At 45.3% G+C, this 71,358-nt stretch overlaps 2 protein-coding genes across 5 annotated transcripts; one reads left to right on the plus strand and one right to left on the minus strand.

The window, feature by feature from the left end:
- Nucleotides 1-324: 324 nt before the first annotated feature.
- On the plus strand, nucleotides 325-33,336 carry Zfp697 (zinc finger protein 697). Of its 2 annotated transcripts, none has more exon segments than NM_001412549.1 (3): nucleotides 325-458; nucleotides 25,877-26,153; nucleotides 28,650-33,336. In NM_001412549.1, coding segments are annotated over 2 exon segments (1,695 nt in total). In that variant the 5' UTR covers nucleotides 325-458; nucleotides 25,877-25,912; the 3' UTR covers nucleotides 30,104-33,336.
- A 5,057-nt stretch (nucleotides 33,337-38,393) lies between these two features.
- Hsd3b5 (hydroxy-delta-5-steroid dehydrogenase, 3 beta- and steroid delta-isomerase 5) lies at nucleotides 38,394-58,682 on the minus strand. Of its 3 annotated transcripts, none has more exons than XM_087616057.1 (5): nucleotides 58,605-58,682; nucleotides 57,685-57,836; nucleotides 49,642-49,836; nucleotides 42,278-42,442; nucleotides 38,394-39,960 (listed from the first exon to the last, which is right to left on the minus strand). In XM_087616057.1, the coding sequence occupies exons 3-5, from the start codon at nucleotides 49,784-49,786 to the stop codon at nucleotides 39,149-39,151; spliced, it is 1,122 nt and encodes a 373-aa protein (XP_087472183.1). In that variant the 5' UTR covers nucleotides 49,787-49,836; nucleotides 57,685-57,836; nucleotides 58,605-58,682; the 3' UTR covers nucleotides 38,394-39,148.
- Between the last annotated feature and the right edge of the window lie 12,676 nt (nucleotides 58,683-71,358).

Raw genomic sequence — 71,358 nt, forward strand, 5'->3', positions numbered from 1 at the left:
CCAACTTAAAGAGAGCCTATCACAAACTTCACTAATAAAGAAAAGGCCGCTCGCACTGTGTGCACCGGGCAGTAAGCGTCTGCGGGCAGCACGCGTCTGCAGGACCGCACTCTATCAAGTGGCGGCGGCGGGTGGGCCATTGGCCACGCGCTGCTACAACCGGACAGTGTCCAGGGATACAGCGAGTGCCCCTCCTCCAGTTCTGGGGTCCTAGTAGGTGCCCCCCGTTGTTGCTGCAGTAGCAGGAAGTCCCGGTGAACTACAAATCGAGGCATGCTGGGAACATTCCCTGCTCCTCCCAGGAAATGTCCTTTGTCCAGCCCCACAGGAAGCCCCAGCGAGAAGGCAGTGGGCAGCCAGCCCGAGTGCCAGCCCGCGGCCCCATCGCCGCCGCATCGGGCAGACGCGCGGGCGCCAGGCTTGGGCAGTGCGCTCAAGAGTCGCCCGGCGCATCACAGGTAGGAGCGCCGCGGCGGCTGGGCGCGCCAGCTTCGGGGATGGGGAGCTGGGGACCTGAGCTGATCACCTCGGGGCTGGGATGTGCGCTGTGGCTGAGCTACCGCGCGAAGCTGTCCTTCGCACACCGGACCGTGGTCCGCCACCCTGTGGGCTCAGGAACCAAGGACGCCCGGGGAGCCCTCGTGTCCTATAGCCCGGTTGAGCTCTTTTGGTCTCTGTGGCGAGGGGCGGGGAGGAGGAGGCTGAGACTGCGCTGCCAGAGCGAGTCGGACCGTCCCACAGACCACCGAAAGGGGCATCAGAGACCTTGGGAGACCAAACCCAGGGAGGAGCTTGCAAGACAAGCAGAAGGTGAAGGGCTTTGTGTGCAGCGGTGCACCGGCTTAGATCGTTCTCCCTTTGCCTGCTAAGTCAGTGCCCCCAGACCCACTGTGAGGCAGGCAGTGAAGGTGGGGACTTTGCGAGGGGCAGCAGGTTCGTTTTGGCCCTTGTGAGATGTGTATCTGTTCCCTGCTTCTCCCTTCTGTCTGCCGGACTCCGATTGCCGCTTGAGGGTTGCGATCGGACTGGGCGAAAGGTACAATGAGGACCGGTGTGAGGAAGGCTGTGCTAGCGGCTCGTGGCCCAGGAGGGGTCGTTATCTGGTTTTGCTAGAATTCCTCAGCCACAAATGTCCACATTGGCTGGTCTTGGGCAGGTGGTGGTGGACAGAGCTGGTGCTTGCAGCCGGAGGGCTTATTGAGGCTCAGGTGGCCTGGGGTGAGGCATATGTTAGCATGAGGGATGGTGAAGGGGAACAGTGAGACAGGGGCCCTGGGTGTACCTTACAGCCAGAGCACACAATAGCAGGCCTCAGAATGGGACTTTAAGACTTCCTCTGGGACTTCCCATGATTTAACCTTTTTTTTAACGACGCCCCTCATCCCCCGGCAGTGAATCAGCTACCCTCCACATGCGAATGAGGCATAATTTAATTTAGTGCTGTAATCCTGCCTGTTGAGTCAGGCTCTGTTGGCTGTCAGCATTCCCATACTGTGGGTCTCTTCCCAAGAGACCGTTGTGGTAAATGCGGCAACGGCTGGCGAGTTCATGGTCTTTGTGAGCTGCTGTGGACAAGTGGCAAGTTTGAACGCAGGCGCAGCGGGAGTGTGACTCCTGTAAGGGAATTCACCTGCCTCTGATGCCTTTCTGCTCTTCCATGGGTAAAGTGTGCATCCCTTCTCTTAAGGAAACATAATATACTTTAAAACCAAAGGAATGCCTCTTGACTAGGGAGGGGGATTAAGGCTCATGGGGGAGAGGGATGCTCTGGACTCTGGATAAATGGCTTGTAGGGGGAGGAGGGGTTCTCACTGGCATTGTTAGTTAGAGAAGACATGTGAACTGAGTTGGAATGAACTAACTGCAATTGTCCAGGCAGCCAGTGTTAGGATGAAATGAAGAAAGAGTGTCTGCATTGGAAAAAGTCCCCAGTTGCACACACTGGCCCTGCATGCAGGAGGTTGGATCTTTAGGGGAGAAATTGTCAGCCCAAGAGACAATGACGTGACCTGAGATTGAACCAAGATACGGTGAAAGTCAGGCTGCCTTCCAGGTCACTCGGGAGAAACACATGATGGCATTCAAAACCTAGTGGAACTAAGCAGTGAGTGACACGAAGTCAGCACTCTCAAAGGCACAGCTAAGCTAAGGGACTGGGGTGATCTCACTGGAGGCTGTGTGTCTGAGGCTGATGGATTTGCAGAACATTTCCCTTTCCTCTTGCCAAGAGCTCTTTGGATTTCTCTAGAATCTACTTACGTGTCTGCCTAATTTTGAGTGTCCTCGGAAAGGAAGGAGAAGGAGTAGAAGTTGGTTCTAGTAAGACAAGCAAAGCGCTTGTCTGTTTCCCAAGGGGTAACACAGAAAGCCACAGTGCATGAAGGAGTCCAGGTCGCGCCCCTTGGAGGTGCCTTGCATGCCATTTGAAACAGTCACTCTAGCTCATTGCTTTCCCTTTCTTCTCTTCATCTGGGTGGGTTTCTGGGTGTACAACATGCTATTTACTGTTAATGTAATTGGCAAAGGTTAATAACTTCATCTGGCATTTAGAGTTCTGCACATAGCCAGTGCCTGGCCTTGTCTCCATCATAGCAACATTTTCTACTGGTCCTTGCACCAAACAGCTTTCATCCCAAGATGCAACACACGCTCTTGAGCATTAGTTACTCAGGTCAAGCCACATGCCTGTAGCACATTCCTGTGCTGCCTCTCAGTTTTGTCCCAATCCCTAACTCCCTCATAGGAACCTTTCAAGAACTCCTAGTGGGGTTGGAGAGATGGCTCAGAGGTTAACAGCACTGACTCCTCTTCCATAGGTCCTGAGTTCAATTCCCAGCAATGCATGGTGGCTCACAACCATCTGTAATGGGATTCAATACCCTCTTTTGGTGTGTCTGAAGACAGGGACTGTGTATTCATATTTGTAAAATAAATAATTCTTAAAAAAATAAAAAGAATTCCTAGTTAGTATCAAGCTTTTCCTCGTGGTATTTTGAATTTTGGTGACACCTCTCCCTGTGTCTCCATTATGAGAGTGTGTTCATCTTCTTCTCCTTTGAATTATAAACTCCTTGAAGACCATGACTTTTTCTGCCCGATGCTCTATTACTAGCAGATGCACAAAGGATGTTTAATTTGAAGTTTGTAAATAAATGAAATCAACAAAATCACACACACACACACACACACACACACACACACACACACATCTTTATTTATTTATAGATCAGGTCTCATGTAGCCCAGGCTAGCTTCCAACTCATTGTGTAACCAAGGATGACTGAAAGGCTCTATGGCCCCCATCCTTCTTGTTTCCATCTCATGAATGCTAGGATTAGAGGTGTGTTTCAGGACACCTCACTTTATGCCTGACTGGAGACCCAACCTCGGTGTATACAAGCTTGGTCAGCCCTTCACCAACAGAGCTCTGTGCCCAGCTCACGTCCAGCTCATCCTATCTCTTACTTGGTTTCCACAGTGAAGCTTTGGAGCCCTTTTCATGGACGTGTGAGGACTCACTGAGACCGGGAAAATAAAACCTCTGTTTCATACCAAAACCTTTCCTTTCTCCTGGTTTAAGAGGGTCTAAAAATGTTTGTCATGGTGTCTACTAAAAGATATTCATGAGCATCATGTTTTTGAGCTTCCTTGCTAACCCGAATGTTTTTAAACCCTAGCAACATATGGAATGGATTCGTGCAAGTGCATAGTCAGGCATTTTTATAAGTCCACATGGGAGGAGGTGATTTTTGTTCTCAGTTGTTGAAGTGTTGGAGTCCTGCTCTTTGCAACCGAGTCAGACCCTGAACATGCCTCCTCCTTCTTACAGCCTAAGCTGTCTGCTAGGGTCAAAACATAGCACACAAAAGCACTCAAACTCTATTTCCTTCCAATTTAACATTTTTTTCATTGACAAGCAATTGAGTATTTTCCCTGCTTGCTTGGTTTATAGCTGTCACTGCTTACTGGATACATCATGGGATATATATCAATGATTACACTAAGAGATTCGGGGCTGGGGAAATGCATGCCTTAGTTGGTACAGTGCTTGCTTTGTGGGTACGAGGACATCAATCTGATCCCCAGAATGCATGTAAGAAAAAAAAAAACCAGGCATGGTGACATGCACATGTAATCCCAGCCCCGGGGAGATAGAGACAGGAGAATCCATGAAGCCAGCCAGACTAGTGTACTTGATAAGTCCAGGTTACTGGGAGATCTGGCTGATAAAAAGGTGGACTGCACCTGAGTAATAACAACCAAGACTGTCCTGTGGCCTGCATAGTCACATGTATTCATGTGCACCTGTGTGTGTGCACCTGTGTGTTCACCTGTATGTGTACACCTGTGTGTGCACCTGTGTGTGTGCATCTGTGTGTATGCACCTGTGTGTGCATCTGTGTGTTCACCTGTGTGTACACCTGTGTGTGCACCTGTGTGTGCATCTGTGTGTGGACCTGTGTATGTGCACCTGTGTGTGTACACCTGTGTGTGAACCTGTGTGTGTGTACCTGTATGTGCACTTGTCAGTGTGCATCTGTGTGTGTGTACCTGTATGTGCACCTGTCAGTGTGCATCTGTGTGTGTGTGCACTTGTGTATGTGTACCCATGCACGTACACAGAATAAACTAGATATTGCATTGCCTTACTTCATCTGATAACTGACATTATCTCCATTCTAAAAATGAGGACACCAGAGGCCATAGAAACATCAAGAAACTTGCCTGCAGCCCCAGATTCCGATCTGGAGATGTGTTGGAATGTAGTTCTGTTGACCACAGCTTTCAGAACTGCTTTCCATGGGAGGGAATTGCCAGGCGGCTGCCTTTTCTGCCTCCACAGCCCTCCACATTTTCAGGTTGCCTGCCAGGAATATTGATGGGCTTCTAAAATCATCCTACTGGTTCTCATTCTGAGAAGCACAGTTTTTTATTAAAAACAAAACAATAACAAAACCATTTTTTCATGCTTTTAATTTCCTATGGCTATCAGTTGGAAAGATCAAATTTAGAATCTGTAGAGCCTTTGGGCACAGAAACGTGCCGAGAATTCTTCTTCTTTTTTTTCTTCCAGCCGTCTGAATTTGTTTTCTGTCCTCTACAGGCTAAATCTCTTATCTTCTGTGTTGGTTGGCTTGATCGTGCCATGCCGTCCTCAGGCTGTCTGTCAGCTCTTGCTCTGCCTGAGATGCCTAGGTTCTGTTGCCTCCTTCATGAGAACTTAGCAGAGCACATGATGGGGACTGTGTGTCCAGAACACAGCATGGCATGTGATGGACTTTCAGAACTCTGGTCATGGCAAGTCATGGGTAAAATGGAGGCACAAAACATTTTCGTGTCAACAGTTGGCCTCTGTTGTAGAAGGAGGACCAGAGAGAAGTTGATTTTCTTATTGTTCAGGTTTCTTTCAATGGAACTGACTGGCAGGGTGCTGGGCAGAGCTGTGGCACGCTGTTTTCTGTGCTCGCACTAACAAGAATGATTTGGGAGTTAATGATGTCAGGTGGGGCTCCTGCTTCAGCTGGCCTGCCCACTCTCACTAGATCTAGGAAAGGCCTTTTTACTGTACAGCTAAGAAAACTAGAGGGGTTCCCTGGTGCCAGCAGGGCAGGAAATAGAAAAGAGAAAGGCTGGGGTGAAGCACCTGCCATTGTTAGAAATCTTTATTACTATCTGCCGAGGGATTACCAAAAAGGCTCAGGAAGAAAATGCGATTTATTTATTTATTTATTTATTTATTTATTTATTTATTTATTATCTTACCAACGTTCCCAAGAGTGATAGAAAAACAAAACAATAACTAATGTTCCCTCATCAAGCATCAAGCAACGTGTGCTAGCCACGTGACAGCAAATGGCCTGAATCCAAAGTGGGACATTTATTTCTTAGAAATAACTCCAGAAAGAATGATTGCTGCCTTGTACTTTATGGCAGGGTCCTAACCACGGTATCAGAAGGCCACAAGTACGTAATATGCATTCTTGAAGAAAGGCCACCCCGGCCTGTGAATGCACAGAACCTGACTTGTGTGTCATTAGGCACAGCTACCCCAGAAGCTGCTTGCCAGAGGAAAGGTTCCATCATGGCGGCTGGCAGCCTGGTCCACCTAGGAGGAGAGACTGCTCCACCATACCTACTCTAGCAACCCAGAACCTAAACAATGGTAGTGTATGGTGTGTCTCACATATAGTTATCGATCGAATATTTATTAAACACATATTATGTTTCAAATATTTGAAGTATTTATTATTTTAAAATCTATTAAAAATGTTTAAAAAATATTACTTTTTGAATTCTTTTTTTTTTCTTTTCTTTTTTTTCGGAGCTGGGGACCGAATCCAGGGCCTTGCACTTCCTAGGCAAGCGCTCTACCACTGAGCTAAATCACCAACCACTACTTTTTGATTCTTGCCTAGTATGATGGTATTACCACCAACTTCGTACAAGGAAATGTGGGGAGGAACAAATGCTCATACACTGTCTGAGCTAGGAAATAATCATGTATGCAGCCATACATAATGTTTTAAAAATAGACATTTTTAGAGTTTTTTTTAATAAAAATAAAGGCCCAAAAGGAAAATGTGATTTTTTTTTTAAAATCAAGGTTCCCAAGTATGATGGAAAAACAAAATAGTCAGCAACTAGAAGGGAGAGAATTTCAGGTTTTTAGGTCCACAGGAGAGTTGAACAGACGGTTCAGAGTCTCCATGTGCCTCCTTCCCTCACCCTTTCTCAGCCCCCCCCCCCTCAGCATCCTGTACCAGCTTGATACATTTGTTACACTTGAGAAGCCACAGGGGAAGCTGGGAAGTGTAGTCCTTTGTTGGAGCCTGTAGTTCTGGGTCCACTGAAGAAGGGGTCCTCTGGTCACATAGCAATGGGGGACGGGTGGTCTTAAGTAAATCAGCTGCAATAGATCACACTGTTGCCGACCTGCATTCCTGTAGAGACTTGCAAAATAATCAGAGAGCCATAAGCATTTGATTTGGTTACCAAGTTAAAACTGAGGTATTCTGGGACTGTTGAGTGATACGGAGGACTGGAGGTGGACCATTGAAAGTGGGCATAGGGTTGATTCCAGGTGACTGTGACTGGTCCCATTGCCAGGACTGTTGCACTGAAATGAGGAGCTGAAGTAGCAGGGAGGGACAGAGGAAATAGAAGAGGAATATAAAGAATTGTATCTGATCAGGGGTGAAAGAGATGATAGTTCTTTTTGGCCAGGGTTTCTCCATAATGTCTAAAAGATCTTTTTGCAGATGTATCAGGGGCAAATGGAGCTGTCGTAAGGTGAGGAGAGTTTTGGAAGAGCTCACCTGGGACATTTTGTTTGGATGTAGGTTGAGGTTCCATAAGTAAATCATTTAAAAGGCAGGGTAAAAACCCATCCATGGGTGAGGGTAATAAAAGGGAAAGAAGTGACCCAGGGGAGGAGCTGGGGTAGTAGGGAACCAGAAGCCCAGACATAGGAGGCGGCTTGGGGTTGACCTTTTCATGGTCCCTGTGTCCATCTCAAACAGGATTTGCCGGTGTGGAAGCCACATTGTTAGTGGAGAGGACACAAATCGCATCTCGCAGTCAGGCCAGTTCTTTTTCATCTTGGATCACTGTGGCAGGCAAGCAATCCTTCTGGTCCTGAAGGACATTAAGCCAGTCTGAGCCGGTGAGACTGATAGGTTAATTGATGGAAAGGAGGCTTCAGTCCAGCTGCTTCAGCTGTGAGTCCCCCAAACAATGGGCAGAGCAGCAGGAAGAGGGATAAAGTGCAATGATCCATGGCCCAAGTCACCCCAACTGCTATTTAGGATGTCTGCATCTCGAACTGCTTGGAGGCTGACAGAACAGTGAAGAGGAGCAGCACTTAGAGTATCTCAGAAGAGGGGCCATCCAATGGGCCATGATAAAACTGAACAGTTGGTAAAAATCAGAATGTAAGTCAGAAGTTGTAAGTGTGCAGCTTTGTGGGGGGACATTAAGAAACAAAGGAACCTGAGGAAAGCTTTTACACCAAGACTAACAGGAGTTACATGCACTGGTACAACTGGCTGGACCATGGACCCGAGTTCTGTAGGAGGAAAAGGTCACTGTAATCAGCTGTCGTTACACCAGACTCCTGCATAGAGAACGCACCTGGAAGCCCTGTAAAAGGAGTCAGTTAAAGTCAGCATCCAAGGAGTGGATCTGAACAGAATGTCTTGAGTGGCTCCTGGCTTTCACATATGATGAACTTTGTATGCGTGCTTTACATAGTAACAATACAAACTACTGTTGATTGAACAAAACCAGTGTCTTAAGAAAGAACGAAATGGGCTGGAGAGATGGCTCAGTGGTTAAGAGCACCCGACTGCTCTTCCAGAGGTCATGAGTTCAATTCCCAGCAACCACATGGTGGCTCACAACCATCTGTAAAGAGATCCGATTCCCTCTTCTGGTGTGTCTGAAGACAGCTACAGTGTACTTATATATAATAAATGAATAAATCTTTAAAAAAAACTAAAAAAAAAAAAAGAAAGAACGAAATATTTGGTTAGAAACCATTTGATAAGGTAAACATTTTAAAACCTGGGACTGTTCCCTTAATGACCATCTCTAGTGTTTGAAAACGTGACAATACTTATTTTTCTTAACATCGAATTGCTATATATATATCCCAAGAGACAATTTCCCCCAAAAGAAATGGTTTTTACTTTCCAATCCTCGCAGAGACAGCGACTGCCTTGTTTTCTCTACAGCGGGCAGGCACCTCTTTAGAACACCCCTGAGCATCCTCAGCTACTACCCTAGTCAGCGATGGCCATGTCAGTAACCGAACACGTCACCAAGTTTTTTAAAATTAACCCTGTTACCAGAACCATTAAAAATCTCTACGTTCTCACTCCACACACTCAGCCGACAGATGAAACATGAAAGCAGCCGGTCGTGTCAGATCTGTAATAAATAATTTATACCACAGACTGAATTAACAAAGTCAGTTCTTTACCTCATCCGCAGATGGATGGATCTCTGGGTGACTGCATACTGACAGCATTAAACATATTTCTTAACATGATTCTATTTAAAACAATAGGTTGGTTTGTTGTAAAGCAAGATAACAAAATTAAGTGAGCCTTAACAGATACTGGCTTTTGGAATTTCTTAGAAAACATCCCCAAGTTTCACTGTCAAGGCCTGAATACTCCTTGTAGACTTTAAGTGGTGGGCTCTGGGCTTGGAGCTCTCTCTGGGCACAGACTAGGCTATATTCTCAGCGCGCTACAGGGGAACTCCGGCTGGAGAGAACCTCCTTCATCTAACATCTGTAGTTCTCAACCTGTGGGTCCCAATGCCATACGGATTGCATAGAAGTTATTTACGCTTCAGTTCATAACAGTAACAAAATAACAGTTATGAAGTTGCAATAAGGTAATTTTATGGTTGGGGGATCACTGCCACATGAGGGCCTGTATTAAAGGGTGACAGCATTAGGAAGGCTGAGAACCACTGCTCTAAGTCATCTCCTTCTGAAGGCTCTAAGAGCTCGGACCGTCATTTAGTAGAGTCATTTGTTGACTCTTCTGATAGAAAGACACCTCTAGAATATTCTGTATAACTTTCCCAAGCTGTGAGTTTGCTGACAGAGAGTCTGGCATCTTCCTTTAGTGAGGGGGCATGGATGGTTAGAGTATAGAGTATAGACATCTATACATCTATAGCGTATAGATGTATAGAGTTAGAGTTAGGAATTAGCTTCTGCTAAGAGGAAGAATTGAACGTTAGGGTAAAGGGCCAAGGCAGGTTGAATACCAGTCAGATGGTAGGCTTGGGTAGCAAATTCTTCTGTCCACAGCATCCTTGTAAATCAGTTCAGGAGACATTGAGGGTAGAGTGATTGTTACATGCCTCTCTCTGGTTTGAGACACTTCACTTGTGGTGCAGACTCTGAGACCCTGATCCTTTTACAATGTTACGCCGTTGTATATTGGACATAATAATGTAACCATATGCTGCATTCTTAAAAGGCCGCTATAGAGAGATGGTAAGTATAAAGAAAGGGAGGCTTGGTCTGACCTTAGACTGGACCAAGTTTATTACCTGCCAGGGGCATCACTCGCATGTACCGATGGCCTAAATGCGCACAGAGGAAGATGGGATGGGGCTCCTTATGGGGTAGCTTCTGTAGTTCACACGAGAAGCTGGGAAATGTCATCTTTCAGCAGAAAACTATCCTGGTGTCTGCCTCAGCAATGTTTTAATTATGGGAGCATTCCAGCCCCTGGGCTTTTTATATGGATCTGGGTACTGAACCCAGGTACTTGTGTTTGTGGAGCAAGGATGTTATGGGTGGAGCCATCTCCTCAGACCTATTGTTGAGTAGTAAGATCGATTACTCTGTGTATTTTGGGTGGCAGGCCTTTATCAGATACATTTTTGCAAATATTTTCTCCAAGTCTATGCTTATCTCATTGTTTTGATATATCTGTACCTGTGTCAATATTTATATCTGAACATCCACGATCTGTTTTCTCCTCTGGGGTTGTGCGTGTGCCAGATACAAAACTTGCTTTATCCTAGAAACAGGAGGCAAACCCATGAGCTGATCTTGAAGAAATGTCTGTCTCCTGCTCATTTTTGATTTTGAAAATGAGGGTCTGGAAGGATGACTTAGCAATTAAGAGTATTTAGTGTTCTTACAGAGGACCCAAATTCAGTTCATGTTAGCTCACACTGTGACTCCAGTTCCAGGGTATCAGGTACCCTCTTCTGACCTGAGAGGGCAATGCAGGCAAAATGATCAGAGGAGGAGGAAGATGAGGAGGAGCAGGGGGAGGAGGAGGGGGAAGAAGAAGAAAAGGAAGAAGCAGCAGCAGCCGTGGCAGCAATAACAATGTCAGTGGATTGTAAGCAGCTGGTGCATGACTCTAGGAACCTTGTTTCCATCTTCCTACTTCCCAATAGGCACTTGGGTTTATCGATTGAGTTGGTGGTCTGTTGGTTATTCCTAGTCACTACTTCCTATGCCCTGCAAACTTTTCACACTTCTTTAAGAGTGTGTGGTTGCTGCCCCTTCACCACTAACCTCTATATCACCCCAGGCACCTCTGTCATTAGAACTTAACTGTAGACCCTTAGGAAAGGGATTTTCGTGGTTGATGGGTGGACACAGGACCATGAGAAATTAGGAAATCTATACTTTTCTAATTGTAGTAAGGAAAACAAGACACCTGTCAGAATGACTTCCCTTCACGTAGACACTCTTGGCAGCACATGCAGGTGCCTCTTGGTGTTTGCATGGTGCCCTTCCCTCTTCCTCCTCCAGCATCTTCTTTACTCTCATCATTGCTCTGGGAAGGTTCAGTTTTGGTCTTTTCTCATCCCTTTTCAGATTTCTGCTATTGTTTTTCCTATCTGTCATGGTCATCGGTGAGAGAGAAGCAGCTGGCTTGAGAGGGCTGGGGATTGTTGGGGTGCTTTCCATGAAGAGCACAAACACACTGGACTGCTTTCATTTTCCTTTCTTCTGTTTTTCTATATTTTTCCTTCCTTCCTTCCTTCCTTCCTTCCTTCCTTCCTTCCTTCCTTCCTTCCTTCTCTCTCATTTTTTTTCCTTTTGCACAGCTAGAATAGAAGACAGATCTATGCTGGCCCATCTGATATAAACAAGAGTCAACCAAGTGGCGCGCAGACTTCCTTTCTGGGACAATTCTGTCAGTGTATGAAGTTAACTACTATTCTGCCATGACTACCTCTGTAGTGGGATGGTTGGGCAGCTCCTGGTGCTGATGGGTTATTGGATCTGGTTGAGAGTGGCAAGTTAGCTGGGTATAGTGGCACATGTCTTGATTTTCAGCACTTGGGAGGCAGAGGCAGGTGGATCTCTGTGAGTGTGAGGCCAGCATGGTCTACAGAGTGATTCCAGGGTAGCCAGGACTACATAGTGAGAGTCTGTCTCTGAAAGCAAAAACAAAAACAAAACAAAACAAAACAAAACCCTAAATGTGTTTGTTTTGAAAAAAAAAAAAAAACAAGTCGTTTTCATGCCTCCATTTTACTTGATGTGATCTTGGCCAGGTCTCTGGATTCCCTAGTTTTTTTCTTAGTTCTTCCTTTTGAGGCAGAGGTAGTGAAATGATTACACAGAATTTTATATGTTTCAAGGAACATTTGAGAACTCACATGGGAGAATCATCAAAGTGAATAAAACCCAACTTTTTACCCAAAGAACTTACAGCTACTTGAGAGGCAGCAGGGAAAGGGAGGGCCACCAGGTAGGTATGAATCATTATATATTTATTATGTGTACAATTCACATATTTGTAGTGACCCTGAGGATCAACCCCCACCCCCCAGTGTTCTTTACTTGGTAGGCAACTATTCTACCACGGAACTAGATCCCTAGTCAGTTCCTCATATGCCCATAATTACAAACAAATGTTAGGCAGAATAAGATGAGGGAAGTTACCTCCAAAAGCCGGGTCTACTCTGTGAAGTTTGCATAATATAGAAATTAGCAGCCACGTTGGCCTAGAAACGTATTTTTCCCCATTTGCACACTGGTAACACACTACTAAATATATGAGGTCTTATCTATGTGGCTTTGGTTAGGGAAATAATAAAGCTTTTCCAAAATAAAGCAAGATGCAGTCAGAGTGAAATAAAAATCAATGAGATAATTCTGTGTGAGCCATTAACAATAATTCCATAGATTACGTTAAATTTCGTCCCCCTATTTTATAAATGAAACAAATGGAGGCTCAGAGGGCTCCAGGAGGGCTGCCTGGGGACGTGGCTCGGTGGAGGAGCACTTGCCTACCAACCTGCTCCTGGTTATCGTTAGAGGTTAGGTTTCTGCAGTCAGTCTGCTCAGAGGTCTGAGTTCTGACCACTGCATGTGGGCAGGAAGCGAGAGAGATTCTTGTGCGTTTTGGAAAGGACGGCACGAGCAGGCACAGTATACCTTTCCTGGGATTCTAGGCACGAGGTAGAGTCTTGATCTCTGTCACTGAGCCCTTTGAGTCTGCCTCTCTGCTAGTGTCCGTTAGGGGTTCCTGAACAGAACAGTGGGAAGCATGTTTTAGGGTTGATTCTACTGTGGCTTGTCGGTGTGCGTATCTAGTGTGTGTCTAGTGCAGTGACGGTGGCACCAGAAAAGAGGAGAATTGCTGCTGCCATGTGCCAAGCCAGCTCACACCTGAACACCCAGGCTCCTGAGGAACAAGGGTGTGTGGTGATGGTAACTGTGACCCTGTGCCTCGATTCATTTCCCAGTGAGGCGTCTGCAAGGTTTGTTTTTGGAAAGAAAACAAATGATGCTTTAGGAAGAAGTGCAGTAAAGTTTAACGACTGGCTTTAGGCAAATGACACTGCAGGATTAGGAAGTAGCTAGCTCCTTTCAATGAGAAGCGTTCATAGTTTCAATGGAAATAATGACTTTTTTTTTTTTGATGGGGCTGAGTTTGTAGTTTGAGGCACTTGACTAGCACAGATGGAACCCTAAGTTCAATCACCAGCATGGAGGGGGAAAGATAGCTGAAGATGGTATAGCCAGAACTGTCTACATATCTATGATCTATCTATCATCTGTAGTCATTTCTAACCCCCACTTTTCTTTCACATAGTTACACAAAAGGCTTAGTGCTATTCAGTGTTGACCATAATATTTCTTTAAGTCAATGTTAATTCAAACAACTAAGTCAACAGGATGCTTTGTTTCCTGAGTGAAAACCATAGGCAATCCAAAACCTGGTTTGTTGGAGACCGTCGGATGAAACCTTTAAGGTTATTTTTTAGTTTTGAAGAGGCGAGTTAGTCCTAATTATAATAGGACCATAACAGTAGAAGTCGGCTGAGGTCTGGAAGAGAACATGAAATAGGAAGAAGGAAGGTGCTGCCCCCAAAACGTGGTTCCTGTAGCTACAGCACCAAACCATGAGGGTGACGGGGTCAGGAGAGAATCAGATGCAGAACAGATTGTAAAAGAACCATGTGACTCTGGATGGCTGTCTCCGTGCTCTGTCTACCTTTGTGTGTACAAACAAAGAACTTAAATATTCATTGGGCCTCATTTTCTTCTCTGGGAAATAATGTTTCTCTCTCTGTGCCTGCCTACCTGCCTGCCTGTCTGTCTGTCCGTCTTGCCTCTCTCAAGCATATAAAATGCAGCAGATTTTCTCATTATCAATGAATATAGTCTCTTCAGCAAAATGTTACTCTAGTTACCTGCTTTGCCACTCAGCTTACTTCTCCAGAGCCTCCAGATAGGGAGGGGAATGCTATTAAAACAGAAGCAAAGAGATACCAAGATTCTGAATCCGAGGAATTGTTCATTGAAGATTAGATGGCCTGGATTCTTGGTCTAGACACATCTTCTAGTTTATGGTCTTGTGTCTTGGAGGGTTTTGTGTAGTTCTTATAAGCCCCCTCTAGGGGCTGGAGAGATGGTTCAGTTAAGAGCTCTTAAAGTTCTTGCAGAAGACCTGAATTGGGCTCCCATGCCAGCCTTGGGCGACTTACAGCTGCCTGTAATTTCAGCTGTAGGAAGGCCACCTCGTTTTTTCTGGGTTCTGTGGGCCCCTGTACATGCCTCACACAGACACACATATGTACATAATTAAAGAATAATAAAAATAAATATTAAAACAAGAATCTCCCCCTTGACCAGGTACTCCCCCTTGACCAGGTACTCCCCCTTGACCAGGTACTCCCCCTTGACCAGGTACTCCCCCTTGACCAGGTACTCCCCCTTGACCAGGTACTCCAGGGTCTCATTTGCAGGTAGATGACTTGGCTAACACTTTGAAGATATTTTAGGAATGGGTCGGTGACTTTGGTAAGGCTTTAAATCTTTTCCCTACGCCAGGGATGGAGATTGCCTAAGAAAGGATCCATGTGTTGGGCAGATTACGAGTTGATTAGTGTGAATTGACTCATTGTCCTATCAAGCAGCTAACAAGCTACAAATTCCAGCGCCAAATATGTAAATTAGGTATATCCCAGAGAGGTAGTATGTTATCGAGTCAGGGGTGGCTTTCTTCTCCGAGGGCGCCCATTACACCACACACAGAGTAGGGAGTGAAAAGCAGACACGTTCGTGGTGCTCAGAGACACAGATTGCTAGTGCGATTAGCAAAGTACACTGGTCGCCTTGGGTGTTGGAGCAAGAGAGATTGGAGCAAAAGTTGCTATGGCAGGGATTTAGGCTCCTGTCTGCCACTTGGTTGTGTGTTCGTGGACAATGTTTGCTGTTTACGCATCCTTGATCCTTCCTTCTCTATCCCATTTGAAGCTGCTGGTACCTTTGCCTGGATTTGGATGAGCTACTATTATTTTCAACCAGATATCTTGGCAAACATAATGCTAAAATCGTTCCCCATCTTCTCCAAACCACTGTGGTCCATTTCTGAATTATCTTAATGATAAGATGCTTTATGATGGTTCTTACATCCTCTCCACCCCTCTTCTTCAGTGTTCCCTGAGCTTTGGGGGCTGGGTCTTGAGGCACTCAGCACTATAATCTATTGTGAGTCTGCGTTAACTGCTGCCCACTGCAGAGAGAAGCGTCACTGGCGAAGGTTGACCGCAGCACTGACCTATGGGTAAAAGCAGGTTTTCTGTTTAACAAATGCAAACGCAGGTAGAGTGGAATGTGGTAGATCTACAACATTTTAGCAATGGTTGATATATGACTTTTCCTATGTCATCTGCACCTCTCTAATCCTCTCTTCCTTGGAATTGTGTTGAAGCAAATTCCAGATGCTATCACCTCATCTGTAAATATACTGATAGTGAAGGACTCTGTAAACTGATCCAAATACCAGCATCATGAAGATGAACAGTTCTCGACATCAGACAGCCAATCAGAGTTTCACAATTACCTCATAATTTGCCTCACTGTGTAGCTAAGGCTGGCCTTGGATTTTTAATTCCCCTGTCGCTCTGTGTACCTTGCCCAACAGCTTAGAATTTACTTTTGTAGTGTGCTGTTTTGAGTTGGGGTTCTTTAAGTACGTATGTTGAGGTTGGTTGATTTATTACTTGGGTTTTGACCTTTGGACTTCCCGCCCTCCTTTCTGCTTTTTATATTTTTTTTCCTTGCTGTTTCTGTCACTGTTCTCTTGGTAAAGAAACTGGATCACGTGTCTTAGGCAGTTTCTTATGATCTGGGTTTTATGGATCCTCTTATTTTTAAGGAAATAAGAGTGAGTTACGTTTTTAAAGTGTTTTAAAGTGTATGCAAGGGCTTTGTTTTGTTTTGTTCTCCTTTAAATCAGTCTAGCTCTGGAGTTTTAAGACACGATGAGGCAGGAACATTTAGATCTCCGGTAGCTTTGCATTTCCCCGTTTCCCACTCATTGGATCCTACCCTAGCTGGTTACACACAGAGGTGTCACTTACCCAGCTGAAATGCTCTGAGCGGAACATGCCAGCCACTCCTTGTCAGTAACGCCAGGCAGTTATTTTGGGCAGAGACGGGAATGGCAGTTTTTCCTGTTGAATCTACATGGAAAGCTGGGTGACAGAGTGTCTGCCTCAAAGTCTTTGGCCCGCACCCCCTCTCCTTTCCTATGAAGAGCATTTCTCTAAAGACTACTCATTCCAGGGGAAACAGGGTCACAGAATCATTTAGAGTTGGAAAGACTTGCTGAGATCACTTGACCCCTCCCAGAAACCGTCACACAGAGCCCCCCACCCCCCATCAGTACTTCCAGAACAAGGCTGTTTATGAGCACATCAGACACACACCCTCCCTCCTACATTCCAGGTCTCTTCTTCCTTAAGCAAGATTAGTGATTAACTGTGTCTCTTTCCGCTGTGTATAGCTTACGCGTGTCTAGGAAGCTTTCCCCCACTTGGAGGATTTTTGTTAGTTTCGTAACAGAGTCTTGCTCCGTGGTCTAGCCTGGCACTCACTACGTAGCCTACTCTAGCCATATTTTCTCACTCAGCCTCTGTCATGTTGGGCTTACAGGCCTGTGCTACCAGGCCTGACTGGGGATCTTTAGGAATCTTCCTCCTCGTCCTCTTTATCACACGACACAGAAACTGGATCCAAGTCTATATTGTGGCTTTCATGACAAAACCGATGCTTTTAGGGGTAAATCTGAAGCGTGAAGGGATTATTTGAGATTGCTTTTGAGCCAGCGTGGGTGTGGTGGCTAAACTTATGTGTCAGTTTGTCTGGGCCACGAGGTGCAATGTACATAATCAAACATTTATGGATATTTCTGTGAGATTGCTTTTTTTTAGGGGCTGTTGATATGCCTCAGCAGGTAAAGGTGCTTGCTGCCGAATTTGTGTGTGTGTGTGTAACAAATACATACAATTTATGTTTTATTTCTTTAGGTTTCCTATATTTGCCGTAATACTTTGCAGTCACTCCATGAAGGTGGGTTTAGATGTGGTTGACATCTAAGACAGTGGACTTTGAAGAAAGCAGAGTAGCATTTGCCGTGTGGGTGTGTCTCCTCCTGCCAGTTAAAAGCCTAAGTGGATCAAAAGTCTGATCTTCTGAGCAAGGAGGATATTTCCATCCCATCTCTTTTGGTGTCTGCTCTCCAGGGTAGAGTTTGAAACTGTCAGCCTCCAGAACTGCAGAAGCTAACTCTTTATTATAAATCTCTTTCTAAATATACATACTTCCTACTGGCTCAGTTGTCTTTGGAAAAACCCTGACTAATATAGTGTGGGGCTTAGGAGGGCCAGACTATGTCATAGATTAACCTCAACTCTCCTTTTTAGGGAGATCGGGTGGGAGTGTGTCTTGCTATGTCGGCTGGCCTTAAAAATCTCAATCCCCGGGGCTGGGGATTTAGCTCAGCGGTAGAGTGCTTGCCTAGGAAGCGCAAGGCCCTGGGTTCGGTCCCCAGCTCCGAAAAAAAGAACAAAAAAAAAAAAAATCTCAATCCCCCTGACTCAGCCTACCCATGGCAAGGTCATAGGAGTGTGCTGCCACGCCTGGCCCTGGCTGTCTGTTTTTAAGTGGTATTTTGTATTAAAGGGATGTAAAGGTTGTTGGCGGGATCAGTCAGGAGACAGAGATTTGGGACCTACCTCTTCTAACTTTCTGCCTGTTTGTCTCTAGCCACCGCCATTGCTCTTTCACAGCCTCTATTTGTTCTCATAAAAGTTGAAGAGATTTTCAAGGTCCTCGAGTCCGTGAAACACATTGCACAGAGAAGCCAGTTGCTAAGCAGGTGTGGGCAGAGCCTCCTGAGGACAGAGTAGAGTTTCTGTACATCAGGTAGACGGTTCTACTCAGTAAAACAGAGCCTATGGATGGACAGATGTCTGCATGAGCATGGTGAACGGTTTCATCTTGAGTCAGGGTCTCACTGGGTAGTCCAGGCTGGCCTCCTGCCTCAGCCCTCCAAATGCTGGAATTAAGGTGTGCTTGTCCAGCTTCTCATCTGAACTTTCATTCCATCTGTCTCTGCATCCCACTAATTCTTACTTTGTCTACAGGGGTTTGTGCAGTGGTCACATGGTGGAGGCTTGGCAGGTGTGACAGGCTGCGCTCGCTAAGGGGTCCTGTCTGAGGTAACGGCCAGGAATGCTCCTAAGGACGTTGTGCGGTTTTCTGTGTTTGTCTGGGGTGCACGCGCTCTCGCACACATGCACATGTGTGAGCACATGGGTGAAAGGGCAGTAACTACAGATCAGAAACCAGATTACTCTGGCTTCTGTCTGGAGAGTGGTCAGTACTTAGTGGCAGGCATGTTTTGCTGTTCTCTGTCTGGAACTAAGGTCCACTTCGCTCAGCAGCCTGCCACTCGGGACTCTGGCACTGAGGGCTGGGTGGTCTGTGAAAGCCAGCCAAGGTCTGGGTCCATTGCCCTCTTTGAATGTGACACATGGGAAGAGGGTGACGAAGCTGCTTCTTGTTCACCACAGACATTGCCTGTCCAGTAAGGTGTCTGACTTATTGCCCTGTGAGCTGGTCAGTAAAGATGCAGGCCTCTGAGAACATCCTCCTCCAAGAAGCCATTGGACTGTTAACTCTTTGATTTGATTGCTGATGAAGATGGGCAAATGATTAACCCTTGCAGTCCCCAGTTGGATTTCACTGCCTCACTGCCTGTCCTGAACCCTGCCTGGAGGTTTTTTTTTTTTTTTTTTTTTTCCCCAAATCGGGTGTCTTTGCTTGGACCCTTGTACTATCCCTGGGGAGAGAGTGGTGGGTCAGGGCCGTGGGAAGCAGCAGGAAGAAGCTTCTAGATGCTACCGCTGGATTTCTGGCTTACTCTTGAGGAGGTAAGGAAGGGGCCCTGAGATGAGTAGGAGACAGGAAGGGCGCTTCAGTCTGGAGGCTGCTGAATGGAGCCACTCCTGGCCTCCTGCCCAGAGAGCACTTCCTTTCCCTGACAAGACAGCTCTGCTGGCCTGGCCACTTGCCACCTGGCAGTGTCCTTAGCACATGACTCCTGTCCACCCAGAGTCTGAGGGAGTAGGCAGAAGGCTCCAGGATTAGCCTGCCTCTTCTGAGTCACAGGCTTTCTTGCCAGCCGTCCCCATTTGCTGTGATACAGGTGAGTCTTAACTCTATCTAGGGGATGGTCCACATAATCAGTGTTTGTTTTCTGTTTTGTTTTGTTTTGTTCTGTTTTGTGTTTCTAGTAGAGGTTTCTCTGTGTAGCCCTGGCTGTCCTGGGACTCACTCTGTAGAACAGGCTGGTCTCAAATTTACAGAGATCCCCCTGCCTCTGCTTCCCGAGTGCTGGAACTAAAGGGATGCACCACCACTGCCCTGTGGTATTCTTAACACATGTAATGAGTAACGCATTTTCCTGATGGTTGTAGGGTCAATGGAGAGGGACTGGACCAACAGTATGGTAAGTTGTATAAGTCTAATCAAATGAGACGCTGCCTCCCAGCCTGGGACTATCATAGCTGGTCTCTGATCGCTATGGGGCAGGCAGGAGCTGTCCCCGAGCAGCAGAGGGGCAAGCGAGCGGGAGGGTTCTGGATGCCACTGTGGGGTGCTTTGTTTCTTTGTTGCTAGTGCTTTGTCAGTTGGTGCTGTTTCTGGCCTTCCTTTCTCTCTCTAAAGTCTGCGAAGGGGGGGAGGGTGGTATGGGCTTCACTGCCCATCTGTAGGAAGTTATATCTGGTCTATAAAGGGGCAGAACCCTGGTAGCTCTAGAGGGGGCTAAATATGTCGGTAAACTCAGGTCAAAGTCTGATTTCCAGCTCTCCTGGCTTCCTCTCCTCTCTGCTCCAGTCTTCTCCTCCTGTTCCTTTTTATAGAGATACGTGGTGGGCAGGAATGCACCCCCGTTGACTGAGTGCTTGTGAAGCATGCCTGACCGCCTGGGTTTGGGTCTCAGGGCTGCATAAGTCTGGCAGATAGTACTTGTAATCTCAGGACCAGAAACTCAGGATTAGTTTTGACTATGTAGGGAGCTCAAGGCCAGCCTTAGACACAGATCACGTTGTTAACATATAACACAACAATAAAATCCCCAAAGCTACCTGATCATGTTTCCCCCACTCTAGAAGTATCTTCCAGGTGCACTGATGGGCGTTTCAGACATCTTTTAGATGAGTTAAGCTCTTGAGCATATTGCTGGTTAATTTAAGGATATTAACATTTTTAAAAGCTGGGGCCATAGAGGAGGAGCAAGGGACATGGAAATATATAAATTTTAGAAACTTGGGTTTAAACAGTGTTGGGGAGGTGCCTGGCTCAGTCTTTAAGAGAAAGGCTGTATGAAGGTGGTGGTGGATTGACAAAGTAGAATTTAATTAGTGCTTCTATTAATCAACTAACCTGGTTGTCAAGGACTTGGACACATCCAAACTCTTTTTTTTTAATTATTTACTTTTATTGCATGTATGTTTGTAGCAGATTCCCTAGAAATGGAGTTACAGACATCTGTGAGTTGCTGAGAATTGAACTTGGGTCCTCTCAAAGAGTGGCCAGTGCTCTGAACTGTTGAGCCATCTCTCCACCTGCCCCCCACCTGCCTTCCATCTGCCCTCCACCTCCCACATTCAAACTCTTAGAAGCAGGGGTGGGACACACAGCACAGTGGTGGTGCTGGCTGCACCTGGGACTCGGTCCCATCAGCACTTGCTGCTCCTTTGCCTCTGAGCCCTGAGAACTAGATGTGGGGTTGAGTTTTCCTGCTGGACGACTCCCTTTTCCCTTATTATCTTCCTCTCTGTTCTTATGGGGGAGCGGGCTCCTTTAGCGATAGTGCGAATGGGGCGTGCTAAGCCATACACCCACTCCTCCGTTTAGCTTTAGACCCAAGTTCTGTGCTCAAGATGGATATTTTAGCAACTACCAACTGTTCACCCTATATCCAGCTCCCTTCAGCAACACCTACAGCTTCGTTCTTGTCATCACATGCTGAGTTGTTTATTAACAGCAGTAAGGCTGAGGGAAGTTCTGCCTGAATAATGCATTCCCAGGGAGCATAGCCATGGACAGTGACTTTAGTTTACTGAGCAAATGTTTAAGTCAAGTACCTGGAACTTTGTAATAAAGTAATACATTATAAATTCTAAGGTGGCATCAGCTTTAACAAATGGTAATTTGTCAGGCTCTTAGAATGACCCTGTGAATAGGTGGGAACATTCTTGTTTTTTATGGACACAGAAGTAGACCACGTCCAAGTCATGTGACTCACAGGAAGTCAGGTAGCTGGCTGGGAGCAGACAGTTGAAGCATGGGTCAGTCTGACTACAAAGTGATCACTCTGCCCTGCTGCCTACTCATTATCCAGTAATGAGCGCCGAGCACTCCCCTCCCCCCCAGAAAAATGTTGCTAGTTTTTTGAGAATGAGTAGGAAAGGAGTTGGAACAATGTGGCTGAGTGTCTGCTGGCGCCCAGCTGACACTCCAGTTACCCCGCAGTGAGTGAATGGACAGCACTTCTGAAAGCTAAGTCCTCAGGAGTGACAGAACCCCAGGTGTTCCGCTTGTGGTTTTGTTGCTTCTAGAATAATCACAGTTTTTTCATTAACATATTTGATTATACTGAAAATAAAGACAACTGTTTTTCTGTTTTTTTTTTTTAAAAAAAAAATACGTGTTTACTGTAGGAAAAGCAGATGCATACAAAAATGGCGAGATCTCCCAAAGTACCAGCAGCTGTCTGAGAAGGTGGCCTGGATCTCAATCCGCCTTACAAGGTGGACTAGGTGAACTACAGATCACCACTGTGGGCCCTTGCTTTAATCTCTTCTGTTCTTGTTTCTTGTCTGGGAAGTCGGACATAGCCTGTATCCTTGGGTTTTGGTAAGATAAGCATTAACAGCCAGAAGCCTCCAAGAGGTGACCCAGTGGTGGTTGATATTTTAATGATGAGCTCCTGACCTTTCTTTCTGAGCCTGTGTATACATGTGTTAACCTACACACTCCTCTCTCTATATTAACAAAAATGAGATATTTTAAAAACCAGCTGTAGCTTTTTATTAAGTGACGTATCGTGAACACCTATCGTTACTTCTAAATGGCTTCGACCATTGCCTGATAGCTTCTTACAATCCAGGATGGGATGGTGTGAGTGGAATTGAGTCTTGACATTGCAGGTCTGTGTGTGTGTTGGGAGGGTAAGGGGATGAGTGAGGGGGGTGGTGGTGAGGGCAGCAGGCATAGACTTCAAGACTCCTGCTAACATAAGGCGTTTTAAAACAAATCTGCTAACATTGGCGATTTGGGTGAAAGGGGGCTCTTCTCTTTTCCAGAGCCTTCTTAACCCTCCCTCCCCTTGTGGTGAGGATGAGGAAGGATTTCTTTTAGAACTCAGAGCCTGCCTTGATTGAGTGTGGCAGTCCAGTGAATTCAGAGTGGCTCTCTTTGAAGTTAGAGTATTTGATCTGATCTCTGGGGGCACAGGAAGTCACCAACCAGGGCATCCTCTGCTTCCTGTTGTCCAAGAAGCTGTCCTCCTTTCTTGCCAGGTTGGAGCACCAAGCTCCACACTTCAGGGAGATGGGCTGCAGTTGCCACTTTAGTTTTGGGATAAACCCCTTTTCTCTTGCTGCAGTCAGAAACCTCTCTTAACCCCTCCCACTAGCAAACCAATAAGCCACATTGGCAAAACTTGCCTTGCATGAGCCCCATCCCCCACCACCACCCTCAGGTGCACTATATGTGCAGATTCAAGGGATGTACCTGACTGTTGAGTCTAACCTCCAGAAGGCGAAAAAATGATGTTCAGTGTGACTGGGGACAGAAGTCTCATGTGGAATTCACCTCCGAGAAGGTTCACGACTATAATAATATCCCTTTCTTCCTTTGAAACTTGGCAGTGTAGTGGGTCTCCCCTTCAAAGGACTCCACCCGCCCTGCATGCTGCTGTTGACTAAGTTTGGACACAGCAGCTTCTCCAGGGCATTTGAGGGAGGGGCTCAATCTTTACATGCTAAGGAGTGAGTATATCAGCACCACGAAGAAAGGTGTGTAGTGTGTCTGCCCAAATCGTAGTGAGCTGCTGTTTCTCCGAGAGGCGTGCCAAGGGAAACAATGCACACACTTCACAGCAGCGAAGCTCAGGGGCTGAGAGCACTAACGACTCTCTCTGATGTTTTCCAAAGTGCTTTTTAGTTTCCTTCTGATGCCCTCCCTGTGAGAAAGGTTAAGTAGCACTACCCTCTTTCCACTGATGAGACTGAACCTATGAGAGGCTAGTTGACTTCCCTTGGGCCCCCCTGACCCCGGGGAGGGATCTCTTCTATGCACAACCCCTGCTTTTCACACCAGGGAAGGCCTGGGTAGAGGAGGGAACCTCCTTGCCAAGGATGGGACACTCTTGCTCACTGTACCTTCCTTTGCTCTTTACGTTTTAGCATTTTCTGTTTTTGAGACATGGTCTCCCCTGTAGCCCAGCTGCCCTCTGACTCACTGTTTGACATTCTGATCCTCCTGCCTCCACCTCCTGAGTGCTGGGCTCACATTTACACATGGACACATCGGTTCTGGGCGGTGCCAGGGATTCAACTCAGGGTTTGTGTTGTGCTTAATAGGCAAGTACCCTATGAAGATGTACCTGTGATTGGTCTCCAGCCACTCCTCCCTAAGCAAGGGATCAAGTCTGCAGCCTTATTCTTGCAGTCCTCTCTGGGGATTGCTTAGACAGTGGTGTCCTTCGAACCACAGATCAAGATCCTTGACTTTGATGTGCCTTTCCTTCCTTGAGCTAAGCTGCAAACATGATCGATGGCAGAAACTAATGATTTTGGGTTCAATTTCCCAGTGTTGACATGGCAGACTTTGCATTGAAATGCAAACGGGACATCCACAGGGGGCTTCAGAGTCAGATGCTGCTGGGCCTCCTCCTCCTCCTCCTCCTCCTCCTCCTCCTCCTCCTCCTCCTCCTCCTCCTCCTCCTCTTCCTCCTCCTCCTCTTCCTCTTCCTCCTCCTCCTCTTCCTCTTCCTCCTCCTCCTCTTCCTCTTCTTCCTCCTCCTCCTTTGTAGGAGGATTACCTGTAGTCCCGGATACATGTTTCAAGTTTGTCTAAACCGACATACCACACTGAATGCAGTTCAGACTGTGACTGTGGCTTGTAACACAGCAGGCTTTTGCTTCCAACAAGTCCGCCACAGTTCCCATTATCTTGGCTTTCTTCTTCTAAAGATACAGCTGAGCCTTGTCACAAAGCAGCTTGAGCGGGCCTTGGAAAACAGTGTAGTCTTAGATAAGGAGTTGCCATATTGATGTTTGTCCTTCTTGTGTACTGAGTGTTCTTTCCCTCTGGCTCCCTAAAGGGCCTCCCCTAACGAGCTAAATACTTGTAAGAATGTTTCAGGCTTATGGAGGGCAGGCTTCCCAAAATGGAGGAAGAATGGGATAGATAGCAAAACTAGCTTCCTGTCTACACTCGAAGTTTCATGGACTAGGGAGAATTGTTATTAGGGCTTTTCTTCTTTCTTTCTTTCTTTCTTTCTTTCTTTCTTTCTTTCTTTCTTTCTTTCTTCCTTCCTTCCTTCCTTCCTTCCTCTCTTTCTTTCTTTCTTTCTTTCTTTCTTTCTTTCTTTCTTCCTTCCTTCCTTCCTTCCTTCCTCCCTCCTCTCTCTCCCTCCCTCCCTCTCTCTCTCTCTCTCTTTCTTTTCTTTTCTTTTCTTTTCTTTTCTTTTCTTTTCTTTTCTTCAGCCATAGAAATGGTTTTTCCTCTTCTAGGGACAGTGTTTGGAGGTATCCAGAGTGGTCTAGGGTTTATTATGCCATGATAGCCTTTCTACCCCCAAGCCACTAGCAGGAGAAGCGCTGACGTTTTATACCAAGGAGGCTGTAAACATCAAACCCCACATTCAGTGTGTGACCAGGTAGGCATGGTCTGCGGTGGTTCCATGTGTCAGTGGCAAGCACAGAGTCAGGAAGCTCAATAAACACAAAAGGTTCAGGAAAAATGTCATAGATCTAGAATCCCAGCCACTCAGGAGACTGAGGCAGAAGGCACAAAGTTCAAGACCTATCTGGGCTACAGAGTGAGTTCAAGGTAACTTAGGAAGCCCTTGCTTCCACATAATAACTGAATAGCTGGAGATATAACTCAGTAGTCCTTTCGGTCATAGGTTCAATCCCTCTGCACCATGGACTAAAGTAAAAATGAAACAGACAAACAAAAAGAGCAATGTTTACGTCAATGTTAAGTCATAAATGTATATTCAGACATTTTCTTCATAGACTGAACTGATCTAGTTTTGGTCCCATGGGTGGTGGCATGTGGTCACAGGATGTGGCCATTGTTCCTCACCTACCCAAATGCCCTACGTTAGTTACGTTGTTGTTTATTTTACCCTCAGTGTGCCTGTGACAGGGAGTGAGTTGACTTGTTGCTGGAACTTGCAACTCTACATGTTTTATTGGATGGAGAAATCAACACCACATGTAGTAAAAGCTTGAGTCCAGGTTGATAGAACCTTTCCTTCTCTGTGTTTTGTCTGAGCAGGGACCTTGCTTCCCTCCTTGCTCCCTCTCTTGCTGGATGGAACAGGAAGATAATCTGGGGGTGTGTGCAGACCAGTCTTCTGAAGACAGAGGCATGGGTTCAGACTTTGAGAACTCCGAGGACCAAGAAGGAGACCCAGAAGAAAGAGGAGTGGGCTCTAATCCACAGGACACAGAAGAGAGAGGCCACCTGGAGCAGGAGTTGGATTCCAACCCACAGGATGATGACCTAAGAGGGGACCCACCAGAGAGGGACATAGTGTCCACTGTCTGTTCAGGTGAGAAGACTTGAGTATCCTCTGAGGTTGTGAATTCACATTTACATTGGATTCCACTGGCATATAACCAGGGCCAGTATCCTGGGGACCTAGGGGCGGGCTCTCTGGAGGCCATTGAGAAGGATTCCCAACTGACTTGGCTTTCCTAATGTTGGTGCCATGAGTATCCGTTCCTTTAATACCACCGCTGAGGCCATGCTGGTAAGTACAAGTAAAGGGACACTCATGTGTGCTGCTCCTTGCTACAGATCACTTGTAACAACATTACAGTGGGATGGCAGGCAATACTGGGCCCCATCTCACAGATGTTGGGGGAGTAACATGATGCCTTGGATTTAAGCAGTGACTTAGGAGCCTGGAGAGATGGCTCAGTGGTTAAGGGTGCATATTGCTCTTGCAGAAGACCTGGGTTCAGTTCTAAGCACCCATATCATTCCACTCATAACTACCTGGAATGAGTTCCAGGGGACCCAATGTCTTCATTGCTGCAGGTACCTGTACTTGAAACACAAATTCACATTCTTACATATACATACATACATACATACATACATACACACACACATATACATACGTGTGTGTGTGTGTGTGTGTGTGTGTGTGTGTGTGATTTCAAGAGTGACTTAGCACAGTGCTGGGTGAAGTACATTGATACTTCTAGTTAAATCATCATTTTCGTCTTCAGATACTCAAATTTGGTGGTTAAGTGACCTACCTGTGTTCATGAGGCTAATTACCCAAGTGCCCTAGTTCCTGGTTACCACCCTTGCTATTTCTGACCTGAAAGCAAATTCTGGGTCTCTGGTCACTTCCTTGTTTCTGTCCTTGGGTATTGGTTGCTTTGTCCTGTTCAGGACTCACAGCATGGACAGAAAAAGAGCTGAAATCCTGTCCAGCCAGGAGTGTGTGCTTACACTCCTTTCCCTATGACAGTCCCAGACTTCCTGCTCCTCTCCTCCTCCACAGTAAACAAAAGCCCTCTGCTTGAGGAGGAAGCAACCACAGCCTAACAGGTATATGTCTTCTGTCAGCTTCTAACTTGGTCTTACCTGTTCTGGCTGCTTGTCATCCCTTACCTATCATCCCTCCGTCACTAATGCTGGGTTCAGTTTGCTCACAGGTGTGTGCAACCTGCTACTGAGAACAGCAGTGAATGCTCCAACACACAATTATAAATGTAATTAAAACCTGGGATTGTGTGTGCATGTGTGCATGTGTGGATTGTTGTGTGTGTCAGAGATCATCCTTGGCCATTATTCCTTAGGAGTCATCTAACTTGAATTTTGAGATGGGGTCTCGTTGTCCTAGAGCTCACCAAAGTCGGCTAGGTTGGCAGACCAGCAAGCCCCAGGGAGAGCTGCCTCTCTGCCTCCCTAAGAATTACAAACATGAGCCACCCCACTTGGCTGTTTTCCCTCACATAATATTTTTATTGACTGTTTTGGAATGTCACATCATGTACCCATCACAGTCACTTCCTAGTTCTCCCATGTTTGTTCCCCTACCCTTGTGACCTCTCCTCCTCAGCGAACAAAAGATGGAGAAAAGAAGAGGTGCCCCCGTTTTGTAAGTTCTGGGCATCAAAATTTGGTTCTCATGCATGTACATTAGTGTAGCTCAGTGGTTCTCAATCTGTGGGTCTCGACCCCCGGGGCTTGTCTAATGACCAGTTCACTGGGGTTGCCTGAAACCATCAGAAAACCATCGGATATATACATGATACTTCACGACAGTAGCAAAATTGCAGTTATGAAGTAGCAAGGGAAATAATTTTATGGTTGGAGGTCATGACAACATGAGGAACTGTATTAAAGGGTCACAGCATCAGGAAGGAGAACCAGTGCTTTAGAGACAAGCTCTCCTGATTCTTTTCTTAAGACTTGACTGCTTCTCAAGCACAAACTTTGTAGATGATAACAGTGTTGCAATGTCAAAGGTTGGACATGCTCTCAAGCTGTTCCCAAATTGACCAAATGGTCTTTGTTTTTGTTTTAGAATCTGTCTGGGACCTTATGAATCTACTGCTCTGTGTTTTGAGGCTCTAGCTTTAAAAAGTATGGTAGAGGGGGGGGGGAAGAGGAGAGAGAGGAGAGAGAGAGAGAGAGAGAGAGAGAGAGAGAGAGAGAGAGAGAGAGAGAGAGAGAGAGAGAGAGAGAGAGAATGAATCAGAGAATGTCCCCTGCCCCATTTTCCTACACTTTTCCATCTGGTACAAACCGGCCATTTTCAGGCTTCAGGCGATTCAGCTGAGCGGAGCCTGGGCTGTCTAGTAGGCGGGGTCTGCCAGAAGAGTTGGCCTTGGGGCAGAGTACACTGGTCCTTAAGTCTTACCGAGAAAACTAGTGGGGAAGAGGCTGGAGTAAAAGGTAGGGGTAAGGAAGCTGGGGGAAGGGCATTACTGCTTTGGCTCACACACCTTGTAGAGCTGGCTGTTCCCTTAGCATTACCTTTGCACAGCAGGTCTAGTTGACCCCATTGCCAACTTGTCTGTTGCAGAGGGGCTGCTGAGTGAGGAAGAAGGGGCTATCCTCCGTGAGGAAGAGGACGACCAGCCTGGTGTGGCTGACATGGCGCTGTTCCCAGGACTGTCAGAATCTGATAGCATAACCCGGAGTCCCCAGGGAGAGGAAGAGGAGGAGGAAGAGGAAGAGGAGGAAAGCGCTGGGGAGAACCGCTTGATAGAGAAGGAAGAGCCTTTGCCTACTCCGGTGCTTCCCTGGAGGCGTCACCTCTCCCTGGGCGGTCGACACCGGGGTGACAAGCCTGCTTATCGCCGCTTCCACCGGCTCCATCACCCCATGGCCGTGGACCTCGGGGAACTCGACAGCCTCATGGCCAGCATCATGGACGCGCCCACCATCTGTCCGGACTGCGGGGAGAGCTTTAGCCCAGGTGCCGCATTCCTACAGCACCAGCGCATCCACCGCCTGGCGGAGGCCGCGGCCATGGCCAGCCTGGAGCCCTTCGGTTTGGCTGGGGAGTGCGGAGGAGTGGTGGGGATGATGGGCGTGGGCATGGGCGTGTCCGGCGGCTTCGGGGCGGGGCCGACGTTGGCCCGGCCCCCTCGCGAGAAGCCCTTCCGCTGCGGCGAGTGCGGCAAAGGCTTCAGCCGCAACACTTACCTGACCAACCACCTGCGGCTGCACACGGGCGAGCGGCCCAACTTGTGCGCCGACTGCGGCAAGAGCTTCAGCTGGCGCGCCGACCTGCTCAAGCACCGGCGCCTGCACACGGGCGAGAAGCCCTACCCGTGCCCGGAGTGCGGCGAAGCCTTCAGCCTCAGTTCGCACTTGCTCAGCCACCGGCGCGCGCACGCGGCGGCGGGCGGCGCGGGCTCTGCGGCGGCGGCGGCGGCGGCGCTGCGGCCCTTCGCGTGCGGGGAGTGCGGCAAGGGTTTCGTGCGCCGCTCGCACCTAGCCAACCACCAGCGCATCCACACCGGCGAGAAGCCGCACGGCTGCGGCGAGTGCGGCAAGCGCTTCAGCTGGCGCTCGGACCTGGTGAAGCACCAACGCGTGCACACGGGCGAGAAGCCCTACATGTGCTCCGAGTGCGGCGAGACCTTCAGCGTGAGCTCGCACCTCTTCACGCACAAGCGCACGCACTCGGGCGAGCGGCCCTACGTGTGCCGGGAGTGTGGCAAGGGCTTCGGCCGCAACTCGCACCTGGTTAACCACTTGCGCGTGCACACCGGGGAGAAGCCCTTCAGCTGCGGCCAGTGCGAGAAGCGCTTCAGCGACTTCTCCACGCTCACGCAGCACCAGCGCACGCACACGGGCGAGAAGCCCTACACGTGCCTCGAGTGCGGCAAGAGCTTCATCCAGAGCTCCCACCTCATCCGCCACCGGCGCATCCACACCGGCAACAAGCCTCACAAGTGCACGGGCTGCGGCAAGGGCTTCCGCTACAAGACGCACCTTGCGCAGCACCAGAAGTTGCACTTATGCTAGGGCGGGCATCTGAACCTGGTGGCAGTAGGAGTCATCTGACTACTGATCTGTAGATGTCGGGGAAGGGGCGGGAAAGACAGTCTGAGAGTATCTGGGGGAGCCTTTTGGTGTTTGGGGGCCCCCAAGGGGACGGTTAATAAGAGTTGTTATTTCGAGGTGCCTACCTCCACCATCGAAGTAACTCTTAGAGGTTCTTGACTTGAGAGCTTACTTAAATACACACTGCAAGGAGTGAAGAGCTTGGGTGAGCAGACGCTTGGAGGACCCCGAGGAAAGGCATTTGGGACTGTAGAGAGGGTTGGGCTGCCGTGCTTGTGAGAACCGGGATAGGTAATTTGATTAGAGTTACAGGGGTACAATAAAACGCGGGTAGAAATAAGGCTGTCCCACTTTCGGGGAGTGGTAAGCCTGTGTTTGTCCTGAAACCTCTCACATCAGCTCTAGTACGACCCTTTTCATCTCTATAGAAAAGGTTCCCTTTCTATGAGCCTCAGCTGCTATTTTGAGACACCCAGGGGAAACTGAGCAGAAAAACTGCACAGTTACTTCACAGGGCAAACACTGAGTTTAGAAATTCACATAAATTGGTTCTCAGATCTCTTAGGAACTCCTACACCTGTTTCTTCGCTAATTCCTGAAACTACTCAAGCTTCATATAGGGTCCCGAGTGCCTAGGAATGGCCCCAAGGGCAATGTAAGTCAGGACCTGCCTGCCAGGTCTCAGTTCAACTTGGAGAGTAGGATTCAGGAGAACAGTAGACTGTCAACGTCTGCCTCAGAAACCTGTTCACAAAAGTCAACCAGCTAGCTCAGTTTTGCTGGCTTTGTGTAGAGCAGGAAAGCCCAGTTCACAGGATGGGATGCCTTCATTTGCATGTGTGTGCCCTGACCCTACAAACCCCAACTTATCCACAAATTAACGAGGGATGTGATCCAAACAAGATCCCCCCGCCCCCCAATGTACCAGACACTATGTACTTGTGGAGTGCACAGTTAGGGAGAGGTGGAAACACAAAATTGCCAAATAGCACAAACAGTGAATGTTTTCTAGTTATCTGAGATGCCAAAATAGCACTTTTGTATTTAACGGAGTGCTTTATGCTTTTTAATGACTGTTAGTGTTTCTCACTTGCGTGTGAGATAAATCAGTATTGCAAACTGTGATTTGGGAAAAGTCTGGGGTAGGAGTGTGGCAAGCCTTTCAAAGAAAGGCTGAGGACCATGAATGGTGGAGCCTGACCTTTTGTGTTCTCAAGCTCGGTTCCTAGGATAGCTTACGTACTCTGATTTATGTAATAAAGCAAGAAGACTGAGCATTCTTACACTTGATGGAAAAATTAAAGCCTAGAAGGACCAAAGATGTCCTTATTGACAAAGCTGGCCTTTGTCACCTGATTCCAGTGTTCTCACTGTGCTCTATTCCAAGTAGGGAACTGTAGTCAAATGACTTGTATAGATTTGGGTTACCTACTCCGAAAATCTCTCCCCTAGATTAGCCTTTAGAAGTTAGCGTCGTGGCAGGCAGTAACGTTTTCCTCACTAACATTTATTACCCTAGATTGTTCATGGGAATCTTGAACTGTCGGACACAGGTGAAGGTGGGGTGGGGAAACTATACAATTGTTTTTACACTTTTAGCCAAGTTTCTGTGAATGCTAGTGATTTATACTTGATGATTTGTATCTTTGTGATGAGCTTCTCTGGGGACTCTAGGGAAGCATTTTTGTTTTTTATTTTTTAATTTTTTTTTTCATTCTTAGAACACTAAAAATCTGGAGAACATCTGGGCTTTTGTATATTACCTGCTGATTTTGTCCACATAATCTGTTTCCTGTTGTTCACAGTTGGAAATAGGGGTAGTTTTGCAAAGCACTAATTCCCTTCCAGTTTTCATGAGTGAAGATTTACACATGCAGACTCTGTGCCCCTTATTTATTCTGACTCTTGCCCTCTGAATGCCCAGTGTATGAGACCTACTTAAAACAGCACAGCCAATTTGTAGGCAATCTTAATATTCTCTCATCCCTCCCTTCCCCACCCCCACTCCAAGGTTTCTTTATATAGCCCCTGGCTGTCCTGGAACTCACTATGTAGACCAGGCTGGCCTTGGACTCAGAGCTCCGCCTGCCTCTGCCTCTGGAGTGCTGGGATTACAGGGAACCCCATCATGACCCCACCACAACCAGCTTTTTTTAAATATGTATTTTAAATGCACATCTACCTCCTCCCTGTTTCAAGTTCTCTCAAGTGTGTGCCAATGAAATCTAATTCACCTTTTAATTCTTCATATATTTCTTAGCCACTTGATCGGCTTTTTGTTTTGTTTTGGCCTTTTGTCACCATTATTACAGACGGTATAGCCATTATCAAATGTTTTACAGAACAGCAGCTTTAGGGATTGGGTTTGGTGGGTTGTGGATAGCCAAGCTGGCATGAAGTGATGGCAGTAGAAACCCAAGGACTTCTCTCTTGTTCTTTCTATGCCGGGCATAAGCGAATCAGCTACTGTGTTATTCCTTGTCTGAGCCAAAGCCCTCAGCGGAAGAAACTGTCCAGCCACCAACGTGTGCTCGAACGGTGTATTTAGAATGTGACTCTGTTTCTCCTCTTCAGGGAATGTGCCTGCATCACATGAAATTCCATCGCCCAGGTGGCCGTTCCCTGTCTTCAGTCTTAGAAGAATAGCGTTTTTTCAGGATACGCTTGTGACTGTGGTTCATGCTCGAAAGGTTAAAGATTCCTTGATCCAGCGGGTTGCTGGGTTGGAGGTCTATGTACTATTTATTTCCTGGGGAACTTGGTCAAAAGCCGGCTTCATTTGCTGTCTTTAGTAAGTGAAACTTGAAGACGTTTATGAGCTTAAATGACTTAGTTCTGAGACAGAAGGAGGTGGGTAGTTCGTCCTTTGAGCCACTCGGTCTCTTTTACAGTCTAGAGACTGTACATATATGTGAAAAGTAAATGGAAAATTATAAAAGAAAATGATGTTCATAGACAATCTGCACTATTCCTGAAGTTTGTGCCCACTTCCCATTTTAGTGTGATTTTACATCTGTTCGTTAAAGTAGTGGTTTAATGATCCCAAGAGTTCCAGAGTCCGTGAGTGTGCTCGTGTGTGTGAGAACTCTGTTTTCAGGTTGTTTTATTTAAGGATGGTTCCTTGGACAGCATCCTGGTGTTCAGCAACCAATATGGGCTATTCGTCATTAAATTCCTACCTGCCTTTTATCATATCATCAGCCTCAGCCTTCTTTTTGATGTGTCATACATTTGACTCTCTGTAAGTAGAATCTTACTAGGATGCAGCTTACACCCACACTGTCCACACAAACTGTCTGCAGAGACATTTGTACAAAGCTGAAAAATTGTGACAGAAATCAAAGGGCCATAAAATATTTACTCTCATGCTTTTAAAAACACAGTCTAGTGGGGGTTGAGGGCTGGGGGGGGGATGCTACAAGAGGCTGCTATGGTTGAATGCTAGGCTGGGACTAGCCTGGTCTATGTAGTAAGACACAGATTCAAAATCACAGATTCTCTTTATCTGCTTATGTACATATGCACACATGTGTGTCCTAGTTTGCTGTCTATGGTTGTGATAAAAAACACCATGACCAAACACAGCTTGGGGAGGAAAGGGTTTACATGACTTCCTTGTCTTAACCACAGCCCACAGAGAAAGGAAATCAGGGCGAGAACCTAGAGTAGGAACTGACACAGAGGCTGACCATGGAGGAATGTTGCTTACGGGCTTGCTCTCTGTGGCTTTCTAACTCAGGACCACCTGCCCTAGGAGGGCACCAACCACAGTGAACTGGTCTCTCCCCCATCAATAATTGTTAATCAGAAAAATGCCTCACAGACTTGCCCACTGGCCAACCTTGTACAGGCATTTCCTCAAAGTTCCCTCTTCCCAGGTGTCAAATAGGAAAAACAAAAACTAACCAGCACAATCGATTTCTTGTCCGTGACACACAAATGTGTTTAAAACAGCATTTTCCTTCTTGTTTGTCTTTAAGTGTGTGTTAACGCCACAATATAAACCCGTATAATTTTAAAGGCATTAAGAAATTGAACACTTTGAAAATTTCCAGCTCCTTAAAATCTCCAAAGCCTCTCAACTGTGTACACTCTTTTTCTAAGTGGGAAAGCCCAGGGCATTCTTTCAATTAGATCAAGGCAAACTCAAAACCACCTTGGATGCCTGGGGCTCACTCATGATCTGATCTCCCAAGGGCTTTAGCTCACATATACGTGTATGTCCGCTGAAGTTGCTGACTCCTGCACTGGAACGTTAGGTAAATCCCAGATCACCCTGGAACTGGTCCATGACTGAGGAGTAAATAGTTTGCACACTCTTAGCTGTGACTTGGTGCAGCACAGCGAGCCTAAAGTACCTTTGGACAACTGGCAATGTTTTCACACTCAGCCCTGAGCTCCATCCCCACATGATGGTGGGAGGGGCTTGAGGGAAGGTCCAAGAAGAAATAGTTACTGAGAAGGGAAGAGACTGTGATATGTACTCCCGAATCTCCCAACAAAATTTCCTTTGCCTCAGTTCCCAATAGTGTGTATTAATGATGGCTGATGACACCAGCAGGAACTCACCAGCTAGACTAAACTTTTGCTGAAATGTCTTAGCGGATCTGGCCCTAGTCCTATGAAATCAGCTCAGATCCCAGGGAAGAGATCTTCAAGGCAGAAATGGAATTAGGAGAATTTATCGTCTTATCTTTTTACATTCACAGTCACCTTGTTCGGACAACCCAGAGGCCTTTCCCTACTTAGCAGGGCCATGGGAAACTAAAGAGGAAACAAGAGAGCTGTGTTTGTCACCAAGCCTGACTCAGCTTGGAGCATTACCCAGAGCAGATGCTGCTTCCACAAGCAGCTCGAGAAAATGAAATCAATCCCAGAGCTTTAGCGTAGGTGAGCCTAGTAAAGGATGACCTTGAATGACCTTGACTTTCTTATCCTTCTGGCCTCTAGCTCCTTCTGGGATTAGAGCAATTGTATTTTCTCACTGTGGTAGTACAATCACATATGGTTGTAGGCAGTGCTAGCGCTCAAGCCCAGGGTTTCACATAGGCTAGGCTAGCACAGTACCAACTGAGCCTCTCAGTGGAGGGCAGCAGGACCAGCTAGATAATGGTGGCTATACTTGTAATCCCAGCACTCAGGAGGTTCGTACAGGAGGTTCATGAATTTGAGGCCGGCCTCAATAACAGTTTGGAGACTGAAAAACAAACCCAGAAAATTGGTGTGTTGCTTCCTGGGATCAGGTAGGAGTTGCTCAGTGCTGACTGGGCAGCCTCTGCATAGTCTAGGCCTACTTTGCACTCGAATGGGATTTTCAAGTTTGATGAGTGGAGGCTAGGCATGCTTTTAGCCATGAAGAGATTTTTGTGACTTCATTATCTAAATCTGGATATGAGTTTATCCAGGGGTGAGCAGGGTGGATTTTTGCCAGCACGTAGCAGGTGTCTCGAGCAAGACTTACTTGACGTTGTTAAGAATCTGTTTGACAGGGCTGAAGAGATGGCTCAGCGGTTAAGAGCCCTGACTTCTCTTCCTGAGGTCCTGAGTTCAGTGCCCAGCAACCACATGGTGGCTCACAACCATCTGTAACAGGATCTGATGCCCTCTTCTGGTGTGTCTGAAGACAGCAGCAGTGTACTCATATACATTAAATAAATAAATCTAAAAGAAAAGAAAAAGGAATCTGTTTGACAAGCAGATCACCATTATTGGCTTTCCCTTCTAGTGACTGTCAGGGCTTTGGTCCCACCTGGGAAACCCCAGAACTCAATGTTGGAGTGATAGGACACCCTGCTGACCTGAACAGTCAGTGCGGCCACTGAAGAGGCTGCATATGTGATGGTGGAGTGGCTCTCCTTGCCCTTCATAGTCTGTGGAAGAGTATGATGACCCTTTACAAATATGTATGCCCATGGGACTAGAGAAGAAGTGGGAAACTATATTCTCATGTCGCATCACCTTCATGCAACACATCAATCTATAGACTCAAGACTGCTACCAGAAGCCCTGAGCTGCAGAAGTTTGGAAGAGGCAGAATGGGTAAACCATCTTTTGGTCACGGAGTGCCATGGAGGCCTTCAGGAATTAGCTGAGGGGCTGGCAAAGTCAGCGTTCTAGGTGGGATCAGAACTCACTGTGGAGAGTCTCACCAGACAGCTTCTGAAGCATTTCCCAGCATGCTGTTCATCCCAGTCCAGTGTCCCTTGCTTCTTTCCTCCCCCACGACCTTACTCTGGAATAGAGTTAAGGAAAAGCTACTATGGGTTGCCAGTGCAGGCATCCGGTGGTGGTTCCCTCCCAGAACCCACAGACCAGGAGGCTGACAGGCAAATTAGTAACCACACTCACTGTCCAGAGACAGGTGCCTGGCAGAGAGAAACTCCGGCCTCACGTGGGGCCTGAAGACTCCCCGTGGGAAAGGGAACTCAAGCAGAGGGGTTGACATAGGGGCTGTTGCATGGAGACATGGGACGAGTTCAGACAGCGGCAGATCTGGTGGAGGACTGGTGTGTCTGGAGCATGTTTCAATGTTGGTAACAACAAACACACAAACAAGGCAGATAATGTAAAGTAATTCCTCAGCTTCTGGCTGCGTTCCATCCCCAAATCTTTGTGTTCCTAGATCTGGACTCACTGTCTATGGTCCCCGCTTCTCATCTGCAGCCATGCTGGCCTTTAACAGATGGGTGCAGAAATTGGGATCCAGCCCAGTTCTTCTGCCCATGGCTTGGGTAGGCTTAGGCTGGTTCCTTCATCTCAGATCTTCAGAGTCCTCATTGGTAAATAGGGACTGGCTGGGAAAGATGATCACAGTCAGCACTGGTGGCACATATTGATCACTAAATGTAAAGTTAGGTCTGGGGCCTGTATAGACAGACCCTGAAGCAAGCACTGGACCCTGCGCACTGAGCCTGTGCCCACGAGAGTGTTCTCCTAATGATTGCATAGTGATTTCCAGACTCTGGCCAGTAAGGACGAAGTGCTGTAGAGACTTCCAAGGATTCTTCTGAGTTCATGGTCCGTGTCCATGACAGAATACCTACAGGCCAGAGGCACGCAGGTTTCTCCTGCAGGCCCCAGCAACCACACTGCCTGGGCTGAGTTCACTGTTGCAGGTCTCTGTAGTAATAGGTGAGGAGCCACTATGCTTGTCCCTGAGAGGGGGCTTTAAGGCTGCAGAGCAGGTTCATGGTAGTCTATAGTAGCCCAGAGTCCCCAGCCTTTGGAGACAGTGAGCATTCTCTTTGTAGTCAGTCCCAACCCCTTTCCCCCTACTCTTCAGGCCTCAGAAAATTGTATTCCAGGCCCACTACATTTATGTGAGATCTTGGCTGTTAAAAACAGAAGGGACTTTCGGGCTGGTAGTGTACATCTTTAATCCCGGCACTTGGGAGGCAGAGACTGATGGAGCTTTCTGAGCTCAAGGCCAGCCTGGTCTACATAGCAAGTTCCAGGGCAGCCAGGACTATATAGAGACCGGGAGAGACTGGGGCAGGGAGGGGGGACTTCTCATTCTCTCCAGAGCTCGTCCATACTATGCAAAGTACGGCCATCCCTGAAGTCAGTTCCATTATCTGCAACCATAGGTACATCACACTTACACCTGTGAGTAAGCGCTTCCCTTATCCTATGACCTCAGACTGCAGAATCCAGGGGAAAGAAAAAGAGGTTTTCCTTGAACGGGGCTGCTGCCATTCTTTCTGGGCCTTTACTGCCCCCTTGTGATAGTTTGCATGTACTGTGTGGCTCTTGTTTGAGCTCTGCCAACCTCTATGTCCAGGTTGTCCGCAGCATTCTAAGGCTTATCCAGCCAGATACACAAACCAGTTCATTCTCCTTTCTCTCCGCGCACCCTTGCTAGAGCTTGAGAGGCTGCTTTCCTCTGAGAAACGGGCCCAGTGGATCAATGAGGGATTTGAGTAGGCTAAAAATCAAGATGTAAATTTTTCTTGTTCCCCACCAGTCCCGTTTCCTTCTGAGCTTGTGGAAGGTGTTCCGTTTCCCCAGGGCAGATAGGCACCCACGCTGTGCAAGGTGCCTGGGGATGTATGTGCTGCAGCTGTCAGCGGCCCACAACCTGGATGTCCAGGGATGAACTCCACTTGAGCCATCGCTGGGGACTCCTGAGGATTCCCCTTCCCTTTACAGACTGCATGCTGGAGCTATGACCTCACTGACTGCCCAACACACAGAATTTACAGATGGAGGAGGAGTCAAGACACAAATGTGTAACAAACTGTGGCTACAAATCTCCCTTGGAATTTAGTTTTATTCCCAGAACCAGACAACTCTTCTTTTTTATACCATAGAACATTGTCCAATAAGCGAAAATAAGGTTTCTTGGTATGACAGGGGCAAAGAAAGGCAGATTCTTTCCAGATGGTCTCTTGGTAAATGAGAAACAAAGTGGATTTCCTACTCTGTTCACACCCTATGTGAAATGGTGATGCTCTCTCTCTCTCTCTCTCTCTCTCTCTCTCTCTCTCTCCTTCCCTTCCTCCCTCCCTCCATCCCCTTTCCTCCCTTCCTCCCTCCCTCTCTCGCTCTTGCTCTCACTCTCGCTCTTGCTCTCTTGCTATTGTAGTGATCAGGAAAGTACTCTCAGGTTTGGTTTGCTATATAGAACTTCAGCATGGTTTTGCCTCCTGACTCTAGTGTGGGAGCTCAAGCCCCACCTACAAACATTACTTCCTATAAACATTACTTAATATGGGGTAAGTAAGAAAGAAGAAGTTTTGATGCCAGCTGAGATCCTACTTCTGTTTGTGATACCACATGGCAGGTGAATGAACACCCAGGTGTCACAAGAGGCAGGCAGTTTTATTCCTTCTACATGATGTCCCCTGCACCTTGTTCAGGTGACTGGGCCAGTGACTCTTAAGGTTTCTGGTGACCTGAAGACCAGTTGGAGAGTGTATAAAATAAAACTGTAAGAGTTGGATTATTTCTGAGTTCCTGGCTGGAGGACGGGGTAACACCCGGGGCCATGTCCCTGCCCTCTTCCCATCATTGAGACTTTGTGTCCAGTGTCTCCCTGTGTTGCTCCACTAGTGTCCCGATCCACTCCGAGGTTTTTTGCTTGGCTTCCTCCCAGCTGACAAGTGGCTCATAGCCCAGATCTCTCTGAGCTTTCTTGTAGGAAATGGTAAACACGCTATTTAAGATCGTGACCATGAAGCGGTTAAAGGGTGGCCTATAGTTGTAAAATGGACGCAGCAGGAAGCTCACAGTTTCCAGCAGGAAGGCAAGCCAGTAGAGCAGGGGCAGAGGAAGGCTCCAACTGGAATCAAGGCAGAAGCCCCATTCTTTGCTCAGGGTATAATTTAAATCATCATAGCTTTGGTGAGGGGTGTCATCTGAGATGTAGTAGAACTGTCCTTGGATGCTTTGTGACTTCTCGGGGTCTCGAAGGCCCCTGGCAGCCAGAATGTGTGCCCAGGCTGCATTACCCACATACACTGGGTTGGCTATGGAGAATGTGGCATGTCTTTTAATTATGCTGTTGTTCTTGAGTGCTCTATTTACCATGGTTGAAATGATTTGGCTTTCTTCCCCATAGATGAATGGGAGTCTTAAGGCACATGTATGAAAAGTGCCACCATTTTTCAGGATGCTCCCATTGGCTGCCAGCACTGCCTTCTCGGCCATCCTTTTGCTGTATGGGTATGGATTTGACCATGTGCTTTCACGATGCTCTTCCTCACGGTCGTTCAGGATGGTCTCCTTGTAGGAGTTTGGTCCAGCCACACCTGTTGAGCTGCTGTAGATGAAGGCTGGTACGCTGGCTTCCACACAAGCATCCAACAGGAGCTGAGTACCTGCTCATAGGAAGCTCACTATCAGTGCTAGGAAATAGGACAAAGGGCCCACTGTGGCCATGGGGTCGGAATCATCTCCACCCCCAACTCCAGTGGAGGAACGACTGCAGACCTAATGTCTCCTCACCTGATCTTGACTCAACGTACCATTCTATAGCCACAGAATAACCCCAAAATTAATAGAGGTGACACATAGATTCTGGAATTGAGGGATTTCCAGATTTATAAATTGAGGTTTCCTAATTTATAAAGTGTTCTCTCTCTCTCTCTCTCTCTCTCTCTCTCTCTCTCTCTCTCTCTCTCTCTCTGTTGGTCTGTACTTCTTTCTAATACTAGAGATCAAACCTAGGCTTTTCCATGTTAGCTAAGGCCCTGACCCCTGAGACACTGTCCTAATTAGCTTTCTCCTGCTGTGATGAACACCATGATCAAAGCGACTTGGGGGAGGGAAGGGTTTCTAGGGCTTATTTATCTAAATCACAGTTCATCACAGAGGAAAGTCATTGCAGTAACCAAAGGCAGAAGCCACATCCCGTGACACTCATTCCCTTGGCTGCTCACCTTGCTCACATATATAACCCATGTCCTCCTGCTCAGCCTTGACACAGCCCAGTGGGTGCTGTCATATCCATTCCACTCCTCTCATATCCATCATTAATCAAGAAAATAATGGACATAAACACCCGCATGCCTATCTGATGAAAGCAAGTCCTCAGTTTCGGGTCCTTCTTTCTAGGTGACCACCATGTGTCAAGCTGACACAAACGAGCCAGCATTTTCACTTGGAAAAGTGTGTCCCTAGATTTTTTTCTGAAAAGCGTTCCGTTATGTGCTCTAAAAACTGACATCAATACGTTAGTCTGGGGACATTGCTCAGTGATTGACACTTTGCCTTGATCCCCAGAAACAACAAAAATTGATTTAAAAAAGATTCCCTCACGAAATAAAAGCAAAAGGTCGTCATGAATTTCATTTCATTAAAGGACAGTGGGTTTTTAATTCAAGAATGCAGAGTACCATGGTGTCAGAGGAAGTTCAGAATCTTCATTATACCCTCAGGTGTATTGCCCATAGTGTATGGGCAATATGTATTTTTATTATATCTTACATTCCAGATAAAGTCCTAGTATATAGCCCAGACTGAGTTTGAAGGCACGATTGTCCTGATTCAGTGTCCGGAGTGCGAGGACTACAGATGTGTACCGCTACATCTGGGCATGCAGTATACTCTCAACATAAGACATTGAAGGCTGGCGTGCTGTTCTCATGAAGTAAGAATTAATACAGAAACGAGAATCGGGTTACCCATAGCACCACCCTACAGAGAGGATGAGAGCGAGAGCAAGAGCAAGAGCGAGAGCGAGAGCGAGAGCGAGAGCGAGAGCGAGAGCGAGAGCGAGAGCGAGAGAGAGAGAGAGAGAGAGAGAGAGAGAGAGGCAGCTATGCAGAACTAAAGGTAATCCTTGTAGTTTGGTTATGGGCATACCTAAATAATTAGTTGATTTAGAAAAAGAACCCAGTCACTTTGTTTGGAGGTCATGTCAAGGATGTGGCAGGCGGGACCTTGGAATATATTGATGCTACAACGACTCATGTCAGCAGTCAGGGTGGTTATTTTATCTGGTAAAGTCCTTTATCTAAGGTTGAATGGAAATCTACATTCTGAGGCATTAAACGTTTAGGGATGGGGATCTAAGGAAGAGAGACATTAGCTCTGCCTAGCTCCATCCAAGAGTAGACTAATGCTGATCTGAAGAGATGATACTGGGGAAATTGGAAAACAATTGCAGTTAAGAAAACAAACTACTCCCCCCCCCCACCCCTAGGCAGATCATATAGAGCAGCATTAGAGGCTCTCTATGGAGGAAAAGGGTCAGTGTCTGGTCCATAGTGTCAGTGGGTGGACGGACATCCAGAATTTGGAAATGCAGTTCCGTCACTTTGGTATGGAGAGGCAGGAGAACTTTTCTGGCAGTTGGAGGGTTGTGGTGGTGGCCTTATAACCTTTCAGTCCTCCTGATTCCCCCTGGGGTCACTGTTTCTTCCTCTCTTCGCCTGGTTTCTTCTTTAAACACTAAGGATAACAATCCTGAGTTCTGCCAGCTGGGGTGTTGATCAGGTGATCTGACCTACCCAGGGCACAGCAGGCATCCCATGGTTGGCCCTTCCCTTTCTGTCCTAATCCTGTGAGGTGACCCTAATTTTCCCACTTGCTCCAATTCTTCTTCCAAATCTTCCAAAGTAGGGGCTCCTCCCCGCAACCTGTCTTATGGTTTTAATTTTCCAACCTTCTCCATATCTTCCTTGGATGTTGTACCTTTCACATTGACATCTAGGATGGTCTGCCTGGGCAGGAAGCCTGCGATATCAAGGGCAGCAGCGGTGTGGATGATGACGGACATGCCCTGGCACGCTCTCCTCAGGAACTGGGCATCCACAATGTCTCCCCTCAGTACCGTCACCTTGGCTTTTGTCTGCAGCTCTGTGGACACAAAGCAGGTCCTTGAGAAGCTTTCTGCATGGGATGGAAATTTTCTGACACGGGTGTCAGTCACCTAGACCTTCAAGCGCAGTCATGGGGAGAGGCCTTTCTCCTGAAGGAAGCACAAATGCTCAAAAGCCAGAATGCAGCATCTGTAGGGCAGGAGGAAGCATCTATTTCCACCCCAGCCCTTTGTAGAAAATGTATCTGAGCAGTAAGATGCCATTCGTGCTTTATACATAGTCAGAGAGTCATGGGAAATCCCTACATTCATTAAAGCAACTGGAGAGATGGTGGCACTCAAATGTAAGGAGGGAGACTAGGATTTAATTGATAGGGAATGGGGAAATCCTGTGTGGATTTGAAGGAGAAACAGAGCCAGAGTCCTGCCTTGGGAAGGTGTAACAGTAGTCGGGGGGCTACACTGCACAGGTGTGAAGACATGAGAGAAATATGGACCAGCAACTGGATAATCAGATTATGTTCTCTGGAATTCCAGTAAGGAGGAACCAGAAGAAGGAGATCCAAAGATGCACATTTTAGCCTTGCCCCTGGTAGGTCTTGATACTTTCTCCGTCTGGGCTGTGTACAAATGAAGAGCTAGCTGAATTACAGAGAGGAAATAGGAGTCTCTGTGACAGACCCCAGAATGGGCTCCAACGATGGGTTTAGGTGAGCATTTCTTATCAGATAGGCAACATCCACCAGACCACACTGCAGGCTTGTAGCCTGTATCGGGAAATGTTTTACAAAAGGGTTTTCCACATTACTGCCGGCTACTCTATCCTGGTGGTCCTGAAATCTTTCCATCAGACTCACGAAATTCCCATGGCGGGTCGCTGCCACACCAGCCCCATGCCTCGACTGTCTATCTTGCAGTTAGCTGTCACAAATTTCCATAACGCGGTAAAATCAAAACTCTAGAGGCTTTTAATTTATCAGTCGGATTTATATCAGTAAATTCTCACCCCCACAAAACGTCCACACAATAAACTCAGAGCCAATTGATATTGATATAAACTGCTCACCTAGATAAGACAAATTTTCCTGTAATTATCCATCCCTTATAAGATGTTCAGAGCTACCCGTGGCTATTTAAAGCCACACGGATCTAGGGTCGTCCTTCTCTTCCTCCATCTTCCTTCTTTCTCCCCTCTCCATACTCTCTGTCCTGTCTTTAAATTCTCAGCCTGCCTTTCTTTTTCATGGCCCAAGCACAGGACTTGCCTTACCTTGTGCCTGTCCTCACCTGCATTTAGACATCAACCCACAGTAGCCTGTGGTACTAGATACATCAGTATCTTCCGGTTCCTCAGAAATCTGTTGAAACTAGCAATCACAATGTCACCCAAATTATCTCACAAAATTAACACGCATCCATGCAGCCTGTTCCACTCCCCACACTGGCAGGAACTTTATATTTTGCACAGGATTTTCTTAATCTTCTCTTTCCTTTCCCAGCTGTCTCATGATCCCTGGGATTCTTTTTTTAAAAGAATATTTTTATTGGATATTTTTTATTTGCATTTCAAATGTTATCCCCTTTCCCGGTTTCCTGTCCATAAATTCCCTCCCCTCCCCCTCCTTCTATGAGGGTGTTCCCCCACCCAACCACCCACCCCTTCCCACTTCCCTGCCTTGACATTCCCTACACTGGGAGGGGTGGTCAAGCCTTGGCAGGACCAAGGGCTTCTCCTCCCATGGATGCCCAGCAAGGCCATCCTGTCCCTGGTATAGGTTGAGCGACCACAGAAGGCTACAGGAACAAGCCTCGGGACACAATCTGCCCAGTGAAGGCTCGGTTGTTCCTCGGGCTCCTTCCATGTTCGCTTCTCCATGAACTCTAAGGCCAAGGCTGGCTATTTTGCATCAACTCTTCTGACACCGTGACTAGGAAAATCCTCATGAAAGGAAACATTTAATCGAGGTTGGCTTAGTTTCAGAGAGTTTGTCCATTATCATCATGGCGGGCAAGCAGGCAGACATGGCACTGGCAGAGCCTTGACTTCTGTGTCTTGATCCTCAGGCAGCAGATGGAGACTGCCTTCCACACTGGGCCTAGCTTGAGCACATAGGAACCCCAATCCTGCCCTATAGTGATATACTTCCTCTAACAAGGCCACACCTCCTAATAGTGCAACTCTTTATGGGCAAGCATTGAAACACACGCATCTGTTGGGACCTGTTCCTACCATCACAATGGAGAAAAGCCTTCTGGGAAGGAGGCAGATATTAGGACAAGGGTCTGTTTCTGTATACTCTGTATTTCCTCTTCTCTTCTTTCAGCTGGCATTATAAAGACTGCATCAAAAGAGTAGCTGTGACAAGGTAGTTGGAGCCAGGTTCCAGAGTGCAGTGGACTCAAACGTAAGTCCTTTGGGTGTCCTGGGATACCAGGAGGGAACTTCTTGGGTTCTTGAGGTAGAGATAAATCTCCTACTCTGCTCAAGACACCATGGGCTTGGCAATTGTTCCAACATGCCATTTCATGGAACTGATGTTATGCTGTGATCTGCAGTAGACGGAGATGGAAAGAAAAGCTCCCAGATGCCATCCTTTTAAAGGACAGAGGATGCTGATAGATTTCCTGGACCCAGACCCATATTTGCCTTATTCTAGTTGCAGCATCTAGGGGAAGTTCTTTAACATCCCTGTTGTCTTCCTACCTGAAGGGTCAGAAGATGAAGTTACCTTCGTTAACTGATCTCATGGGGTGGTGGCTATGGGATTTTCATCATCAGGATGTCTCACAGAGAGTACACTGGAAGTGTCCTTTGCTGCTACTGAGAGGAAGGAGCCTAAGCTGGGAAAACTACAGGACAGTGTTGTAGGCAAGCTAGCAGTTTCATCATTTAGGATCCATGTGGGAGGGCCTTTCCCATGGTGTGTGATCCGTAAGGAAGCAGGCTGAGCAAGCCATGAGAGTGAGCCAGGAAGCAGTGTCCCCTCCTCACCTCACCCCCACCATGGCACCTGCATCAGCTCCTGCCTTTAGGTCTCTACCCTTTTCATGTTCCTGTCATGGCTTCCTCCACTGATGAACAGTGATGTGGAAACTTCAGCCAAACAAACCCTCTCCTTCCCATGTTTTTGGTCACAGTGTTTCATCACAGCAAGAATAAACTAAGACAGATTATGTTTCCTTTTTCCTTTTTTATTTTTCTTTTGTTTGCCTTCCTTGATACAGGGTGCCTAGGTTACTTCTAAGGAAGTTAAAATACTAAACATCAGAAGACAGAAATTTAATATTTATATATTGGACATTTTGTTGTATGAGACAAAGGCTAAGAACTAAGTGTGGGGAGAAAATGTGATATGTTGTAAGTATGTGTAAGGAAAATTATAAAATAGGAAAATGTCTCCAAGCAAAGGGAGAGATAGTGGTTTCTTTGTTTGTTTGTTTGTTTGTTTGTTTGTTTGCTCTAAAGATAACTGTGTTCCCAAATTAGGAGAGAGAGAGAGGACCCAGAGTGATAGAAACATTTGGACGACCTGTCCAAATGGCTTGAGAAAGCTGCAAAAATAGTTTCAGAAAGGCATGAGACGTCTTGTAGGAGGCACAGATGTCCTTGTGCTCATGCACAAGCACTAGGGAAACCTGGAATGTGGGCACAGGGAAGGGATGTATAGCCAGTTATCTGCCCAGAAGGCTGGGAGTGGCTATGCACTTTAGCCTGTTGAATTTTGTAAAATCTTTATGGCCTGAGACTACATTGGACCCTCCCCCAGACTCTTATCATAAGACTGTTTATCATGATTAATCTGTAGCTTTATGGAAGGCATCACACGGACTTTACAAAGGTTTCCATGTGGCCGTGTCTGATATTTATTTAGCCTACTTTATTCCTCAGGGGGGTTGATGTAAGGTTCATTGTATACATGGTACTGAGTAAATTATCACTAGGAATATTTTCACCAAATTGTGTTATGCTTAAATACACTAAAATTAAACCACTCTCGGGCCAGACTCCAGAAACTTGAACCAACACCTACTATCTAGTTGTGTTGAATCAAATGGCCTTCCTGTGCCTCATGGATTGTCACACTTTGGTCTTCGTGGTCCAAGCGACCCCTGTGACTTCCCGACAGATGCATATGAGATCAAACAGTGCTGACTTCTGTAGACATTGAAAGAACTTTAGCTCTGTATTCAGACCTTAGATTCTTCACTTTCAAAATGAGTTTTCCCAGTAATAAAATTGCTTTGACTTCAACCTCCAGTACTGGGGAAAAAAGCCCAAAACATGCTGAGGTTTTTAATCTCATCTTAGTGGAGAACTGACAGTTCCCTTTCTCTCTGCTCTCTCCGGTGCAGGTGGCCAATCCAGCTTCAGCCGTCTCTTGTTCTTTGTGCTTTTTCTTTCTTTCTTTCTTCCTTTCTTCCTTCCTTTCTTTCTTTCTTTCTTTCTTTCTTTCTCTCTCTCTCTCTCTCTCTCTCTCTCTTTCTTTCTTTCTTTCTTTTTTCCTTCCTTCCTTCCTTCCTTCCTTCCTTCCTTCCTTCCTTTCTTTCTTTCCCTCTTTCTCTCTTTCTTTCTTTTTTATGTTCTTGTGAAGTGTGTGTGTGTGTGTGTGTGTGTGTGTGTGTGTGTGTGTGTGTGTGTGTTGGGTAATTTTTTACCAAATACTTTAACTTTTTCTATATTTTCTAAACTAAAAATTAAATTCTTTTTACTTTAGAAAATTATTTATCCATTTTTGTGTTTTGTGCATTGATGTACTACCTGCATATATATATGTACATGCGTGTACCTGCTTGTGTGTGTGTGTGTGTGTGTGTGTGTGTGTGTGTGTGTGTGTGTGTGTGAAGGTCTTGGGCCCCTAGAGCTGGAGTTGCAGACAGTTATTTGCTGCCATATTGGTAAATTGAACCCAGGTCCCATGAAGAGAATTCAGTGTTCCTAACCACTGGGTCATCTCTCCAGCCCCTAAACCCTTTTGATTATTTTGGGATTTCAGAAGGTCCTTCACATCCAAGGGGTGTGTATATTAGACCTCTATTGGAGCATATGCATTTGTATTGTAAGGGTTTTAAGTCTCAGGATATCTAATATGTTTGAATATATATTATCAGTTATAATTCTAGTATAACATTACTACATGCTTTAAAAATACTCAAATCTATTATTTTATAATTTCCTTAAAGAAAAAAAATGAATTTTATGAAAAATATAGGGGTTTGGTTCTCAAAACTACTGTAAAAATAAAATTTTTGTTCTTATTGTGTGCGTGAGCGTGTGTGTGTGGTTTCTTGTAAAATTTCGCAACTGTTGTTCCTCAAAACTCTGAAGACTCTTACTTTTGACCCTACAATACTGGCCCAGTACCTTGAGATACTAATCATTCCTACAAACATATGAAATTAAACTAGACAATATGGACAATATGCCATGAACCAATCATGCCCTGTCTCAGGAATTTTCTCAGGCTCACTTTTACAGCCTTTTGTCTCTGGGAAAGCTAGCCAGTTATCTGTTCTTATCAGTATAATCCAATAGACGGTTTGTGGCTAATGGGATGGTGGTGATGGTGATGAATTGGTCTTGGGCCCTGTGTGGCTTTCCTGAAATAAAATTTGAGAGCTTGATCAGACAATCCACTTGCTCTCCTTCTTTGTGTCTCCTGTCCTCCATTTTTTTTCTTTTTTTTTTCAGAGCTAGGGACCGAACCCAGGGCCTTGGGCTTGCTAGGCAAGCGCTCTACCACTGAGCTAAATCCTCAACCCCTGTCCTCCATTTTTTTGTCCCCTCCCCAGGTCTCTGCTGAACCCCTGCAGGTCAGAGCAAAAATGAAATCCAGACAAATGTGGACAGAGAACCACTCTTTCTAAACCTCAAGTATATCCTAAAGAGTTTGGACACTGACTTGTGATTTGAATGAGAACAAGCTAGTAGGTTCATATCTCTGAATACCTGGTCCCAAGTTGCTGGGAAGGATAGGAGGTGTGGCCTTTTTGGAGTATGTGTGACATTAGAGGTAGCCTATGAGGCATCTAAAGACTTGAATCATTCCCAGATGGTTCTCTGCCTTGTGGTAAAGGATATAGATACGAAGTCTTGGCTACTGCCACCATGCCATGCCCATCTGCCTGCTGCCATGCTCCCTGCCACAATGATCATAGGCCCTAACCTTCTGAAACTGAAAGTCCTCAATCTATAAATGGCCTTGCACAGTGTCTTATCCTAGCAACAGAAAAGTAACTAAGAAACGCCTCCATTACCTTCCTTCTTCATAGGACCTAGTCAGATCACCTCCATGATTAGGTTCATCTCAGTAAGATGGGACAATCGAAGTCAAATGACAGGATATATGATAGATTGTTTGTTCCAGACTCAACCTGACAAAGCCAAGGGATGTGTGGGTGGGATCCAAGCCTTGGGTGTAAATGAAGTCTGGAGAGTATGGAGGAAGAGGTGGCTTCATAATGGTCTCCCACTGGGAGCTGAGGTCTTTCCACAGCTACCTCCACAGAAGGCTGTGAGAATGGAGTAGCTGGGAACCTGCGCCATCAACTCAGTGCTTGCCTTTGATCTGGGGGTGAAGATAGACAACAGGAAAACAATAAAATACCTTCCAGCAAAGCACTCAGTCACTTTCTTTGCAAGTAAATGGCAGAGAGGAGGAACGATGGGAAAGACATTGGAGGATTCCTAATGACACGTATGAAGTCCTACTGGCCCTCACTGTGTGCTCTCTAATCTCCCTCTCCCCGTCTTCACTCCCCTTCCCTACAGCCTTCATAAATGTACCTTAAGATTATAAGCACTTCCTGCTATGAGCCACAGGCTCTCTCTAGTCTTAAATAAAAACAAAACACGAAGCAGATTAGGAACATCCAACAGAGACAGGGACGCACTGCCGAGGTCTCTAGGTTAATAATCTCTTGTTAGTATTGCACAATATTTCAAATATTGATAAGTCCAGTCCATTTAGGACATAAAACAGCTTCCAGGAAAGGAGTAAACTGATCTGCAGTGTCTGAATAGGAGAGAGACCTGAAAGCCCAGGGCCTGCCCATGAGCATGTTCTCTAGTTTTGCCTCAGACCAGAGTCCACTTTTCCATTTATGGAGTACCTTTTGTGCTGTGCCAACTGTGACTATTCCTTGTGAGGGTGTTTAAGTACCTACCTGTTTTTTATTTGGTTGACAAGCAAGCCCTCCCCACACCGAGTCTGCGTTCACCAGGCTCTATGTCACTTACTGGACAGTTCCTCTTTGTGTTTTGGACTGAAGGTCCTATACAGGACTCTGACCTCCTGCAGCTCTTTCTCTTGCACCAACATTTGGACAATCCTCTGGCCCAGAAATCCTCCTGCTCCTGTCACCAGGCAGCTCCACCCAGGCATGGTCAACACAGGAAGCAGATAGTTGAGAGAACAGTAGATGTGTGGTGGTCCTGTGGAGTGGTTCAAGGTGTTCAGAGTCATGGAAATCCTGCTATGTTTACATAGTAGAAAAAATGTCCTGAAGCTAATTCTCACACATTTCTCTCATAAGACATCACTTCTCTGATCCCAAATCTTGTGGGATGTTCTCTAAGAAGTAAAAACAAAACAAAACAAACAAAACCAAAACCAAAACAAAAATCCCATTTGTATTGGTCAGCACATGTGTAATCTCTATCTTAGATCAGCTCTGACACTGAGCACTGCATCAGACTGTGCCAAGGTTGTCCCTCTCACCTTAGATGCTAGTTAACAAACTGCATTGTCTTACCTGTGCTCACCTCTCACACACGTGAGCTCTACAAACCCTCACTACATTGCTTAGTTCCTTCAGTTTCAGAGCCCTGACTTCAGAAACACAAGTTCACATTTATCAGCTTCTTATGAAGGATATAACAAAGGATACAGAGAAAGAGATGCACAGGCTGAGGAAAGAGAACGGAGAACATGGCTTCTATACCATTGTTTGATGTACCAGCCTCTAGGAATGTGTAACTGTTCAGCTACAAACAAGCTTAGGAGCCTGGGCCCTTCTTTGTCAGTTAACAATGAGGACAATGTTTAATAGTTTACTGAAGGCAATTCTCCAATAGAGGTTTCTTCTTTCTATGTGACTCTGGGTTATGTCAAGAATACAACCAAGGCTAATCAACACCTAGCCAAAGAGTGTTCTTTCAGTGTGTTAGATGCAGTAATTTTGTTATCGTTTTTAAATCCTTCTCTTAGTGTCAACTTCTTTGTATGCCTTACAGTTAACTGCAGTGCACGTACATGCTCATCGGAAGGAAATATTATTTCATGGGATAACCTGATGCTTGTTTATTTCTTTGTCTAGATTGACCATAGTAGGCGAATCAATGGCCTTATGATAAAACTCTGTAAGGCGTGTTCAAGCTACAGCTCTTAGGTCCATGTGGCCAAGAATAGCTATGAATGCAGCCCAACACAAAATTGAGAACTTATTTAAAACGTTTAGAAAATTTCATGCCATTTTGTGACTCCATTATGAGGTTCTTGACTGTGAACTTCATAGGTGACCAAGTATGAATGCCATTTCAAAAGGTGGCACATACTTGCATGGAAAGAGCTCCCAGCTTGTTGGTGGTGGATGTCCACACGGAGCCCAGAGTAAGTCCTACATGATTGTATTATAGAGAGCCTTTTTCTACAAGGGCAGCAGCATTGGGTGTAGAAGGAATGCACATATGTCACACTGGTTCATACCTAACATGCTTACTACATATTGCCTGAAAGTCGTGCATACATAGCTAGTACCTACTTAGGACTAGGTACATACTTAGGATTAGGTATGTGAGTATCTGCAATTACATATGTGTCTGTTTCTATAATTAAGAATAAGAGAGGTAACTATTATATAAGAAGTCCATTGAAAGATAACTGTGAACCATCCTTGCTATTCTATCCACCAAAACAAACAAATAGAATGAAAAAAAAAATCCCAAGAGAAGGCAAAAGAAACAGAGACCTGTTGGTTGGTATATGCCAAAATCCTGTAAAAATACTAAATCGGAAGCCATAATATGTATGCAAAGAATCTGTAGGCTAAAAAGAGAAGAAAGCATTTATACAAATCAAATAAAGTGAAATAAAAATAATCAGATGAAATTTTAAAAGAGGAAGAGCCCTGACAGGTATGAGACAAAGAACCCACAAAGATGCCATTCTGTAAGTCTTCCGTTGGCCAACTTCTGCTGGACATACATTCTGCCCTTAAGAGTAGTTTGCTCCCCCAGTGAGACTGCACTGGAGCAAACTAAATCCTTTGCACGTGGCCATCAATTGGAGATGGCTTCTGAGTTGGGAATGGGAGCGTATGGCCACTTCTTTCAGCTCTAGGACCCCGGTTGGTGCAGATCTGTGTAGGCCCTGAGCATGCTGCATTAGTCTCTCTGCGTCCCTAAGTCTGTGGATCATGTGGATTTAGAGGGCCTTGTTTTCTTGGTGTCGTCCATCCGTCTGGATCTTATGCTCATTTTACCTAGTCTTTCATGGGGATTCCTGCACCCTGAGGGGATTTGATGGAGACCTCCCACTTAAGACTGAGCGCTCCAAGTCTCTCACTCCCTGCACAGTGTCTGGCTGTGGCTCTCCTTACGTGTTCCCTCCATGCAGGAGGAAGCTTCTCTAATTGATGACTTAGCAAGGCACTGATCTATGAAGATATCAGAATGTTTTTGGGAGTCATTTTATTGGTACTTTTTTTCCCTTTCAGGAAAGTAATATTTAGGTTTTCTAGTCTGTGTTCTGGCCACCCAAGCAGTGCTAGGTGTGAGTTCCAGCTCATGGGAGTGGGACTTAAATCTTGTTCCTCTCACGAGCTCTTTGCCACTGCTGTACTAGTAGCATATGTTACAGGCAGGACATCATTGTAGATCCAAGGTTTCTGGTTGGTTTGGGGGCTTTCCTTTCTCCTTTGGTAGCAGAAGGACACAGTACAATGGGAAAGAAGCCAGAACAGAGGAATGAATGTTCTCTGCAGGCACCGGTTTGACGTCTCCATATTTAATGAGTTCTGTAGATGTTTTCTTCAGCAATGGCGCCTTGCTGTCAGTTTGTGGGGAGCAACCCACATCTTGGCAACAGCCTAAATTGTTCAGTAGTTCCTATGGGACACCTTTTGCCAACCATCAAGTTAGATTTGACCTGGTTCTGGTATTTGAAGCTTCAGATGGTAAGAATAGATATCCAGTGTGAGTTTGGTCTCCCCCATTATTTGTTGATTTTATTTAGACCACCTTCATATATATATATAAAAATATGTATAATATACAAGATATATAATATATATATTGGCAAGCTTCTACTGTATTAGACATCCACACTCCCCCTCAAGTGGCCCTTAATTTAGCTCTCACCCTGAATTCCCCCCCTTCCCCTTCTTCCCTGTCTCTCTCACTGTAATCCTCTCACTCCAGTTTCTTCCCTTCATCCAACCATATTCGATTATTCCCTTTTCCTTCCCTAGGCAGATCTATCTGCCCATCCCCAAATGCCTTTCTGTATACCTAAGTTCTGTGGTTCTACAGATTGTAGTTTGGTTATTCATGACTTATCAGCTAATATCTACCTACATATAAGGGAACACATACTATATGTTTCTTTCTGGGTCAGAGTTAACTCACTCAGGATAATTTTTTTTCTAACTCCATTGATTTCCCTACAAAATTCATGATGTCATTCCACCTCCCAGTGATTTTCCCACACTTTCATTATTCATTCACTTGGTTGATGGACATCTAACCTATTTCCAAATTATGACTGTTATCAAAGGAGTAGCACTCAACATGACCGAGGAAGTACCTGTGTGGTAGGATGAGGCGTCCTACCTCAATGCTCAAGAGTGGTATAACTGAGTCTTTATTTTAATTAATTTTTTCACTTATATAAGTACAGTGTAGGTGTCTGCAGACACACCAGGACACCAGTAGAGGGCATCAGATCCCATTACAGATGGTTGTGAGCCACCATGTGGTTGCTGGGAATTGAACTCAGGACCTCTGGAAGAGCAGTCAGTGCTCTTAACCACTGAGCTATCTCTCTTGAGGTAGATCAATTTCCATCTTTCTGAGGAACCCACACTGATTTCCCTATTGTTCTGTATTGTTTGTAAAAATTCGTACTCCTACCAGCAATGGTCTTACCCTGGTTCTACATCCTCACCAGCACGAGTTACCACTTGTTTTATTGAACTTAGCCATTCTGGCTGGTGCAATCTGAAATCTCAAGGTAGTTTTCTTCTGCATTTCTTTCCCAACTAGGGAAGAACAAGTTCTTTGAGTATTTCTTGGCCATTCCAGTTTCTTCTTTTGAGAATTCTTCACGCACACCTGTACCTCATTCCTAATTAGGCTGTTTTCTTGTTTGTTGAATTTTTTTTATATATTTTATAGAGGGATACTAGCCATCTATTGGGTATGTAGCTGGTAAAACCTTTTCCTATTTTGTATCCAGCAGCTTTGTCATAGTTCTGCTGTTCTTTGCCCTTTTGTTAATTATTGATCTTAGTGTCTGTGCAACAGTGTTCTGTTCAGAATGTGTTTTCCTGTGCCATCGAGTTCACACCTTTCTGCCATCTCTCTTCTGTCAACTTCAGTGTATTTTGATTTATTAGGAGTTGAGCTGGTTTTCTTTCTTTCTTTTTTTTTTTTAAACCGGGCTCTGTTTAGGGATCTGTGTGCATTCTTCTACATGCACCATCCAGTCTGACCAGTTCTAAATGTCAGAAAATGCTCTCTTTTTTCCAGTGTTTATTTCTGTATTCTTTATTAGGATTCAAATGTATATGAGTATGTGGATTGTGTCTGGGTCTTCAATCTGATTTCACCGATTGTGGATTGTGTCTGCTTTTGTTCCAATACCATATTTTATTTTTTCTTACTACAGCTCCATAATACAACTTATAATTGGGAATAGTGATATCTCCAGCAATTCTTCATAATTTAGGAATATTTTAAAGATCTCTGTTTTTTCTTATATATGTGTATTCAAATGAGGATCTTTGAAGAATTAAATTGAAGTTTTGATGGGGACTGCATAGCATCTGTAGATTGCTTTTGGTCGTATTACTATTGTTACTATGTTAATCCTACTGACCTATGAGCATGGAAGCCCTTCCCATCCTCTGATACCCTCTTCAATGTCTTATTGTTTTTTTATCATACAGCCTTCACTTGCTTGGTTAGAGTTACTCTAAGATATTTTATATTATTTCAGACTATTGTAAAGAATTTTGCTCCAATTTCTTTCTCTATTTGTTATTTGAATAAAGGATGCTATTTATTTTTGTGAGCTAATTTTCTGTTCTGATATTTGCTCTAAGTATTTATCAACTCTAGGAGTTTTTCCAGTGGAATTTTTCACATCACTTCAGCAGTCTGTTATATTATCTGCAAATAAAGACATTTTGACTTCTTCCTTTTAATATGTATCCCCTTGATCTCCTTCTGTTATCTTACTGCTCTAGCTGAGACTTCTAGTACTATATTGAATCGGCATGGAGAGAGTGGGGAAGCTTGTCCTGCTCCTGATGTTACTGGAGTTGCATTGAGTTTCTCTCCCTTTAAGTTGACATTGTCTGTGGGCTTGTCGCAATGTGTAGTCATTATGTTGAGGTTTGCTCCTTGTATCCCTGATCTCCCCAGAGCTTTTATCATGAAGGGGGTTGGATTTTGTCAAAGGCCTCTTCAGCATCTAATGAGATGCTCCTGTGATTTTTGACACTTTCAGTTTGTTTATATGGTGGCTTACACTTATTAATTTACATATGGTGAGCCGTCCCTGCATCTCCGGGATTAAAGCAACTTGATCATGGTGGATTATTTTTTTTTATATTCTAGGATTCAGTTTGAAAGTATTTTATTGAAAAATTTTGCATCTATATTCATAAGGAAAAATTTTCTGTAACACTTTCTCTTTGTTAGGTCTTTATGTGGTTTGTGTATGAGGTAACAATGGCCTCATAAAATGAATTAGGCACTGTTCCTTCTGTTTCTGTGTTGTAGAATAATTTCAGAAATAATGGCATTAACACTATTTGGAAAGCCTGGTAGAATCCTTTGTTGAGATCATGGTTGTTAGTGACTATGTCTATTTTACTAGAGCTTATAGGTTTGTTGAAATTTCTTATATGATCCTGACTTAACTGTAAAACTCACTTAGTAAAACTGTCTCCTTCTCTTCTCTCTCTTTTTTCCCGTAGTGCTACCTTAAGTAGCCTCCTTTTTTTCTTCTATCTGTTCTTTTTTTTTTCTTTTTTCTTTTTTCTTTCTTCTTCTTTTTTTTTTTTTTTTTTTTTTTTTGGAGCTGGGGACCGAACCCAGGGCCTTGCACTTGTTAGGCAAGCACTCTACCATTGAGGTAAATCCCCAACCCCTATCTGTTCTAATGAGCTTATCTTGTCTTTGACTCATTCTGTCACATCTTTCTCTGATTCATCACTTTGTGTCCTTTTAATTAGTCACTTTCAAATATGGGTGCTTCCTTCTACAAACTAACTTTACCTTCATTGTTTTGGATTAAAGATGTATACTAAGCACATATCTGTATTCTAGCCAGAAGGATTAAAGGTTTGTACTAAAGGCCGGGTGACACCGTCATTGCAGGCATGGTCCAGGAGGGACTAACTACTGTTTGAATAGTCAACTTGGCATCTTTTACATAATGCTAGTTTTCAGGCTTACACAATATAAGAGTTTCTGGGATCATGTAAGCTTTTATCTACATTTTAAAGAAAGACTGAGCTCAAGAGTAAAGTGTAGTTAAGGTTGGATTCCCTTTGGGAAACCCTGTGAGACTGATGCATAAGGCTATGATGGTGAAACATGGCCTGCAGTATACAGCCTAAAATGTAAGAAGTGTGTAAATATGGAGCAACTATAGAGAGATACCTAGCCAACAAGTGGAACCAGCTGGTCTGAGAGACCATGTGTGCTACCAATAGCAAAGCCGTAGAGCTAGGACTGCCCACCCCTGTTGGAACACACTGGACATGGAGGACAAAAATCTCTTTATGGACATTGACTCTTTCCTTCTTACCCTCTGCAAGTTCATGCCATACTCACTTTGGACAGACACACTTTAGGTATGAGCACAAGTTTTTGGTGTTAGGTCCTCAGGTACTCTACTGAAGTCTAGATAGACTTGTGGGATAATCAATAGGTTAGTGAACAACCACATTCAACTGTGAGAGGCGACCTGGATTAACCAGGATTTAACTCTCTCCAGACAGCTGGAGATTTTCTGCTAAGGGTAGCTCTAAGCAAGTCCAAGTGGTTGAAGATTTCTTCCTCTAGGGAATGGAATGTACTGTAGGAAGGGCTAGTCCTGAGGAAACCATGATGTAGATGGTTTGTTTTCAAGTGATGGTGAAGGATGCTTCTCTTCCTTACTGCTTCCCTTCCTCTTTCCCTTCCCCTAGCCAGTTTTCTTATTTATAGTATATTGATGGATTTTTCTACCATAGAGGCCCAGTGGATTTCTGTTTCCCAATTCTCATCATGATTATACAAATTGCTCCTTTTAAATTCTTGCATGAAATACTGTAAATTCACATGTATATTTGTATAAAGTATTCTGCCTCTTGCCTCATCTTTCCTCCTTCTGCCAGCTATTTGATAAAATCTGCTTATGCTGTACATGCATTTTCTGTCTACTCACTCTGAGTCACCTGCCTGGGCAAACACTGTTGATATAGAGGTTACGTATGACTTATCTTCACACAGAAATATGGGAAATGACACTCAACACATTTATAAGGGCAGTGCTCTTAGTCATGGATAAAGATATGGAGAGTTGAAGTGCGCAGCCTTGTATAGCAAGTGAGTATAGAGTGGAGCTGTATGCATTAACAGAAGACACATCCTGTTACTGCTTCTAGTGGTAAATTCACACTCTTTACACATATTGAGAGCCAAATCTGAGATCCAGACCACTTCTCTTATCTCAGTCTCAAGCCTGTTTATCTCAAATATCCTTTTAGACCCTTTCCTCAGAAATATTGACCCTCCTTCACCCTTGTGATAGGGAGACAAGGCACAGAAAAGAGTTAAGGTTATTCAGTACATTTTTGTCCTTGACAGCCACTAAACAACCATTGCGAACAGAAGTTACTATTGCTTCTTTCTTGGTAGAAATCTATTCTACTGTGGGAATGACCACAGGAAGCTCATCCAAGGAAGTAGAAACCTCCCTACCACTCAGAGTATTCCTTATTCTGTATTGCTGATACAAAACAGCACAGTCAAAGCAACTTATAAAAGAAAGCATTTAATTGGACTTACGTTTTGTTTCCAAGGGTTGGAGACCCTGAAGGCAGGCACAGCTCCCTTCCTGATCTGGCAGCAGAGTACAGAGGGCAGTAGGATTGCTTGCAAGACTCAAAGTTCACCTTCAGTGATGTACTTCTCCAACAAGGCCATACCTCCTAAGGCTTCTGCAACATTTCCGCCAATAGGGACCACGGGTTTAAACATGTGAACATATGTGGGAGTTTGTGTCTAAACACCATGAACCTCTGGAGCTCCAGCAGGACAGCTTCAGCAGGGCCTCCTTAGTTATCTACTGGATGCATTAAGAGCCTTACAAAGGTTACTTTTGCTTACTCTCCCACTTGGGCTTCTCTAGTCTTATCTGCTAGGTAGGATAAGTCCCTAATTTGATGATGTTATTTGCTGATTCATTTTCTCTCTCTCTCTCTCTCTCTCTCTCTCTCTCTCTCTCTCTCTCTCTCTCGTTTTTCATGTGTAATTTTGGTTTTGCTATCTATGTAGTTAATAAAAACTAGTCATTCAATACTGAAATTATGAATTCAATGGATCATTCCTCTATAGGGAACATGATTGATGTAGCTGTCAAATCAACAAGATGCTATTTTTGTTTTGAAGGCATCATTACGATATAAAGAGGGGTGTGTGTCTTAGTCAGTGTTTCTATTCCTGCACATACATCATGACCAAGAAACAAGTTGGGAGGAAAGGGTTTATTCAGCTTACACTTCCACATTGCTGTTCATCACCAAAGGAAGTCAGGACTGGAACTCAAGCAGGTCAGGAAGCAGGAGCTGATACAGAGGCCACGGAGGGATGTTTCTTACTGGCTTAGTTATCTTTCTTACGTTCTTACCCAGAAGTGGCAGCTCAGGGATGGTACCACCCACAATGTGCCCTTCCACCCTTGATCAAAAATTGAGAAAATGCCTTACAACTGGATCTCATGTAGGCGTTTCCTCAAGAGAGGCTCCTTTCTCTGTGATAACTCCAGCTTGTGTCAAGTTGATACACAAAACCAGTCAGTACAGGTGCGGGGGAGTTAGAGAAAGGAGTTCATTTGGTCATTGCACCCCCACCCCCTTTTGGCTGACTTGGGAACCTGACATGTGAGTTGGGATGATGGTAACCTCTTCCCATATAAACCTGGTCACTCATTCTGTGTGTGTAGAACAACAGGGGAGCAAATGCCTTGTGTATTCAGACCTCCAATAAAGTATTAACATGTAAAGGTTTTCTGTCCCTTTGTATTTTCTCTTCTTCTTCTTGTTTCTGATTGCAAAGAAAGCTCACTGTTCATGTTTGTTGGGAGTAACTTAATTTTAGCTGACTCTAACTCAATGTGGCATTTTGTAATTCTGAGATTGTTGGAAAAGAAATCAATGTATGAAAAAATGTTTAATGAAATCTAACCAACGAGAGGTTTGCCTAAGGAATTGTAATAGGCAAAACCTCTTACAGTTTAACAACTTTATTGGCAGATAATCTTAATTTGTTATACTATGTCACACATGCACTTGGACTCAATTTTTTATAAATATTTTATTGATTCTCTTACAATTTCATAGTATAGATTTTGATTGCATTCACTTGCATTTCACTCTCTTTAAATCCTCCCAGTTCCATCTCCATTAAACTTAAACAAAAAAAGAAGTGTTTGCTGGTAAGTAGATAGAGCTAAGAAAATCATCCCAAGTGAGGTAATCGAGACCCCAACAAACTAATACAGTATGCATTCGCTTATATGTTAGCTGTTATGTCTTTGATGAGCAAGCTACTATCCTTATAGCTACAGAGGCTAGGTATAGATAAGGAACTAGCAGCGGGGGAAGGAACTTTTTGAGAGTGGGAAATAAAATAAATATATATGGTGAAATTGGGAAGGGAGGAATGGAAAGATCTAACGAGGAAGGCGAAAGGGAAGGGAGGAATACTGGAGGGACAGCTAAAACTTTTGCCATTTGAGGGATTTCATGGACACTTAGTATAGTGGAAGCTTTTAAGATATAAGTACATTCATACATGTATGGTATGAAATAAATCTAAATTTAAATGATCAATTACAGAGAGACGAATCCCCAATTAGATGCCTCTTACCAACAAGTGAAACTGCCAGTGCCGGGGATGTATTATTTCTAGTTAAGTTGTTGGACACAGGGGCACCATGGAAAACCCCAAATAACCCAACCATTTTCAAGGTTATTGATTGCTAGCTTCAATCTGATGGTCAGGCTCTAAGGCTAAAGATAACACCTACTTTACTCACTGAACATGGAGAAGTTGAGCTGGTTCCTACCTAGAGCTTTTCACCCCTACTGAATACTAGTGCTCCTGGTATTGGAAGATATTCTGTCTACCACCAGAGGAGACAGGTAAATCCCTGCTACAGCTACAGTATCGGCAATCAACCATGGTGACTTGTCTGCAAAGATAACCTGGTGTGACAGTGGTACAAAAGTTGTGGTAGCAACGAAGCACTCTGGTTGTAGTTAAGGTCTATTCTCTGAGATACAACCCATGCCGGACACTTCTCCGTGGCCAAGAATCACAATAGATTTTCCCAGAGACCTAGAGGAAACTAAATACTATAGTTCTGCTACAGGTATGTAGCAATAAAATGATGTATTATGATATCTAAAATGCTCGCCGGTTAGCACCTTGCTCAGCTGTCATCAGAGAAGCTTCCCCCGCAGCAGCGACACACAGCTGGACACTGAGCAGAGATCAGAGAACTTGAACACTCAACCTTAAATGGGTTGTGGTCATCAAATCTCTGCAGAAAAGGAAGCAGAAATACTGTGAGAGCCAGAGGGGATGGAGGACACTAAGGAAGCAAGGTCTTCTAGATAGAACAGGATGAACACATACACAAACCCATAGAAAACATGCACTGGACCTGCACAGACCTAAGCCAGATGAGGGCTGAGAGTGGAGGCAGACATATACCACCTTCTGTAATTCAGAAGCTACTCCACTTGGTAAAGGCTTTCAAAGAGAACTTCGTTTGTGCATACAAAGCACACTGGGATACAGGCCTCAGGTTTAGAAGGAGTTGGCCTACACGAAGTGAACTCCATGGTATTGTTGGAGTTTTGGTTTGTTTGTTTAACATACAGATCATGTGCTTACATAGTATATTTTCCAATTTTGTTGTATAGGATTTCTGTGTGTAGAAAGGTGTTATTGAACAGGATGAGGAAATCTCGGTGCTAGGTCAGACTCTTGTGCTGTCTGTAGTAGTACCTAAAGTCAGAAGAGACATCATCCAGGTTTGGAAAGTATCATTTTTATTCCTTTAAGATTGCCAACCACATATCTGCCACTGTCTCTGTGTACATGGTAGGGTTTCTGGATTTTGCTCTTTTGATCAGTTAGGGACCATGTCATAACCCATTCAAATGTATTTCTTTTTTCATTTACATTCATTAATAATTTATATTTATTATTTATTTCACTCATTTCTCTCTCTCTCTCTCTCTCTCTCTCTCTCTCTCTCTCTCTCTCTCTCTGTCTATGTCTATGTCTATTGCATGCACATGCATGCCTTGTCACATATGGCTGGAGTCAGTTCTCTCATTCCACCATGTTGTTCCCAGGGATTGACCTTGGTGGTATAGCTTGATGGCCTTTACTCTCTGAATCTTGCCACATATCATTCCTGCCTTGATTAGCTCTCTCTTTTCAGGGAAATCCAGATGGACAATATAGGGAGATGGCAAGAAAGCAAATAGGCTAAGGATGAAAGGGAAGACATTGTACACAGGGAGAGGAACGGATATGGAGGAAGAAGGAGAAGCAATTAAATGTGAAGGGAAGGATAGTGCTCTATGGCTCATGTTCAGTAGGAGATACATTTTGGGGAAGAATTTAAATGTTTTGTCTTGTTTTTATCAGACTCGCAATATGTCTTCACTGTGTAAAGGAAAGGTGGGAACTCAAAGCTGGGAATGACCACACGCCAAGCTGTGTTCTAGAACATTCATTGATGCTGACACTGGAAGTTGTTGCGAAACTATTTTCCCTTGAGGAGACATAAACATTTTCTTCCTCCTTGCCTGATATTCCATTGACACACCAAGGGCTGGTGCCATCAGCTTCCACCCTGTCATACTCTGGGTTTACTGAAATTACTTCCAGTGCACAGATGTGTGCACACTACTTACATGAGTGTGGTGGCTCCCTGCGAAAGGCTGTGCTGGGGTGTCTTTGTCTAGCAGCATGATCGCCTTCTCACAGGTGAACAGACAAAGCTTTCCTCGCTATCATCTTCCCTACCTATCTTTCCTACCCAGTCTCTCCCTTAGATCACGTGCAGTTAGAGCAGAATGGAATCTAACGTGTGCTGTGGAGTGGCTGGATGCTCAGGAGAAGGTACCATGATCCCCCTTGCCCCTTCTTCTGTGAGGTCAAGAAGATCATGCAGCTGGGATGATCTGCATTTAGACCCAGTTGCGCTTCCACAGGCAGCAGTTGTTTGGCCCATAGGATAGTAGTACATGACAGAAACTGAGATTGAGAACGGTTCCGCGTCTCCCTTTTCTGACTGGAAGCACGTACTGTGGCACGTGTAGCATCCCAAGTGCCTCTAAATGTTTCTCCTGACTCTATGGAGTATCATGTTCAGGACTGTGTAGAAGGGAAGTCTGACAGAAGCCACCTAGGAAAGGGTAAGGCAAGCGAGTGAGCTTTCTGGAGATGGCCCACCATTTTGCATGACTGCAATGGGTGAGCTCGGAGAATTCAGGGTCCTTAGAGACTTCATCCCAGAATTGCTTCTTGCTGCTGACTTGCCTTTCCTGTCACCATTACATAGTCTAATGATTCCTGGGCAATAGCTTGCCCTATTGGACAGGTTTCCTGCAGAATAAATATCAAGATGTGCTTTCATATAGTAATGCTGTGTAGATGAATTATTGATTTCATAATTCCTGATAACGATTTTATAGAATTCCTGAATTGATACAAGTAATCTCCAGCCTCCTATAGAATAAAAGTTGCAAATAGATCTCTGTGAACCTTTATGTGTTGTGGACTCATTGTACTAAACAGAGAGAGCGGCTTGGAACAAATTTACTATCAGGGGAAACATTTCTTCTAGGTTAGAAACAAGGCAACTATTTGTTATCTAAAGGTTGTAACCTGGGAATGGACAATTAATTGTAGAGTCAAGGACCAAAAATAAAACGTTGGCAAGTTTATTTACACAAAGTTTTGAAATAATAAGACAGAAGGCAGATGTTTTTTCTCTTGACAAAACCATGCTAATTTATGACATAAAAATTATTTCTTTAAGCTTATAATGAAATTATGGAGTTAGTAACAGGTAATGAATGTTTAGTCAGGTACTAATCTTATTGGAAAGACATGTAAACAATTCTGCTATAGTTCCTTAAGTTTTACCAATCTGTGATGACATGAGCTATTCTTTAAACTTACTATGAACTTATGGGGTTTAAAGTGTTTAGTATCCTACTATAACGATTCTACCTGATAGTTGTATGAGGAAACTTTTAGACAACGTATAAATACTGAGAACAGAAATAAGGGTTTCTTGGAGCTTCTTGTCTCTGCTTCATCCAGAGTGAGTGTTTTTTTCTGCATGCCTGACTCTTCCTTTTGTTTTTCTTCCAGACTCACAAATAGTTCATGAACTCTTGAGTCTCTTGCCTGATTAGAACAAGGCCTCTAAGTCAAAGAGAAAACAGCCTAAGCAACTAACTTCTTTTCTTAATACCCCGCTGCTATGAGCAGGAGTTACTTGCCAGAAACCAGTGGCTTTTAGTCCCAGAACGTCAAGTGAGAGTTAAAGTTCCAGAGGTCATCAGCTTCTGGCCCCCAGAACAGTAAGAAAGAGTTACAAGGCCAGAAATCTTCAGCCTTTGGTCTGTCTGATGATGTGTCCCACCTCAGTATTTGACCCTGTCAGGGCTGGTCCCTGTGGTTTTGTGTTCAGCCTGGGTTAACTCATTTATGAAAGTCCTTAGCTTAGCAAGTGGTTGCCTTGGGAGCACAGAGGGCCTTCTTGGGGAGGCTTAGACAGCATGGCTCTGTAGGTGAAGACTTTCTCCATGCTCCTCATGGCCGTCCTTGAAGAAAGAGACAATCCTTGGTTCCAAACTGTTTATTGATTGTTCATCGTGGAAAATGGGTACCTACCACCTCTTCAGGCTGGATCAGAGATTAAATACCTTTGGCAGGGAGGAATGTCTGAGAAGGGAAGGTTATTTGCTAAACTCTCAGGACTTCTAGACACCTCATCAGCATGGAGAACTCTATTCTGGGTTACACGACTGCGAGTCTCCTTCCTATGGGAAGTACAGCATGTGTTCCGGGCCAGGAATCTGGGTTGGAACAGGGAGCCGCCTACCATCTCCGGTGGGTGCCTGGGTGTAGGAGACTCTGAACCCGCTCAACCTTACACAATTTCCTGGCAAGGTTCACTGTCCCACAGATCCCCAGCAGGTTTCTGGCCTCTGGAACAGAGACCTGAGAAAGAAGTTTCGACAGAGAATTCTCACTGGTCTTGCAAACCCCTCAGACAGGGAGTGCAGGGTTAAAGGGGGTGAACAATGGGAGTTGAGGTTACCTAGTGCCACCAACAGAGGTTGACACAAGGTGCTGTCAGTGCCCATCCTATACCAAGAGCCATCGGCTCTGGTTTGTGTGCATTTTGTGGGTATCCCTCGGGATGGAACAAGGTGAATCCATAGACAGATCTCTCTTTACAGATGCTATTAAACATACTCTTAAGAAAAAAGGCATGGGGGCTGGGGATTTAGCTCAGCGGTAGAGCGCTTGCCTAGCAAGCGCAAGGCCCTGGGTTCGGTCCCCAGCTCCGAAAAAAAGAAAAAGAAAAAAAAAAAAAGAAAAAAGGCATTAAGGTTTAGCACTAAGTTGACTGATTTTCTTCAGGTAGTACAGATAGTCAGCCCCTGGTTTCCACACTGGGGAACTTTAGACGTGGAAACATGGAAGAAAGTAGGGTTAGATATCAGGAACTGGTTTAAGGAGAATGGAGGAAAGGGCATGCCCCTTCTATGTTTACCATTTGGAGTGTGCTTAAGCAAACATTGGGAGATAACGGAGTCCCTATGTGCTCAGGAGACATTAGCTTCCCCTCCTCATCGGGGTGCGGGGGGAACCCCTGATGTGCTGGCATCCTTGCGATTTATGCAGATAGACATTACACGTGTTCTGTCCTTTGAAGATTTACCCTTTGTTCATGTATGTATGGATACTTATTCTCACGTTGTTTATGCCTCTGCCCAACTTGGGAGACTTTCAAAGATGTAGTACAATATGTGCTCTACTATTTCATAATTCCGGGAATGCCAAGGGCTTTAAAAACAGACAATGCCTTTATACTTTAAAACCTTTAAAAACTTGGTATTTAGCTCTTAATATCTCGTGTTGTACATGCTTCCACCTTCTTGGGAGCTCTGCCCATACTCCCGGCTAGGCTCTGAGATCAGCTACCACTGGTCTCACTCAGCTCTGCCAATGGCCACTTTCCCCAGGAGCTGCGATAGCTCCCCAGTCCCCTCAAGGCTGGCCTTGCCAAGCCTCCAACGACTGCCCTGCCTGTGCTCTTTCTCTGCCCACCTTTGCTCCGCTGATGGAAGACACCAGGCAGTTTTAATATTTTAAAACGAGCCCGAGATACCACAGTCGCTGGCCTTATTAGCTGGCCTATTCCAGCCAACCACTGGTGGCGGAGGCTGCCGTTTCCAGCCCCTCCAAGGTCTTATATGGGTGTTTTGTCCTCTTATTCCAAACCTGGTCTGAATTCCCCATTCTCTGCATCCCTTTCCTTCCTCCTGGGACCCAGAAGTCCCACCGTTTTCTTTTTTTTGCTTTTTCTTTTTTTCTTTTTTCCCTTCGCCCAGTCAATTCACCTCTGTCTCCTTCATTGACACGATCAAGAACCAATTAGTGAATCAACACCTTCCCCTACGTTCTCATACTCAACTGACATTCTCTGTAGTTCACAGGGACAAGTTATTATGGAATAAGCCCATCAGACCTGAAAGACACAGATATCTAAATTACAAAATGGAGATTATAAACACTCATCTCCTCATCATATTTGACAAAACAAAATATTAGTCCCTTTTAAAACATTTTAAAATACAACCCATTCCATTCTCTAATAAGATAAAAAGTCCTACTAACTGTATAATAAAAAGGACAGGCTGTTGTATTCCAGGGGAAGCTTTGTTTCTATGTTTTCACAGGACACTGTGGATGACAGACGAGTTGATTGTACCTGGCTTCCTCCAGGGACTTGGAGACAGAGACTTTCACAACTTCAAATTCTTCAACAGCTCCATGCTCTCGTGACCTCTGTCAGATCATCAAAAGAAGACACTGAGGATATGGAGTCTGTGTTGTTTCACCAATGGATATAAAAATTGCTAACTATGGGTCTCTATATACCATTTCCTATAAGATTTATCCCACTAGTTGTATAAATCCCACCATGAGTTCTTTTTTTTTTTTTTTTTATTAACTTGAGTATTTCTTATATACATTCCGAGTGTTATTCCCTTTCCCGGTTTCCGGGCAAACATCCCCCTCCCCTCTCCCCTTCCTTATGGGTGTTCCCCTCCCAACCCTCCCCCCATTGCTGCCCTCCCCCCACCAGTCTAGTTCACTGGGGGTTCAGTCTTAGCAGGACCCAGGGCTTCCCCTTCCATTGGTGCTCTTACTAGGATATTCATTGCTACCTATGAGGTCAGAGTCCACGGTCAGTCCATGTATAGTCTTTAGGTAGTGGCTTAGTCCCTGGAAGCTCTAGTTGCTTGGCATTGTTGTACATATGGGGTCACAAGCCCCTTCAAGCTCTTCCAGTTCTTTCTCTGATTCCTTCAACGGGGGTCCTATTCTCAGTTCAGTGGTTTGCTGCTGGCATTCGCCTCTGTATTTGCTGTATTCTGGCTGTGTCTCTCAGGAGCGATCTATATCCGGCTCCTGTCGGTCTGCACTTCTTTGCTTCATCCATCTTGTCTAATTGGGTGGCTGTATATGTATGGGCCACATGTGGGGCAGGCTCTGAATGGGTGTTCCTTCAGTCTCTATTTTAATCTTTGCCTCTCTCTTCCCTGCCAAGGGTATTCTTGTTCCCCTTTTAAAGAAGGAGTGAAGCATTCACATTTTGATCATCCGTCTTGAGTTTCATTTGTTCTAGGCATCTAGGGTAAGTCAAGCATTTGGGCTAATAGCCACTTATCAATGAGTGCATACCATGTATGTCTTTCTGTGATTGGGTTACCTCACTCAGGATGATATTTTCCAGTTCCAACCATTTGCCTACGAATTTCATAAAGTCGTTGTTTTTGATAGCTGAGTAATATTCCATTGTGTAGATGTACCACATTTTCTGTATCCATTCCTCTGTTGAAGGGCATCTGGGTTCTTTCCAGCTTCTGGCTATTATAAATAAGGCTGCAATGAACATAGTGGAGCACGTGTCTCCTTTATATGTTGGGGCATCTTTTGGGTATATGCCCAAGAGAGGTATAGCTGGATCCTCAGGCAGTTCAATGTCCAATTTTCTGAGGATCCTCCAGACTGATTTCCAGAATGGTTGTACCAGTATGCAATCCCACCAACAATGGAGGAGTGTTCCTCTTTCTCCGCATCCTCGCCAGCATCTGCTGTCACCTGAGTTTTTGATCTTAGCCATTCTCACTGGTGTGAGGTGAAATCTCAGGGTTGTTTTGATTTGCATTTCCCTTATGACTAAAGATGTTGAACATTTCTTTAGGTGTTTCTCAGCCATTTGGCATTCCTCAGCTGTGAATTCTTTGTTTAGCTCTGAACCCCATTTTTTAATATAGGGTTATTTGTTTCCCTGCGGTCTAACTTCTTGAGTTCTTTGTATATTTTGGATATAAGGCCTCTATCAGTTGTAGGATTGGTAAAGATCTTTTCCCAATCTGTTGGTTGCCGTTTTGTCCTAACCACAGTGTCCTTTGCCTTACAGGAGCTTTGCAGTTTTATGAGATCCCATTTGTTGATTCTTGATCTTAGAGCATAAGCCATTGGTGTTTTGTTTACCACCATGAGTTCTAATGCTCTTCTTTTACCATTGTGTGCTAGCCGCCTCATGCTGTGCTACCTGCTAATTTCTCACAGCCCTGGCACGAAGGTCCATCCTACTATGAATGCACTAAAGCAGGCCATCAATTTCATTTTATGACCTAAAGGATTGTAGCTGATCTCATCTTAGGCATTACATCAACAGTTTTGAATACCTCATCACAGACGACACACTGGAAATCGATCAGGGAATCTCCATGGTTCCAGTTTATGTCCAAGTCAATCCCAACTCCCTAGAGCATTCTTTGCTCTTCTTGGATAAACAGAATCCTGACATGGACACATGGGCAGTAAAAGGAGAACGGGGTGCCTTCTGGTATCTTGTAGGCAAGGTTTATAGCCTCTATCTTAACCAGATCTGCCCCCTCCCCACCCTCACCCCCTCCTGACTGAACACCGTGATTCTAAAGAGGAACAATGCTTGTACTGCGTGCTTTGTCACACAGCTTAAAAAGTGACAATTTGTCATTTTGTTATAGAGAAGCAATTTTTTTTTAATGAAATAAAAAAAGCTTGTAGTCACATTCAAGAACAATTGAGAATCCATACGCTGCAGTGCCACCCTCCGGTGGACACAGGCAATTGCACAGTGAGACAGACATTGCAATGCCTGGACTGTTCTTTGTGAGGGCAATCAACATTATCAAAGGACCATCCTGAGTGACCGAGCCGGTTGCTGAACTGTGGAGAGAGTTAACATTTCCCTTAACTAAGATATCAATGTCTCCCACCTTGTCTCTGAAAGACCCCCGAAGGGAGCCCCCCACTCAAGTCTCGGGAAAGACGCGCACCCAGTAGGACACAGACACCGACCTGCTGTAATCACACGAGGAAGATTTATTGTGAGCGAGATGAAACGAGAGCTCAGGCCAGCATGCTGGGGTCGAGACTCATACGCCACACAGGGAGTAGAGGAGTTCGACCCCGACCTGAATTTTCACAGAGCTTATAAAGGAAAAAACCACAAACCAGGGGGATCAAGAGGGAGGGAGGAGGGGAATTCCAAAACCATAAACTGCCCATACATCTAGGCCATATGCTAGCCACGTGCAACACTAGGCAACACACCCAGGACTTTGCGACATTTTACAGGGCCATTGGACCATTGTGGCCGGAGGCTATGGGTCATTGTGGCTGTTCCAGGAAACCTTTCATGCAAGAATGTTCCGGGAACCATTGCACAGCAAGGGAGGGGCGAAAAGTTCATGTTCTCACAGACCCTACCTCTTCTTTTTGGGTAGCTAGGCGGCTTATTATTAATTTTTAATCCTTCATTCCCCACTTCTTTTTTTGTTAATAGTTCTAATCCTAGAACTTCATGGAGAACTCAGCTTCATCTAGCATAACAGCTTGGTATTGTAGTCTTAACATGAGGATTCTAACCTGGACACTATCCAAGCCTATCCACCAAGGTCATGACTAGCTTTTAGAACTTCTAAGCTTATACGGACTGTGATCCCTGAGGCACAGTCCCAAGAAATGTTAAGAGTACTAACATATGCAATGTTACATCATTTGTAATGGAAATCAAGCCTATCCCACACCTATCTTGATAGAACCCAGGACAAACATGACTGAATTTCCCTCTAGGTCCCAGCTCTCAGCCCCAACAGCTAGTACATGGCTGGTGAGGGCTGAGAATTGACAGCTGTCAGGGTGGTCAGCAGCACCAGGTACGGTCCTTTCCAGTGAGGCTCGAATGTCTGGACTCAGTGTAGCTGCAAAAAAAAAAAAAAAAAAAAAAAAAAAAAAAAAAAAAGGGACAGGCTGCGTTAGAAATGCTACAGGAAGAATAATCTAAAAAGGCTGAGAGCTAGGTGGGGCTATAAGGTAAACAAGAACAGGAAAGGAATTTCTGACATTTGCTCACAGAAGGAGAGTGCTCATTTAGAGAAGTTCTTTAAGGAAGCCTGCCTTATCTGCTGTCTTTATTCCAAGGGAGGAGTCAGTCTCCAGCACTAAATTACTTGGAGGTAGCCAAGGTCAGGATTAATGTTTTCTTTTCCATGGGCCTTCAAACCCAGTGAGACAGTTTGGTAAAGGGCTACTACTGAGGTCCTGATAGCCCCAGGTGAACTGGTTACAATTCTTTTATCAGCCCCCTGGCATCTAGCAACCAGGTTCTAACCATCTCTCCATCCTTTTGTTATTAGTTGTTACTAGAAGCCTAGTGTCATTTGGAGGCTGGTTCTCTTGAGAGGCAAAGCCATGGAGCTGACACTGACAATGGCCTTTTTGTTCCAAGAAAGGCCTCCTGGTTTAGCTGTGTGACTAAATGCTGTTTGCCCTCTTCGGTAGACTCTATTCTCAAGATTCTCTTGTTTTCTCACCATCCCATTTGATATGCTTGTTAGTAACTGTTACAGGTCTTCTTTACCACTGAGGAAAGACGGAATCCTACTGGAGACCAGAAAAAAATGTTCCAGACGCGGATAGAAGGCCCTCACTTCTGCCTGCTCTCTTCAGACGCCTGAAGGTAGGGAGTGCCAGGTCTGCCGCCAGGCTCCAAGGGTGGGTCTCTGAGGGGCTGGAAAGTGCCCCACCAATCTGGCTAAGATAAGGAAAAGATATGAAGAGAAAGTTACAGAAACTTGAAGGGTTAAGCTAAGTCGCTGAGAGAGTTATTGTAAGTTGATGCATGGTTCAGGGTCTGTGCAGAAAAGTGGACAGCACCTAATAGCTGTAGAAGAAGATGCAGAGAGACAGAAAAAAAAGAAAGAAAGAAAGAAAGAGGTAAAGAGTGCAGGAAGCTAGGGAAGAAAAGAGACTAAAAGAAGAGGAAGCTAGAGAGCTAAAGAGAGATAAAAGACAAGAGAGGAACATATACTGGCCACAGTAGTTAGGGAACCTAGGAAGACAGTACCTGGCAACAGAAGAGAATTCCTGGCTAAAGATCAGTGTGCCTAATACGAAGAAAAAAGGACACTGGGTCAGAGACTGCCCAAGAAGAACAAGAGGGGCCACTGGAGAGCCTCTTGGTCCTAGAGTGCTGGCTATGTACAGAGATAGAAGGGAAGTGTGGATGCAGGGACCCAATGCTCTGTGCTCCTATGCCCCCCTCCAGTGGGCCAATATCCAAAGACCTTGGGTACAGGGGCCTACTGGCAACAAACAATACTTATGGACTGCCCGAAGAACAGTGGACCTTGGCGTGGGCCGGGTAACCCACTAGTTCATAGTCATCCCTGACTGCCCCTATCCCTTGCTCATGAGAAAATTGCTCTCCAAAATGGCTTGCGTGGGCTGAAATGGCTGGGTGAGGCCATGTGTATGCATATCTACAGACTGTGTATGTGGAGCTTAAGACCTGTCTCAGTGCACCAGTACCTGATGCTGGGAGATGAATGGCTTAGCGCTGTTCTACTTGGAACATATCACTCCTGCCAGCCGGGCACTAACAATTATCACCCAATCCAGGACTTAAACTGTGATAGAGTGGCTGATGTTTGCCTTTGAATAGAGTGTCCCAAAAGATGGGACCACTGGTCAGCTGCCATGGACTAGATTCTACACCGGTTGGGGACAATCTGGTCACCTTGCTGCCCAATCCGGACCTGGAGCCACCACAGCACGAGTGTCAAGTACTGG

The sequence above is a fragment of the Rattus norvegicus genome, chromosome 2, assembly GCF_021556685.1.
Source record: "Rattus norvegicus strain SHRSP/BbbUtx chromosome 2, alternate assembly SHRSP_T2T, whole genome shotgun sequence".
In the NCBI taxonomy this organism is placed as follows: domain Eukaryota; kingdom Metazoa; phylum Chordata; class Mammalia; order Rodentia; family Muridae; genus Rattus; species Rattus norvegicus.

Bases quoted from the DNA above. Each gene is read 5' to 3' on its own strand.
- Hsd3b5 (XM_087616057.1), bottom strand. From the start codon at position 49,786: ATGCCTGGGTGGAGCTGCCTGGTGACAGGAGCAGGAGGATTTCTGGGC. The intron at 42,443-49,641 runs GTAAGTGACATA...TTGTGTCCACAG, and splicing joins ACACAAAGAGGAACTGTCCA to AGCTGCAGACAAAAGCCAAG. The intron at 39,961-42,277 runs GTACAACATCCA...TCCTATGAGCAG, and splicing joins CCTAGATGTCAATGTGAAAG to GTACTCAGCTCCTGTTGGAT.
- Zfp697 (XM_087619905.1), top strand. From the start codon at position 25,913: ATGGAACAGGAAGATAATCTGGGGGTGTGTGCAGACCAGTCTTCTGAA. The intron at 26,154-28,649 runs GTGAGAAGACTT...TGTCTGTTGCAG, and splicing joins AGTGTCCACTGTCTGTTCAG to AGGGGCTGCTGAGTGAGGAA.